The following is a 63,319-nucleotide window of genomic DNA, read 5'->3' on the forward strand; positions in this document are numbered from 1 at the left end:
TCAAGTGCCGGGCCATATACCCAAAGGCCTTGAGGGATAGTTCCCTCAAGCTTATGCCAGCCAAGTGCTTGACTCTGTATCATTCCAGGTCTCACTTGAGAAGAAGGTCTCGAGACCGCTCGTGGAGTCACCACTTGTCTTCCTCCAAGTCTTCGGGTCACTTGGGTAAGAAGAAGAAGTCTAGACATTCTTTGACTTCACCCCGTCGCTTGGCTGATGCTACGCGGGAGGAGCGTTGATGCTCCAGGCCCCTGTCCTCTGAGCCTACTTCTGGGCCCGTTCTGCACCTCCCCGACTTTCCGGGTGCTGGAGCGACCCTTGCCCAATTAAAAAATTATATGAAGCCATGTGTCTCATATTTGGGCAGTCTGACCCCCTCCACCGCCTTTGGGTTCTGGGGGTTCGGCTGGGAACCCTTTGGGTTCAGCACCAGTAACTGTGGCCCTGGCCTCCGAGGGCCCCTCCGTATCTGCTACCGGATCCGTACTGACGCCAGTCGTACAATCAAGACCTTTTGCCGGCTCGGTTGTCGACACTCCAGACATCGGTTGTGCCCACGATCAGTGTCGACCCAATCCTAATCCCCAAGGAGTGGCGTCGGCTGACACCGCCCTCTTCACCGATGGGGTGTATTCACCCCAGGTTGGATTCAGACCCTTTTCCACATGGGTATGAATATGGGGAAGGATTGGAGGGGTCCCTGGACCCTTATGAATACTAGGACGACCCTAACATGGACTGGGCACATGAATTGAGTGAGGCCGGTGGTCTGGATATTTCTCCAGACGCTGGCATGCTTTCTCCTCCTACTGTGGCGACGGTGGATGGAGCCACATACTCTATGGTGGTTAGTAGGGTGGCTGAGGTCCTTGGCCTCAAACTGCCTACTATTAAAGTCGGGTCTAATCACCTGACGGAGGTGCTTCAACCCAGGGCTTCCACATCTGAGCCTCTCCTTCCCTTCAATGAAGCCCTCACTGCTGCTGTTCTGAGTACTAGGTCTAGACCCAGCACAGGGGCCTCTGTGAACAGGACAATCGCTCACCGCCATCGGCCCACCCCGGATGACCCTAAGGTCCTGTCCCAACACCCCATGCCTGAGAGCTTTGTTATCCAGGCATCCTCATCATCAAACACATTCCCTTCTGCACCTCCGGATAGGGAATCAGAGAGACTGGACCAACTTGGGAAGAAGATGTTTTCTTCCTCCAGTCTGATGATGTGGTCAGTGAACACCACATGCCTTTTGGGCCGTTATACTCCTCCCAGCGGGATACAGTCGCACGGGTCTTGGGCAAATAGCAAAGGAGGCCCAGACTATTGTCTCCTAAGCAATTGCTGATGGGAGGGTCGCGGCGAATTTCACTATTCAATGTGGGCTGGACACAACCAACTCTGGGTCGATTGGTTGGGTCGACTGTGGCCTTGAGGCGCCACGCCTGGTTGAGGATATCTAGTGTCTCGGGGGATGTCCAACAGTCTCTTATGGACATGCCCTTTGATGACACCTGTCTCTTTGGAGACAAGGCGGACTCGGAGCTTGAGAGGTTCAAGGACTCCCGGGCTATGGTTCGGTCACTCCGCCTTTTGACTGCCCCTCACCCCCAACAGTCTGCCTTTCACCCCTTTTGTGGCCACGGAAAGGGCTCCCTGTCTTGTCCCTTTCCCAGCCACTGTGCCTCCCATGCTGCTCAGCCCCTCCATAGATGCGGAATACCACAGGCTTGTGGCACAGGGAACCAGAGGTCTGCCCAGTCCACCCTTGCTCCTGCTGCAGCCTATAAGCCTTCCTAGTCCGTCCCCTCAGTCAGGCCAGTTGGCGGCAGCATTCAGCATCACCTCCTGCACTGGGAATCCATCACTACGGACAGCTAGGTTTTGCAGATCGTCCGGAGGGGCTACTCCCTCCCCTTCAAGACTGCCTCCATCCTATGGCCACTTACCGGTGGATCGTCTGGCACTTCTCCGCAAGAAAGTTTTGGCTCTCTTGGCCAATGGAGCCATAGAAAGGGTCCCTGCACCAGAAGTAGGTTGTGGTTGTTATTCCCGCTGCTTTCTAGTGGCCAAAAAGGACAAGGGCTTTCTGTCAGGAGATTACCTGTTAAATCAAACTTACACAGGAGCAGATGCCTTTTACCCAACTCCCTTCAACAGATGCATTCTCAGACTTTGCTGATTATCTGAACCCTGCATCCGCTAGGGGGAAAAGGGAATGGGAATAGACAAAGAGAGATCACCTCCAGAACCAGTTCCAGCCTGTGTTTCCCACTTCAAGATAGGATATTCAGTGTGTGCTTCTGTAACCTGCACCTTTCTTCTTATTGGGATTTCTTAAATGGAAGGACCTGCAGTCGGGTGATAAAAGCATAGATAAGTACATCCCTACTGCGCATTCAACTGTTCAGCCATTCACATTCACCCAATTCTATTGTTCTCCAAACCTGGATCTTTTGAGAGACTAGCCTCTCTCTAAAAGAACAACGTTAACTTAATATTTTCTTTTCTCCAGCAGTCAGAGGTTTCCAAGGTTCTCTGGAGAACAGTTCAAAGGTTCACAAATATACAATCTACTTATGTCTTTTACAGGAAACAAAAACTCCTTCTCATGGTTCACTTTTCTCAATCACAGTCTCTAGGAATTAATCTGAGCACTGAGGTTTGTCTCTAAGATTGGCAAGTCTGCAAGGCGAAGAGTTTTTGAATATATATGTACATATGTATATTGGCATGTCTGGAAATCATACAAAAGGATTCCTTACTGCAGTTGCTTGAAGTTCTGTTCAGCCAAAATGAATTTTCCTCAGAAAGCCGATAGCCAGTTGCTGGAAGAAGGAAGAAATTCAGCTTCTCCAGAAGGTAAAAAGTAGCTGGTGTGCACACCATAACAAGAAAAATAATTAATTACTCAAAACTGGAAGAATTCTCTATGAAACGAAGCGCCTCAGGAACACTGCTCATTCTCCTCAGGATGACAGTTGAAGTGCACAGCTCCCAAAGAGAAACAGCTGGAGGGAAGCTTCAGCACAAGACTAAGGTAGAAACACTAGAGCGCTGACCTCACAAAGATTTTCATCTATCATCTTGAGTGGCAGTTAAGCCTGAAGAAGCTAGTTCTAAGAACAGCCTCTGCAAGAGCCACCAGGAGTACGGACTCCGCTGCAACCGACGAGGGTACAAGGAAAAGGGGTATCGTTTTTGCTGAGGGAAGAACTTGACAACACTGGCAATAGTTTTCCTGACATTACCCCCTCCAAAGAACTCCCTCTCACAGAAGGTTTGTTGGGGAAAGTGTTGTGAAATTGCTTTATCAACCTTGGAGCATGCACATTTTAGAAGGTTTCCTAGGACCTTTCTTCTGGGCCAAAACCTTTCCAATCAATGAGGTAATATAATGTTCCTTTTTTAAACTTTGAGTCTAAAATTCTACTCACTTCATATTCTAAATGTGAATCTACTTGGATAGGATCTGGAGGGGTGGTAGTCCTAACATTGGGAGGGCTTCTTTTAAGTAGCGAGATATGGAATACTGGATGAACCTTAATCTGAGGAGGCAAGGCAAGTTTGACTGTTACTGGATTTACAATTTTCTTTATTTTAAAGGGTCCTACATATCTAGGCTGGAATATTTTGCTCCCTCCTAAATGTAAATGTTGAGTGGATAGCCAGACCTTCTCACCCTCGCAATAACCAGGATTGCCTCTCTTCTTTTTGCCAGCATGCTTCTTGGAAGAGACCTTCGCCTTGGTCAAATGTTTTCTAGCGGTCTGGTAGGTCTTTTGAATTTTCTTACTGAACTCATTTGCAACTGGGCCCGAGCCTCCCGACCTTCCTAAGATAATTGCTGCAAATTGACCAAGGCACTCAGAGGAGTAAAGTCCAGTAAGATCAATGGGAAAAGGTAAGATCTGCAAGACTTGCAGACAATACTCTCACTGGACAACCCCTCTCTTTCCCCCATACGCCTCGAGGAACTACTAGTCCATCTTGACATCCCTTCCAATTTAGATCTGGACAGTGGACTTAAACCCAAATCTTCCTTTGTCCCAATTCTATCTCCAGATAACTGCATTGACGTTTTTTACAAAGCAGTAAGCACGGAACTTTTCCAACTTGAGGACAAACTTGGGACACGTTCGCACAGACATAAGAACAACCTGACACATAGTGAATCAATGGCCTTGCAGGTACTTTCCAGGCGCACAGATCTAGTAATTAAAGAAGCTGACAAAGGGGGCAATGTAGTAGTCATGGATAGATCTGACTACATCTTTGAAATCGATAGACAACTGAGTGACACACAGGCTTACGTTGCTATCCAGCCCAACCCTCTCCCTGACATCTCCACTCTAATAGAAAGCAAACTGACCCATTGGAAGAACCTGTGTCTCCTATCTGACCTTGAATATAGGTACTTACGGGTTACAGCACCCCCAGCACCCTGTATTTACATCCTACCCAAGGTACACAAAACAGATGGGTTTCCACCTGGTAGGCCCATCATTTCAGGACTTGGGTCTCCCACGGAACACATCTCAGAATACATTGACTCCTTTCTCCAACCCTTGGTTCAAAACCTTCCATCCCACATCCAGGACACTAGAGATCTACTTTGCAAACTGGAGGACATTGAATGGACGGAAGAATGTACATTTGTCAGCCTAGATGTCAGCTCGCCCTACACATCAATCCCTCTGGAAAGGGGGCTTGAGATGCTTTCTAAGACTCTCAGCTTACGAGATGCCACCCTATTTGAACACACCTGTATGCTCCTCGACCTCACGCGCTCGGTACTTGAGAACAATGTTTTTTTACACAATGGTCACTGGTATCGTCAATGTCAGGGTGTAGCGATGGGTGCAAAATTCTCCCCATCTTATGCCAATGTGTACATGGGACAGTTTGAAAGGATACACTTGTGGTCCAAATGCCCAAAACACCTTACCCAGCATATTCTCTATTGGGGCAGATACATTGACGACATTCTAGCTATCTGGACGGGCAACGCCTCTGACCTTGACACACTAATCCATCATCTCAACACTAATGATTTCAACTTAACTTTCACACACAAGGTGGACCGCACCCAAATCGAATTCCTAGATCTTCTCCTTTACATCACCAACCACAGGATCACTTCTAGACTATACAGGAAACCAACTGCGTGTAACTCTATCCTGCATGCGCAGAGCGCTCACCCACAGACACAAATCAGAGCTATTCCTTATGGGGAAATGATCAAGGTTCGACGCAACTGTACTGACCCTGACATCTTCAAACAAGAACTAAACAAATTGACACACCTCTTCCAAGCACGCGGCTATACCAAGGAACTCATTTCCACAGGAATCAAACGTATATCCTCTAAAGACCAATACTCGCTTCTCATTAGGGGCTCCAATAAACCACCTAAAACATCTTACAAACGTCCTATCTCCTTCATCACGCAATACAGTCCTGCCAGTAAAACCATACTCCGTGTCCTTAAGAAACATTGGCATCTACTACTACTGGACTCTTGTCTAAAGAGCTATATCAACAACTCTCCAACCATGACTCACAGCAGGGGACGTACACTCAGAAACATACTGTGCCCCAGTTTTCTCATGCCCTACACACAGACACACTCCTCTACTTGGATCCCAACCAAACCAAGGGGTTTCTTCAAATGTGGAAACTGTATCTCGTGCCAATTGGCTCTCAACAAAATCACTTCTTTCTCATACAATACGAGAATTACTCACAGAATCACGAGCTTTATCAACTGTAACACCAGATTTTCAGTCTATTGTATTGTATGTGTGTGTGGATTGATTTACGTTGGCAGCACGATACGCCCTTTGAAAGAACGGATACAAGAACACGTAAGAGCTATCAGGAACTTTAACAGCACATACCCAATTGCCGTCCATTTTAACACTATGCATGGCGAGAGGGATCTTCTTAATATCAGGTTTCATGGTATCGCCCAGGTCACCGGTTCACCTAGATTGGGTGACAGGACCAGGGACCTACGGAGATGTGAGGCTGGTTGGATTCTAAAACTCCGTGCAGTGGAGCATGGACTGAACACTGACCATGAACTACATTTCTTCCTCACCTAGCTCTGTGATGTATGCCTTTGAGCTCCATGATTATTCACTGTTTATGATCAAGTGACTCGTTTCTGATGGATCATGTATACAAATGTGCATCAAACTACTGTTATATGAACTTGCACGTGTAACTTTACCTGGTATCCTTACAATACTACGTGTGCATAAGGAGGTTTTCAACTATGTTTCAAAGTGTATTATGGAAAGTGTTATTACGTGTAATTTGCACACTTGTCTGCATTTGAGTTACAGAACTGTTATTCCAGTGTCTCCCTTGTTGCACCAATCGAATAAGGACACTTAAGTGGACACATTTCATGTTCCACCACTCACTCACAAATAGCATGTTAGACACTTTTCACCTTCCCTGTTTCCCCAATCACACAGGGAATTGGGTCTATTTCTAGTACTTCTGCTACTCGGCTAATGTCCTGCCTTCTCATGGCTGACTCGATTTCACCTGTACAAAATGGCCGCCTCTTTCTTCCACAATATCGACATCTTCCTGGGACGTTAAGCCAGCACAGTCCTCTTTCCACTTCGCTGACACAAATTTCACATTAGGAACGCGCGGGGCGCGGAGACCCCAGACGCGCTCTTTTCGGACAACAGACGGACCGAGCATTTCCAACAAGGTATATCGTTTATCTACTATCGTTTTCTAACTCCTAGGTCTGGATACTTGCCCCCTCTTGGTCGCGTTCACAATTACCGCGTTTACACGGACCATGCCTTCTAATTAGAGCCTTTAGTGGCACCTTTCTGTCTCTCCTTCACGTCAGATACTTCCATCACCCTTTGTTTGTTTTTAAAAACCGCTACCCAGCAACTTACACCCGACTGTGCGGAGCCCCGCGCAGTCACTTCTAGGACGCTGTGTGTATGTACTATTTCAAATTATAACCAACTATGGGACCCCAACTGGATGACCCTAAAGTCAGAATATACATCCTGTCGAACGCCTTTTATCAGCTACTAGAGTATGCACAACCGGTCTCCGGTGGCATTGTACAACTAACTCCAGACACGCTTGATTAACAACAAGCGCTCACTACTTTTCTCCGCCCTTGTTTCCTTAATGCACGTATTTATGCTCCATGGCTAACTTGTACCGCATATATACTTACCTTCTTTTACCTATGTCCAATTGTGCTTATCCTTAGATTACTAGCACTACCTCTGACTTGGGTATTAGCGCTTAGCACTTGTTAACAACCTTTTATCAGGCCCCTGTTCCCCCCTGTTGTTGCCTTTGGATCTATCCACTCATGGTATTTCTCTGCATGGACTATACGTTTATACGTTCTCTGTATATTCTACCTTAGACTTTTTCACATTTTTAGGAATTCGGTTGGAGGCTTATCAGGGCTTCCTCGCCTCCCTCTTCGGTTACTGGAAGAACATACATTGAACTTGCCAGACCCAACACATTCTTTCAACCTACCTGCATACCAATTACGGTCGTACTTTCCTTGGCCGGACTGGCCCAGGTATGCTATTAAGATCAGTGACTCTTAACATGTTTTCTCTCCCCACCGCGCTACACGGCACATTATTCTCTGTCCGGGTTAAGAAACCTCGGTGGAACCTTTCCTTCCTTCTCTACATCCGCGGTTTTAAGTCCACTATATAGCACCCGGTGTAATTTGGTCTGCACCTCGGATACCTAATCTTTGGAACTTCCAATGCTCTCTAACTTTCACTGGACGCCCTTGGATGTCCATTTTACTCTCTTCTCTTTTCTCTCTCACCTCGTAACCGATAGTAGACACATATGAGCACTTGGTCTGCCATGCCAATCACTTTCTCTTCACTAGCGTGTGCATGCTCACACAGTTTCAAGATAAGCGGATCACGGGCACAATCCAATTTCCTTTACTTGTATATACGTTAAGTACTATTATTTTTCAGAATCATATACGACATTTAGTATTGATTATTGTTTTGCAGCCTTGATAAAGTCACTTGTGTGACGAAACACGTGTTGGCTGTTTCTCTGCAAAAACGAAATCTCACCTATGACAAACGCTGTCTAAGAATTAAAGACTTTGATCAACACCAACTTGGAATCAGTGCTTTCTTCTCCGCTTCTGGACCTACATTACCAGGGATACCTTTTCCCATTGATCTTACTGGACTTTACTCCTCTGAGTGCCTTGGTCAATTTGCAGCAATTATCATTGTGTATCTGGATACACAACTCTCAGTGCCTATTGGGTAGTTGGGCACTCAACCAACATGGCACCAGTTTCTCATATCTTTGACTTTGCTGTCCAATACAAATTGTAACGCTACGGAGGTGCGGCACCTTGACCGCCACTACCCTTCTTCCTAAGATAATGTTTGGGTGCCTACCAGAGTTCAAATAGAAAGGAGAATAACCTTTGGAGTCATGAATAGCATTGTTGCACGCAAATTATGATGTCCAAATGAAATCTGGCCAATCATTATCTTGGTCCAGAAGATATAATCGTAGGTACTGCTCTATCTCCTGGTTAACTCTTTCTGTCTGTCCATCTGTTTCCGGATGGTAACTGGTAGAATAACGTGAGTCTACTCCAAGTTTTTTTTATAAAGGCCCTCAAGAATTGGGAAACAAATTGGGGACCTCGATCTGAGATTACAACCACTGGAATGCCATGAGCTCAGACTATGTGCTGTGAAAATAACTGTGCTAACTGAGAGGCTCTAGAAACCTTCCTCAGAGGGATGAAATGACTGATTTTAGAAAAGGTGTCCACAAAAACTAGGATTGTGTCAAAACCTTGACCTGAAGGTAAATCTACAATCAAATCCATAGTAATGGTGTGCCAGGGATATGGTGCAATGGGAAGAGGCTGACGCTCACCTTCAGGAGCTAGTTGTGTTGTCTTTCCTCAAATGCATTTATCACAGGTTTGAACGTATTGTCTTATTTGAGGGATCATGGCAGGCCACCAGAAATACCTCTTAATTAACTCGGTAGTCTTCAAAATTCCTTTATGGCCAGCCAAAGGATCATCATGACACGCTTGTAGCGCTAGTTCTTGCAACTCACAAGTTGGCAAATATAAAGCATTTTCAACAAAAGGGAGATTTTCTAGAACCTTTCTTCCTCCCTTTTTGTTGGCCCAACCAGAAATATCTTGGTCAGGCATGGATTCTCAAACCTTCCTTTTTATTTCAGAAAATTGAGAGGTACAAACAAACTTGTCTGCTGGAATAATTGGAATATTTTCAGCTTCTCCGGCTCCAGGTATATTATTCATTCTCGATAATGCATCTGCCTTACCATTGTCAGAACCAGGTCGATAGGTAATGGTAAAATTAAAATCTGCAAAGTATAAGGACCATTTCAATTGCCTTGGAGTTGTCTTAGCAGACTTTAAAAACTGAAGATTTCTATTGTCGGTGAACACAGTGACTACATGGCGAGCCCCTAATAAATAATGCTGCCTTTCCTGAAAGGCATCCTTTACTACCAATAGCTCTTTGTCAGCAATTGGATAATTTCTTTCAGGAGGAGTTAATTTCCTGGATCGAAATGCCACTGGGTGAAGTTGACCAGATTCCGTGTGGCTCTGAGACAATACACCACCAATCGCTTGGTTGGACGCATCAGCTTCCACAAACAAAAGGCTCCTCAGGGTTAGGATAGAGAAGGATCGGTCTGTCGTAAAGGCTCTTTTGAGGAACTAAAAAAATTATTCAGCATCGTTGACCAATGGAAGGGTACTCCTTTTCTCAAAAGTTTTGTAATGGGGACCACCTTTTTAGAAAACTCTTTTATAAATCGTCGGTAGAAATTGGCAATGCCAATAAACCTTTGCACCTCCTTCACCGTTTTAGGAGAAGGCCAATCCAGGATTGTTTGAATTTTAGCAGGATCCATGGAAACTCCATTTTCCGATAAGACAAATCCCAAGAATTCTACTTCCTTCGCATGAGAGGCACACTTTTCCAACTTCACATATAGGTTATTTTCCAACAATTTCTTTAGAACTGCTCTCACATGACCTACATGGTCGCGCAAATTCTGGGAGAAGATTAAAGTATCATCAATGTAGACTACTCCAAATTGATCTAAAAACTCTGTCAGAACATTGTTCACAAAGTGCTGGAAAGCGGCTGGCGTGTTACATAGCCCATAAGGCATCACTTGGCACTCGGATAGACCAAACCGGGTACAGAAGGCTGTTTTCCATTCATCTCCCTTAGCAACTCGAATTAAATGGTACGCTCAGCGAAAATCTAGTTTGGTGTAGATTTTTGCATCTTTTACCTGATCTAGCAGTACTGAAATCAAGGGCAGGGGATATCGATTCTTCACCGTAACTTGATTTAATGCTCTATAATTGATACATGTTCTAAACTCTTCATTCTTCTTCTTTGGGACGAAAAAAAGGGGGACAGAGACTGGGGATTGAGAGGGACGAATAAAACTGTTTGCCAAATATTTTTCCAAACATTCTTTTAGGAACTTGTTCTCCTTTTCAGTAAGGGCATAGATTCTACTGAAAGGTAGATTCGCACCTGGCTCAAGTTTGATCCTGCAATCATAAGATCTGTGGGGAGGTAGCTTCTCTGCCTCTGCTTGGTCAAACACTGCAGACAATTCTTTATATTCTGGAGGAATAACAACCTTTTCCAGAGCACAAACCACACTGGATTTAGTAGCTAAAACTTGAGCGGGAGATGGTGCACTACTTATCTCTTGAGGACCATAACAATGCTTCTGAAAGTAGCTTGAATTTAATTGGACAGTACTCTTTTCCGGGTTGTGTTCCGTAAGCCATGGTAAGCCCAAGATCAGCTGAAATTGAGGAGCATCTATGACATTGAAATATATCTTTACTTGGTGTCCTAGATGATCTTACAGAACTATAGGTTCAGTTTCATCTGTATTAGGACCTGAAGACAAGTTTGTGCCATCCACCGCAAGAACAGACTCTGCTATTCTCTTTTTTACAAAATGTATTCCCATTTTTGTGGCATACTGGATGTTGCAGAAATTTCCCATAGCTCCTGAGTCAATTATCACTGAAACCTCCTGCAGCTTCTTTTCTTTGAAGATGAGGTCAAAAGAGATGGTAAGATGAGGGGAAGCAGACTGTAAGGTGTTTGCCACTAATTGGGATTTAGGGGCTGGTTGGTGTTGAATAAGTTTTCTCTTTTACTGAATTATCTTGTTTAGGCTTCTTTGGGCATTCTCTTATAAAATGCCCAGACAACCTCCAATAAAGACATAGATTCTCAGATCTTCGCTTGTCCTTTTCCTCCTCAGACAGGGGACCTCTAACACTGGCGATTTGCTTTGGCTCTTCCGAAAAGTGTGTCTCGGAAGTCTTGCTACTTTCCACTTTACTCCTATCGAAACGTGGTGCAATAGGACGAAATTCTCTCTCGTGTTCAGCTTTTCTTTCAGACAGACGCTGATCAATCTGTAAAACTAGATCAATTAATTTTGACACATCAGTAGGTCGATCTGGAATTTGGGCTAGCGCAGCTTTTAGTTCTTCTCATACACCTCGATAAAAAAAACGCAGCCCTTTTGCTCTTGGGCCAACCAGTCTCTACAATTAATTTGTTGAATTGGGCCAGATAAGAGATCAAATCCCTATTACCTTGTTTTAAGTCTAGTTATTCATTATCTGTGGCTTGAGAAATTGTTCTGCGGTCAAAGATTCGAAGTAATTTGGTTTTAAACACTACAAAATCATATAATATAGGGTCATTTCATGACAGTAAAGGCATAGACTATGAAGCCGCATCTCCACTCAAATAAGACAAAATGAACGTTGTTTTTGACTGATTCTCTAAAAAAATAACGGGACGACAAAGGAAGTGTAAGAAGCACTGGGTTAAAAATATCTGCGCCTTGTAAGGATCTCCACTGTAACGTTCAGGTGGGGCCAGGGGAATGATAGGGGAGATGGAGTGAATGACTTGTGTGGATATTTCTGAGGTAGAGGTAGAGAAGGTTTTACCTGAAACGCCACTAGTCCCTGCGGTATTCCCAGAAGTGAAGTTATTTAATTTGTCCATGAGCTGTTGGGTCTCAACATGGGATCTTTTTATTTCCTCTCTCAAGTGTTTGTTTTCATCTGGAGTAAGGGTTAACTGTTTTTGCATTTCGTCCATAAGTGACCCAAGGCATTAAAATCTGAACCTTCAGCCATTCTGCTCTAGTGGAAATAAGTATTTTTAGGCACTTCAATCTGTCAGAAGATTACCCATTAAATCAAACTTCCACAGGAGCAGATGCCTTTTATCCAACTCCCTCCAACAGATACGTGCTCAGACTTTACTGATTATCTGAACCTTGTATCCGCTAGGGGGAAAGGGGAATGGGAATAGAAAAAGAGGGACCACCTCCAGATCCAGTTCCAGCCTGTGTTTCCCACTTGAAGATAGGATATTCAGTGTGTGTCTCTGAAAATCTGCACCTTTCTTCTTCTTGAGATTTCTTTAAAGGAAGGACCTGCACTCGGGTGATAAGAGCATAGATAAGTACATTCCTCAACTGTTCAACCATTCACATTCACCAAATTCTATCATTCTCCTGTTGTGTAGCCATTTTTAGTAGTAAGCTTCATGCACGTTATTTTAGCATACTAGGCCTGCCGCTGTGCGCTTTCACCTAGATATGTTTTATTCAGCTTCATTTATTATTGTTATAGTAGTCACTTTTACGGTCTTGTTTTATTTTCTTCTATCTGACTGTTTTTGCCTAGGCCAGCACTCTGTTCTCAAACAAGACATTTTTGCTGACTCTGGGCTTCTTCCAAGGCTATAGAAAGATAGGTTGCCAGTGAACGTGGTATTAGTTTAGTCTCTGACATTCATAGAAAACACACATCCTTACGTAGGGACAGTTTCTTAGAACATCAGCTGTTTTATTATAAAAACACTTCCTTGTCCTTTACACGTGGGAGGGAGATTCCAGCCAGAGAACCACAACTGTATGCCGAATGCTTCGCTACAGATGCTAATGCAGAATTCAGGCCTCTGCTCAGGTATGGGGGATGATGTCTTCCCAGGGGAACCTGAAGGTCAGATTTAGAGCTTAACACGCTGCGCTCAAATATAGTCTAGGTAGGAATAAATTTATTGACTCTCGTTACAATATGGTAGTGTTCTTTTAATGCTTTTCTGATGGATACACCTACCTGTGGATTCCTCACCTAAAGAATTCTCCCCTCGCGCCAGCCTTGACGGAAATTTCTTCTAGCTCTGCACGTCGACGATGACGTCACAATCGCCCGACTTCACGCGACGCCGTTAAACATCATCTAGGCAATAAGAAGCCCTCGTCGACGTGCAGACGTCAGTTCCCTTTTTTCCGTGCCTCTGAGTAACGGTTTTTCTTCAAGGCTCACATGGAGCTACAGTTGCGAATCGACGGTTACAATGTCGCAGCCAAGGACATCTGGCTTTAAGCCATGTAACCAGTGCGGGGGTCGAATGTCGGTTACCGATCCCCATGAGAATTGCCTCTGGTGCCTTAGCTCCGACCATGAGGTCGAGACATGCGGCTACTGCCAGCGCATGAACCCGAAGGCACTCAAGGAAAGGGAGGCAAAATTGTTCTTGGCCCGTTCCAAGAAAAAGAAGGAGAGGCATCATCGGAGGGAGTACTCTTCAAGATCCTCGAGGGCTCATCATCGCCATGGTGACTCTCGGTGCCGTCACGACTCCCGGCGCCGATCGAGTAAGAGACGGTCCCGGTCCAGATTGGCATCTCTGTCAGCTCGGCGCCGTCCGACGTGGGAGATTAGCCTGACCGTCACCCCTCCACCTCCTACGACTCCGACTTCACCCGGGTCGGTTTTCGAGGTCGAGCCTCTTCAGAGGCCAGAGGGATCTCCTTGCCAGTAGTTACCTGGCCCATCTACGGCGTCTATGCCGGCGCCGGTACAACAGCAATACCCGGCTTTCCCAGCGCCGGGTACGGATCCTGCGGCTTTTTTAAATGCCATGTTTAATATTTTTTCCACCATGGCGCCGAGTGGAGGACAAGCAGGTCCGTCGGGCCCTTTGGCCTTTAATTTGGGTGTTCCGGCTTCTTATAAGTCGACGCCTTTCACGCCATTTTTGTCTACTGCAGCTGAACCGGCGCCGATGCCCTTGACGTCGCCTAGGAGACTTGCTACACCTGCTACGGCGCCGATGGATTCACCTCGGATCCAATCCACATTCAAGGTTCCTGTGGAGCCGGAAGGTCCGGCGTTGGATGGATCCGAGGTTTGGCGCCGATGGAGATCTTCGGCATCAGCCGACGCCTTATCGACGCCGGGTCTCGAATCTAGGCTTTGATCTAGACGTCTGGCTTTGCGCCTTCTGGAGGAGGAAGAATACAGCAGACAACACCTGGAAGAGGGTGAGATCTTGGAGCCTTCTGGTGACTTTCAAGGACTTGATACTGCAAGTGGCATCGACACCTCCCCTGAGTGGGATCTAGCTTCCCCTGGGGAGTACACTGAGGAAGCTGCTTCTTTCCATGCAGTGATACGAAAGGCTGCAGACTTCTTAGATCTCCCTCTTCCGGCTGCGGAGGTGAAGAGGAACCTGTTGACGGAGGTGTTACATCCAACTTCTGTGACGGCAGAGCCTCTCTTGCCTTTTAATGAGGCTCTTCTAGATCCTATTAAAGACATCTGGAAAAAACCTGTGTCTTCAGCAGCTGTCAACAGAGCGGTGGCACAACGCTATTGGGCGGCACCAGGTGACCCTGTCTTCCTCTCCAAGCACCGACACCGGAGAGCTTAGTGGTTCAGGCCTCCTGTTCTTCCAAATCCTCTCCTGGCTCGTTTCCTGGAACCCCTGCGGACAGGGAATCGAAGAAAATGAACCATTCTGCCAAAAAGGCCTTATCTTCATGTAGTATGGCTTTAAAGTCAACCAACGCGACCTGCATTTTGGGACGTTATATCCACGCCCTTATGGAGGAAGCGAAAGGCCATCCAAACTTGTCCCAGGAAATGTTACAGTTGCTGACGGACGCTCAGGCGGCGGCGACCCAGGTGATCCAGTCTGGGTTAGACACTTCAGACTCAGTGGCAAGAGCTATGGGCACGACCATAGTTTCCAGACGACAATCTTGGTTGCGTTCGTCTGGCTTTTCATCAGATGTGCAGGCGACTTTCCTGGATCTGCCCTTTGATGGCGAAAAACTCTTTGGAACAAAGGCAGATTCTGCTCTTGAACGATTTAAGGAGAGCAGAGCCACAGCGAGGTCACTAGGACTTCAGTCAGCTGTCTCATCCTCCTTTAGATCTTATAGGAGGTTTAGGGGTTTTGGACGTGGCTCCTCCTTTCGTGGCAGATTTCAAGGGCCACAACAAACTGCAAGCTCCCTGCCATACAGATCCTTCAGGGGCAGGGGCAGAGTCCGAACAAGAGGAGCCACCCAGCAGCACTCTGCCTCTTCCTCTGTCTCGGGAGGGGTGCAGCAGGGAAAGCAGCCGTAGTCCTCCACCACTCCCTGTCCACTTGTCTCCGTTAGGGGGGAGACTTGCCCATTTTCTTCCGATGTGGGAGTTTATAACAACGGACTCTTGGGTCATCGACATTGTGAAGAAGGGGTACGCTCTTCCCTTTCGGGAATTCCCTCCTCCCTTCCCTCCCCGCCCATCCTTCTGTTCGGAAGACCATCTTCTGTTATTACAACAGGAAGTGTTGTCCCTATTGGCAAAAGGCGCGGTAGAGTCTGTTCCCAAGCAGGAGAGGGGTCATGGCTGTTATTCAAGATACTTCCTGATCCCCAAAAAGGATGGTCGGTTGAGACCAATTCTGGACTTGAGGACTTTGAATTGGTTCCTCAGGCAGGAAAAGTTCAAAATGCTGACCCTGTCACAGGTTCTTTTGGCGTTGAACGAAGGAGATTGGATGGTGTCATTCGATTTGCAGGACGCATATTTTCATGTTCCGATCCTCAGATCGCACAGGAAGTATCTCCGGTTTGTGGTGGGGTCGCAGCATTATCAGTTTGCGGTCCTCCCGTTTGGTCTTACTTCAGCACCTCGAGTCTTCACAAAGGTGATGGCGGTGGTAGTGGCAGAGCTCAGAAAAAGGGGGATAGCGGTGTTTCCCTATTTGGACGATTGGTTGATCAAAGCCAAGACTCCGGAGCTCGTGCAGCGTCATCTCCAGTCGACAACTCAATTGTTGTACGACCTGGGTTTTTCAATGTGCCCAAATCTCACCTGGAGCCCTCTCAACGCCTCCTGTTCATAGGGGCAGTATTGGACACGACATTGAATCAGGCCTTTCCTCCGCCCCAGAGGGTTCAGGACATCCAGGCGTTGATTCCAATGTTTCGAAATGGAGCGGTAGTTCCAGTTCTCAAGGTCCTTCGTCTGCTCGGTCTGTTTGCTTCTTGCATACTGCTGGTCACTCATGCACGCTGGCACATGAGGGCTCTTCAGTGGTGCGTCCGCAGGCAGTGGTTTCAGCACAAGGGAGTTCTCGAGGAATCGATAAAGATCTCCAGAGACACTGCAGTGGATCTTCAATGGTGGGCAGCGGTCGACAACCTGTCACAAGGAAGGCCGTTCTCGCTGCCGCCACCAGTGGCCACAGTGGTAACGGATGCTTCCACTCTAGGGTGGGGAGCTCATCTCGGGGACCTGGAGGTCAAAGGCCTTTGGTCTCCAGTGGAACAGAGATTTCACATCAATCTGTTGGAATTGCGGGCAGTACGTCTGGCTCTCAAGGCCTTCCTCCCTTCCATTCGCGGACAGTCAGTCCAGATCCTAACGGACAATACTACCACAATGTGGTATATAAACAAGCAGGGAGGAGTGGGATTGTATCTTCTCTGCAGAGAAGCTCTTCGACTCTGGTCCTGGCTTCAGGATCACAAGATCTGCTTGGTAGCACATCATTTGGCCGGGGCTCTGAACGTGCATGCAGACGTTCTCAGTCGACGCAACTCGGTTTACCACGAGTGGCGTATTCATCCAGATCTGGTTCTGTACATATTCCAGATGTGGGGATATCCACAGATAGATCTGTTTGCAACTCAGAAGAATGCGCAGTGCCTGCTATTTTGCAGCCTCCAGTATCCGGAGCTTTGGGGGACGCATTTCAGATGTCCTGGAAGGGTCAGTTGCTTTATGCGTTTCCCCCCATACCCTTGATTTCTCGAGTTCTGAGGAAGATCCGTCAAGACCGAGCCCAGGTCATCTTAATAGCTCCAGATTGGCCAAGAAGGGTGTGGTATTCAGACCTTCTACAATTCTCTCAGTGCCCTCCGCTCCGTCTCCCTTACAGGGTGGACCTCCTCTCGCAGTCGCAGGGGAAGTTTCTACACCCCCACCTCCAGAGCCTGCACCTTCATGCCTGGAGATTGAACGGGGCAATCTGAGTGCTTTTTCTCTCCCACCAGAAGTGGTGGATGTTATTTTATCGGCCAGGAGACACTCCACCAAATCGATCTATGCAAGTCGTTGGGCTAAATTTGTATGCTGGTGTGGAGAGAATGGAATTGATCCCTTAAAGGCTCGTTTGTCTGACATATTGTCATTTGCTCTTTGCCTGGCACAGAAGGGTTGTGCGGTTGCCACAGTCAAGGGTTATTTATCTGCACTGTCGGCTTTTTTGTGCCTTCCTGATCAGCCTTCCTTGTTTAAATCTCCTATTGTTTTAAGGTTTCTAAAGGGGCTTACTAACAAATTTGCACCATTACCATTTGTTATGCCTCAATGGGATCTTAATTTGGTATTAACATTTTTAATGGGGTCCCCATTTGAACCGATGCATTCTTGCTCTTTGCGGTTGCTAGTTCTTAAGACTGTGTTCCTGGTGGCCATAACATCGGCCAGAAGGGTCAGTGAGCTTCAGGCTCTTACTGTAGAGTCCCCATACCTTTCTTTCTATAGAGACAAAGTGGTGTTAAGGACCAAGGCGGCTTTCCTCCCGAAGGTTGTTACACCCTTTCACCTGGGGCAGTCTATTACTCTCTCTTCCTTTTACCCTCCACCTCATCCATCCAAGGAGGAACAGAGGCTCCACCGGCTGGATCCACGAAGAGAGCTGAGCTTCTATGTCGACAGGACGAAGGAGTTCAGGCAAGATGATCAGCTCTTCGTTGGACACGTGGGGAAGAGGAAAGGTGGAGCTGTCCACAAGAGAACGCTATCCAGGTGGGTCATTCTATGTATTAAAATTTGTTATTCTTTGGCGAAGAAAGAACCACCTGTGGGGCTTTGTGCCCACTCCACCAAAGCTAAGGCTGCTTCTTCGGCTTTGGCTAAGGGTGTTCCTGTGGCTGATATCTGCAGTGCAGCGACTTGGGCGTCCCTCCATACTTTTGTTAAACATTACTGTTTGGATTCTGAGGTTAGGAGGGATGGCCATTTTGCTCGCTTGGTGCTGCAGGATTTCTTGGTTTGCCCATTCGGGCACGCACCTCCGGAGGTAGTACTGCTTTGGGACTCTATTCTTTAGGTGAGGAATCCACAGGTAGGTGTATCCATCAGAAGAATAAGTTACTTAACTTCGGTAGCGCTTTTTCTGGTGGATACAGTAACTACCTGTGGATTCCTAACGGTCCCACCCGCCTCCCCGTTGCCTGACTGGTCATACTATGAAATCCATGGGTGAGCATCCTTTGCCTTGTATATTTGTATATACCTGAATCATGTATATAGTTGTGGCATCGGTATATACATTTCTTTCTCTAATTTAGATAGTTCAAGGAAAACATGTTTGGACTTGAATGACATATTTTACTTTTGTATATAATAAATGTTCTGTTTTTATTCATTTGATGTGACTATGATCTCTTTAAGGTTAACCTGTTCGCCTCTATGGCACATAAAAAATGGTGATAACTGACGTCTGCACGTCGACGAGGGCTTCTTATTGCCTAGATGACGTCATACGGCGTCGCGTGGAATCGGGCGATTGTGACGTCATCGTCGACGTGCAGAGCTAGAAGAAATTTCCGTCGAGGCTGGCGCGAGGGGAGAATTCTTTAGGTGAGGAATCCACATGTAGTTTCTGTATCCACCAGAAAAAGCGCTACCGAAGGTAAGTAACTTATTCTTCTCACTTCATCACAATTCTAATCCTGTTATGTTGTGTCGTCCTGGGTATTGCAGCTCACACTTTGCTAAATAATATGCAGTCGCTTCATTAAAATCTTATTGAAACATATACTGCCTCTGTTTGTCACTATGAGCATGAGACTGATGTAACTGAGAGAAACGGATGTGACCTGTGTGACCACGGCTTCCCTGAGAAACCATTTATGTAATGTGCTCGGCTGCCCAATCATCCCTGCCCTTGGGTAGAGGTGAGGCACTGCTGATTAGCCGGAGCAAAACCCAGATTAGAGAGACAGGTGTCACCCGCAGTGGGTCAGACTCAATCTCCCACACGGCGGGCGAATCTGCTGCTCGAAACCAAGTAGTCTCATTAGAATAATGAGAGCCTACGAGACATGGCTCCGCCAACATTTGGTCAGGCTCTAATTTTCAGGTCCTCCTGAGTATCTCTGTCTCAGTACATGTAATGACACCTCAGTACTATATACGGAGACGTCTGTGGTATTGAGGATTTCCTCCTCAGCTAAGTAGGATATCCTATCTGATGCTGGAGGTTGTTCAAAATTGAACTATAAAAGGAAAATCCCTATGTGGTGTGCCTTCTCTGGACAAGTTTAACTTTCACTATGGCAAATCCACAGCATGTAGCAGTTGCAGTTAACATGAGACAACCCCTGACTATGCATTTACTGGCAAACGGCCTAACGGCCCGGGGGGTCCAGTCACATTTGTTGTAGACGCAGATGCAGCTTATAGAACAGAACTCTTCTATTCTTGGGTCACATTTCCAGCAGTTGATGGGAACACAAATACATTTCATCACTATACACTTGCAAACGCACCTGGACAACACAGGGCTTATGCATATTTAGAAATACCTCTAGCTCATCAAGAACATAATAATTGGCTTGATGGCGCCCTACCCCACATAATATTACCAGTTAGATTAGGTCCTCTAAGTAATGATGGTCCTACCTGGCCTCTATTGTCCACCTATACACCTCACCCTGCGGTAGCAAACTTAGCAGTATCTGAAGTCCGTTGTTTGTATACTGAACTGACGGCAATATATTGACGATTTCTAATGCAAACATTAAATACAAACCCAGCACGTGCTGCTCCAGCACAACCACATGCAGTAACACCAGGCATTAATCCTGCAACTGTCCATTTGATTATGGGCAAAGTACCCGCCAAACGAGAGGAAACTCCATTTTGGCCAGCTCAAAAAATAAACGCACTGGAAGCAGTATTTCCCCATACGGGACCTCAGGATAAACATAAAATTTTAATGATTTGCTTGCCATTTGGTATGGTCCCCACAGCGGATAACTGTAATACATGGGGCATGGTGTTTGCCGCGCTCTACACTACCGCACACAGTACTCTGACACTTGCCAACTTGCCGGAAGTGTTGAAACAAATTCGAGATCAATACGGGGCTGTCACGGCCCTAGATCTGGGGATGCAATTAATGGGCAATTTTGCCACAGTATCCTCAATCATTTTAAGTAACCTCAAAGGGGAAGCAATCGCACTAGCAGTGTGCATGCAGCTCTGTGACGTTCCTCAACAGGATCAATAACGTGAGCTGCCAAAGATTATCGCAGAGACCTACTCTAGTATTGGTCAAGATAGTCTAGAGGCCAGACCAACTAAACCACAGTTTCAGGGTAAATCTAACAAAGATTTTTCCAAGCAAGCACCTGAGGGTAACAAGAAACGCTGGGATAAAAAAACAACAAACTCCCAAAAGAGAGAGGGGAGAATCTCAGCGTATGGAGACCCCACAGAATAGATATAATCTCAGAAATAGAGATAATATAAAAACGCCTGATAGATATCAATAAACTGACACACGCCAATCTCGTTCCTTTCAGGACTCATCGGAAAAACGAAATGAGAGAGGTGGGCGATCAGAGCGAAGTTCAGAGTACGTGAAACCGAGACAGGAATCACAACGCTCATGGGAGGTTTCTGTTAAAAAGGAAGAGAAAGCTCCCCAACAAAAACCCCAATTCAAAAAGAAAAAAGTGACAGCAGTCACAGTTCGACATGCCAGTCAAGAAGAGGGTCCCCTTGAAGAACAGGAAGTGGGCATTAGCGCTGCTAGACAGCGTGGCAGAGGTCACAATAGTTCACCGGAGTCTCTTAGAGCATCTGGAGGTGAAAACAACTGATGATTTTCTACAGGTAGAGACTGCGGACATGCGTGTCTCCACACCTGATACGGTGTATAAAGTAACACTGCAGTTAGAAGGAGACATTGAACTCACAATAGACACGATTTTTTGGGATCTCGTAGTAAATATATATGATGATTTATTGGCCAAACACGATTAGCCACCAGAATTTGTCCATACCTGCCTGTAAGGAAATGTCTCCTTGGCATGGTTACCCCCTGACATTTTGACTTTTGTTGATGCCAGTTATGATTGAAAGTGTGCTGGGACCTTGCTAACCGGGCACCAGCACTAGTCTTTTGCTAAACTGTACCTTTGATCCCACAATTGGCACATCCCTTGCACACGTTTAAGTCCCTTGTAAATAGTACCCCTGGTACCAAGAGCCCTGATGCCATGGAAGGTCTCTAAGGGCTGCACCATGTCTTATGCCACCCTGGGGACCCCTCACTCAGCACATGCACACTGCCTCACAGCTTGTGTGTGCTGGTGGGGAGAAAATGACTAGGTCGACATGGCACCCCCCTCAGAGTGCCATGCCCACCTCACACTGCCTGTGGCATAGGTAAGTCACCCCTCTAGCAGGCCTTACATCCCTAAGGCAGGGTGCACTATACCACAGGTGAGGGCATATGTGCATGAGCACAATGCCCCTACAGTGTCTAAGCAAAACCTTAGACATTGTAAGTGCAGGGTAGCCATACAGAGTATATGGTCTGGGAGTTTGTCAAACACGAACTCCACAGTTCCATAATGGCTATACTGAAAACTGGGAAGTTTGGTATCAAACTTCTCAGCACAATAAATGCACACTGATGCCAGTGTGGGTTTTATTGTAAAATGCACCCAGAGGGCATCTTAGAGATGCCCCCTGAATACCAGTCTGACTCCTAGTGCTATGCTGACCAGTTTCTGTCAGCCTGCCACAACCAGACGAGTTTCTGGCCACATGGGGAGAGTGCCTTTGTCACTCTGTGGCCAGGAACAAAGCCTGTACTGGGTGGAGGTGCTTCTCACCTCCCCATGCAGGACGTGTAACACCTGGTGGTGAGCCTCAAAGTATCATGCCTTTTGCTACAGCACCCCAGGGCATCCCAGCTAGGGGAGATGCCCGCCCCTCCGGCCACTGCCCCCACTATTGGCAGCAAGGCAGGAGAGGATAGTGAGAAAAACAAGGAGGAGTCACCCACCAGTCAGGACAGCCCCTAAGGTGTCCTAAGCTGAGGTGACCCCTGCCTTTATAAATCCTCCATCTTGAGTTTGGAAGATTCCCCCAATAAGATTTGGGATGTGCCCCCCTCCCCTCAAGGAGGAGGCACAAAGAGGGTGTAACCACCCTCCAGGACAGTAGCCATTGGCTACTGCCCTCCTGACCTAAACAAACCCCTAAATTCAGTATTTAGGGGCAACCTAGAACCCAGGAAATTAGATTCCTGCAACCTACATAAAGAAGGACTGCTGACCTGAAAGCCCTGTAGAGACGACGGAGATGACAACTGACTTCGCCCCAGCCCTACCGGCCTGTCTCCAGACTCAAAGAACCTGCACAGCGACGCATCTGACAGGGACCAGCGACCTCTGAAGACTCAGAGGACTGCTCTGAAACCGAAGGACCAAGAAACTCCAGAGAACAGCGGCACTGTTCACCAACAGCAACATCTTTGCAACAAAGAAGAAACTTTTAAAGAACTCACTGTTCCCGCCGGAAGTGTGAGACTTCACACTCTGCACCCGACACCCCCAGCTCGAGCTCCAGAGAACTAACACTGCAGAGAGGACTCCCAGGTGACTGCAGCTTCGTGAGAAACCTGAGACGACCCTCCTGAACCCCCACAGCGACACCTGCAGAGAGGATCCAGAGGCTCCCCCTGACCCCTAGTGCCTGGTAACAAAGAACCAGGCGCCTGGACCAAGCACTGCACCCACAGCCCCCAGGATCGAAAGGAACAAACCTCCAGTGCAGGAGTGACCAGCAGGTGGCCCTCTTCCTAACCCAGTCGGTGGCTGGTCCGAGAAGCCCCCCCCTGTGCCCTGTCTGCATTGCCTAAGAGACCCCCGGGTCCCTCCATTGCTTTCTAAAGCAAACCCAATGCCAACTTTGCACACTGCACCCAGCCGTCCCTGTGCCGCTGAGGGTGTGTTTTGTGTGCCTGTTTGTGTCCCACCCAGTCCTCTACAAAACCCCCCTGGTCTGCTCCCCGAGGACGCAGGTACTTATCTGCCAGCAGACCGGAACAGGAGCACCCCTTTTCTCCATAGGCGCCTATGTGTTTTGGGCCCTCCTTTGACCGCTGCACCTGACCGGCCCTGTGTTGCTCGTGCAGTGACTTTGGGGTTGCCTTGAACCCCGAATGGTGGGCTGCCTATGCCCAGGAGACTGAACCTGTAGGTGGTTTACTTACCTCAGAAACTTAACCATACTTACCTCCCCCAGGAACTGTTGATTTTTGCACTGTGTCTACTTTTAAAATAGCATATTGAAATTTTAACCTATACTGTGTGTACTACTGCTTTAATTCAAAGTTCCTTACTTACCTGTGTGGAGTACCTTGCATTGTATGTATTTACTTCAAATCCTGAATCTTGTGGTTCTAAAATAAATTAAGAAAATATATTTTTCTATATAAAAACTATTGGCCTGGAGTTAAATCTTTGAGTGTGTGTTCCTCTTCTATTGCCTGTGTGTGTACAACAAATGCTTAACACTACCCTATGATAAGCCTACTGCTCGACCACACTATCACAAAATAGAGCATCAGAATAATCTAATTTTGCCACTATCAACCTCTAAGGGGAACCCTTGGACTCTGTGCATACTATCTCTTACTTTGAGATAGTATATACAGAGCCAACCGCCTACACTGCCCATATGGGGAAGATGTTTTAGTAAACCTTCTTTCTCGACCCTTGTTCCGGAGGAACTCGCAGAATCCTACGCCAAGGATTGGGCATTGGCGCAGGCACCCGCCTTGTATCGCAACCACGTAGGATGGGACAAAGAGTCCCCCTACCATGTAATTCCTATTAAAAATCAACCACAACCTCAATATCCAATAAAACATGATGCTAAAGCCCCTGTGAGGGAAATACTCACACAACTAGAGTACCAGGGTGTAATCAAACCCTGTGTCTCCCCAATGAATAATCCTTTAATTCCAGTAGCTAAACCGGACCATTCATACAGAATAGTTTTAGACTACAGACATTTAAACAGTCATGCTCACACATATGCTATACAAAACTCACATAGCACAGCACTGATGAACAATATAGTTCGAAAAAAATACAAAACAACGTTGGATATTTCCAATGGTTTCTTCTGCCAGAATACAGCGCCTGAAAGTAGACTTAAGTTTCAGCGCACTAGGTTCTCAGAAAAAAATCTACGTACCTCGGGTACAAGAACAGTCCAGGACTGCAATTTTACACGACATTGATCCTGAAGCATTGTCCTATGAAGATAATACCTACCTTACGGATGATGAATTACTACAACATTTAAGACGGGTAAGCAGCATTGTTGTGGGATTTGTTGAATTTAGCTACAAATTCAATTTAAAAAAAACAAAAATAGCCTTCCTCAACGTCCTCTTTCTGGGATATGAGATATTGAGTGAAGGAAAGAGCCTAGCGCCACAATTCTTAGAAAAATGCGCACAATTACAGCCTCCGAACACGATTAAAAAACTACAATCACTATTGGGTTTCCTAAATTTTGGCAGAATTTATATTCGAGATTATGCTTCACGCATAAAACCTTTAAATGACTTAATACGCCCTGATTTTTCAAGTACGTTTTGGACAATTGAACACATGCATTCTGCGAGACCTGCAGACAGACATGCTTGCAGCACAACATTTACACACAAAGGACAACAAAACACACTTGGTCATCAGAGTAATTGCTGGTGCCATCGGTTGCACCTATGTGACATTCAATGAGGGTGAGACCGTCCCGATTGCATACAAATACACACTTATACTCAGCAGCAGAACAATGCTTTGCTCCCACTGAGAAAATTCTCACTGTTGTGCAGATGGCTGTCATTAAAGAAAGACCTCTAGCCCAGGGCAAACGCATTATTGTTGTTTCCCCGATTCCAGCCCTAGAGGCTGTCACAAAAGCCAGCGTTCTGAACGCAAAAGCATTACATCCACGTTGGATACAATGGGCCACGTCTTTGACAGCCACTAATGTTGACTATATTTTTGACATAAAGTTACAAACTCAGAAATTTTTGCAGTACAAACTAGAATACCCAGTTCCAGCAAATACATTGCCTATTGAACAATATCATAGAGTCCTGTACACCGATGACTCTGCACAACCTGCAATTGGCACAAAGCACCGATATTCTACTGCTTGCGGAGTCGTAAACAGCTGTATGGAGGACAATACATTTTGTCCCCTACATACATATATGCAAACCCTAGGGGATTGCACAGCACAATTGGCAGAGCTAAAAGCTCTGTTGATGGCACTGGAAAATACGGATCCTTTACAGCCAACACTGATTGTTTGTGATTCGTATTATTGTGTCCAGTCCTTCAATGAATACCTGCATTGCTGGGTTCAGAGATTCTAAAGGCAACACCATTAAACACAGACTTCTGTGGGAGAAAGTAGCGGATCTGAAGGAAATGCTACCAAATGTCCATGTTGTACACACAGTTGGACACCAGCGCGTTGGAATACACATGGATGGAAATACACTGGCTGATGAAGCCGCAAAGTCAGCAGTAGCCACGGTTGCTGTCGCTGCAGTAACACGTTTAAGTATGAAACCAGGCGCAGACATATGGGCTGCCTTGAAAGCTACAGCTGATGGTACGCCCTATCCCAAAACATTTTCTGCTAAATATTCCTACTGAATGGGAGGCCGCCTGAAAGCTGAGGTTAAGATACCAGGTGTAGGTGTGCAAGATATTCCCAACAAAGACATAAGACCAGAGTTGATTAAAGCAGCGCATGAAGGGGTGGCATCTGCCCATGCTGGTGTGACCGGCGGCATACCGCCATGGCTACTATATCTATCTTACAAGCCCGCTATTGGTGGCCAGGCCTCTACAAGGAGACCAAACAGTATGTCCTTTTTTGTGACATCTGTCAACAAATTAAAGTTTCCACCGCTAAGCGCCCACCTCAGACACCCCTCCTAATTTCTAACAAACCGTTACAATGTGTGTACTTGGACCATTGCGGTCCCCTAACACCGGATAGTGCATACAAATACATCTTAGTCGCTGTTGACTCCTTCTTCAGATTCCTATGGGTGTGGCCACAACGCTCGGCTGACGCTCGGACTGTTATTAAAGATTTGCGAGTCTTTAGCAGTACATATGCAGTTGCGGCTTTCCATTCAGACCAGGGCCCTGCTTTCGCCTCAAGGGCTTTTAGGGAAGCCATGGCTTCATTGGGGGTCCAACTCCAGTACTCATCTCCATTTCATCCAGAGGGAAATAGTGTGGTGGAGTGATTAAACCGTGATTTAAAGCAATCCTTAACAGCCAGAGTCTTAGGTATGGGCCGTAGTTGGCTTAATCACCTGTATGGAGTCCAAAGAGCACTTGATAATCTGCCTAGAAGGTCCCTGGAGGGTCGTACTTCATATGAGTGCCTGTTTGGAACTACAGTGTACATTCCAGATCTTGATGGTCCTGGCGTGGAGGTGGCAGAAGCACCTTTTGACATAAATGTACGTGTCACTGTCTTACAGGAATTACAACAGTTCTGTGATGACAACTCTTCTGCCAGTGCTGCCTCCATGGGAATTAAGGATGTACCTGTAACGCCTATCGGCTGGATTCCTAGAGTGAGAGATCTAGTACGTGAAAAGGTTGCTGTGAAAAAGGATTCTGGTCGGGCTTATCATACACCAGTCCAAGTCTTGGGAATACACTGTACCAGAACTGTCATTCTATCACCGTTGGCAGGTGCCAAAGAAAATCTCTTTGTCTCCATCGACAACGTCAAACTAAACCATGTGGCCGATCCTGCACAGCCAACCAAAAGGAACAGCCAGTAGTTCCCAAATCCCTCTCTCTACTGGTCAAGAAGTTCCTCTACAAATTGTAAGCAGCAACATTGATACCTCTCCGAGCTTGGGGAGGGTGGAACATAATCTTGCATTGGTTCCACTAACAACAAGTAATACAGAAATAAATGATCGATTTGATACTACTTCAACACAGACAGATGGTGCTATTTACTCGGTGCCACCACGGGAAACACCAACTCCACCAATGAACACGGCTACAGTTTTTGCACAAACTGCCTCTGGATATTTTGCAGACATCCATGGTGATATCTCAGTCTCATTCGCCTCTTCGACTCCAGAACTGTCAAAAACACGTAAGCTGTTAAACTGGCTTAAAGTAACTTATTTTGTTCTTCCATGGCACTATCTGTGGCTTTCTTTGACTGTTCTAGCATTTCTGCTTTGGATTGGGTTTGTCATCACTTTCTTTTTATTAATACATGGCCATTTTCTTCCTGAAAGATCAACAGTTGAACTGGTGGATGAAGTCTTAAAACCACATTATTCTTCCCACAAGGTCCGCAGAGACTTGTCCTTTGTGAACATTTCCGCTGTTCCAATTCCTGATGGGATTGTTTGGGATAAAGTAATATTTGATATATACGGCCGTACAGAGGTCATTCAAATTTCATGTGTTCAAACTCTCAATGAATGATATAATAGTACCAGGCATTGTTTCTGATGATTGGGATGTGAAAACAGTTGATTCTATGATGACTGAATTACAGTATTATCCTGTTTTTGAAAACGAAGATGTTTATCAATCTAGAGAGAATTATGGTGATATGTTTTGCTATAATTATTATGGGCACCATTTCATCCACAGAGCAAGCAGCCTAAAAACTGTTTTTAATTATACACAATGGGAACATTGTCCGACTCCCCCACAGTGGAGTTCTAAAACGTATGCTGAAAAGTTTACATATTTTTCTGGGAATGATGTTAAAAATTCTGAGCGGTATTATTTTAAATTGCCACCTACAGAAAACATACGCTTATTGTTGACAAACACGAAATGTATATATTCGGATTCCTTTGTTTCCCGGTTGACTATAGAAGGCTATGAAAATTGGCTGAAGTCGATTGACTTAAAAAGTGTGTGGGGAACTAGACATTGGCAAATAAGGGGGAAGGAAGCTTTGTTTAGAGCATGCCTAATACCTGTTCATATGATATTTTTAAATGAAACTGTGCAACAAACGAGTTGCTTAGGCTTGGCAAAGATTAGGGAATTAAACACGTCCAGTATGGCTGCCCCTGCAAAATTTTATAAATGGCAAAAATATATAAATGCAACTGAAGATCAGCTCGATGAATAGGTCCAGGATGGTATATTTAATGTTTCACTGACACGTCCTGGCGGGTGGTTATTGTGGCCAGTAGATACCAATGGGTGTCACAAACATTTTATTAACTCCTCGGTTTTTTTTTAGAACAAGTAGGCCAGACCCTCGCCTTATATCGTCCAAACATGTGGGTATAGCTACAACATATAGTGTAGGGAAATTATGCCAACAGTGGTTAAAAACTTCCTCACTAGATGCGGTTAGAGAACACCTCAGTCTCCTGTCTAGTAACATCGACTTGCAGGATTTCCTGTTAGGCCCCAGAAAACAACGTAAAAAATGCTTCCTATATGAAGTGTATAATGAAATTTGGAAGCTTTCACAACAAGAAGTTGCTGCCCGTTTAAGGTAAATAGACCAGGAAAATTTAAAAAAGTCGTTAGCTGTTGTAGATAATGGGATTAATACCCTGTCCGACCGGATATACACTTTAAACAACATTGTTTCTTCTGCAATAGACATTATACAAGCTGATATGTCTTCCTTACATCATGGACAGAGTCAACTAAGGTCCATTATGCAGTTGGGTTGGACACTTCAAACAATGAAGGCAGGTCACGTTCTCTGGCAACATGGCTAAGAAAGAAGCGACTTATGTCATGTTAAACATCGAGAAATTAGAAAAGTTGCCTTTTACTGTGGCTGAAATACCATCTGCTGAATGATCAATACATGGGGTCATTATTCTGCCTATTTCCACACTACAATTCACCTCCTGTTTAAAACACATTCCGGTAGGCAGATATGAAAGGCTGGGAGATAGTTACATCCATGAGGTGTGGGAGCTTCCCTTCTCGTACAAATGTCTCAGTGGCATGAAAGAAGTCTTTCTTAGCGGCAGTGAATGCAAGACTTCAGACAGCCATTCAATGGTTTGTAAACAGCTGTCCCTGCATGGGGCGTGTAACGCGTCTGCAGCGAACTTGGCTTATTATTTGAAGGGAGTTCCATTCCCCTTGATTAAACCTACGTTCCAGGTGCTTTCAAACGGCAGCTATGTCCTCCTCAATGGGGAAGACTGTTGTGGGATGCGAGCCGGAATAGTTTATGTTATTTCGATCTGTAAGATCATTACATGCTGTGGGAACGTACTTTTTCCTCCCACAAGAGTAAAAGAGGTAGCTGACATTTGGCCTCATATTGCTACTTCTTGAGCAGACTCAAGGCTCTATTGTTTAAAAAACATGTGGCTCTTCTGCACGCGAGACCTACGCACTCCAGGTGGCAAGGTCGTCGGCAGAGATACAGTCCCTTTTAAGTACTAACTTTCCGCGACACTTTGGTGAACTTGCGGGACGTATATTTAATGCATCCAGTACTACTGGAATGGAAAACTTCTTTAAGGCTTTTTTGGTTCTGGTTTCATTCACTCCTTCTCCTCCATATTCGGTCTAATACCATCAGCCATCCACTCAATTTTCTTTAGTATTTTCAGGGGATTTCCAATAACTTTGGCTTTATTAGCTGGCGTTTTGCTGTTGCTTTTTTTCATGCACAATGGCTGTCCCGCCGCAACAAGGAGAGGAATGAAAGCGGTCCCATCAGCGCAGCTGTGTCGTGAACGCATGATGCAGTATTTTGGAGCAGCACTCCTGAAGCAGTTGGAGTATGACTTATCTCTGTTATTCAGACCGGTTTTACATTGTGTGCAGCCCGTGTTTTGGTGCCTCTGGTGCACTTTTGAACATGCACTGGAAGTTTGTCTTTCTACGCAGAGCTTGCTTCCATTGGACGCCGCGTTGAGGGTGCGTTTGCTACGGGAAGCTACTTATGAGTTGCCCTTCCTTGAGGATGTGGCTCTTAACTCACCAATGGGCACACCACTGAATGCCGCCTTGGCTTAGGCTCAGGCTATGGAACACGAATGCTCCTTGGTCCTTCTTGGCGATACCTTTCCAACTTTAACACCTGCAGAAGCGGAAGATTTCCTGTCCTCTATTGTCCCGTTATCGATTGAGAATTTTAAAAAATAACTTTCACTATTGAAATTCGGTCTTTTTATGCCACATGTTAACAGTTTTAAATTGTCCTGTTATATGCTCATGTGTCCTTTTAACTTGTCATTATTGACATTTTACATATATCTTAAATCAAGTTTTAGTAGCTTTTATGTATATTTAGGCTTTGAACCACATTCAACTGACAACGGGAGGGTGTTGTGTAGCCATTTTTAGTTGTAAGCTTCATGTATGTTATTTTAGCATACTAGGCCTGCCGCTGTGCGCTTTCACCTAGATATGTTTTATTCAGCTCTGTTTATTGTTGTCATAGTAGTCACTTTTACGGTCTTGTTTTATTTTCTTCTATCTGACTGTTTATGCCTAGGCCAGCACTCTGTTCTCAAACAAGACATTCTTGCTTACTCTGTGCTTCTTCCAAGGCTATAGAAAGATAGGTTGCCAGTGAACGTGGTATTAGTTTAGTCTCTGACATTCATAGAAAACACACATCTTTACGTAGGGACAGTTTCTCAGAACATCAGCTGTTTTCTTATAAAAACACTTCCCTGTCCTTTACACGTAAGAGGGAGATTCCAACCAGAGAACCACGACTGTATGCCAATTGCCGAATGCTTCGCTACAGATGTTAATGCAGAATTCAGGCATTTGCTCAGGTAAAGGGGATGATGTCTTCCCAGGGGAACCTGAAGGGCAGATTTAGAGCTTAACATGCTGTGCTCAATTATAGTCTAGTAATTAGTCTATTGACTCTAGTGACAATATGTTAGTGTTATTTTTATGCTTCACTCTCTTCATCACAATTCTAATCCTGTTATGTTGTGTCGTCCTGGTTATTGCAGCTCACCCTTTGCTAAATAAGATGCAGTTGCTTCATTAAAATCTTATTGAAACATATACTGCCTCTGTTGGTCACTATGAGCATGAGACTGATGTAAGTGAGAGAAATGGATGTGACCTGAATGACCACAGCTTCCCTGAGAAACCATTTATGTCATGCACTCGGGTGCCAAATCATCCCTGCCCTTGGGATTAGAGCGACAGGTGTCACTCGCAGTGGGTCAGACTCAGTCTTCCACAACACAGGTGGTTCTGCCACTCGAAACCCAGTAGTCTCATTAGAATAATGAGAGCCTACGTGACACTCCTAACATGGATCTTTTGAGAGACTGGCCTCTCTCTAAGAGAACAATGTTAAACTTAATATCTTCTTTTCTTCAGGAGTCAGAGGTTTCCAAGGTTCTGTGGAGAACAGTTCAAAAGTTCACAAATATACAAACTACTAATGTCTTTTACAGGAAATGAAAACTCCTTCTCAAGGTTCAGTTTCTCAATCACAGTCTCTAGGAATTAGTTTGAGCACTGAGGTTTGTCTCTAAGTCTGACAAGTCTGCAAAGCAAAGAATTCTTTAATATATATGTACGTATATATATTGCCAAGTCTGGAAATCATACAAAAGGATTCCTTACTGCAGTTGCTTGAAGTTCTGTTAAGCCAAAACAAATTCTCCTTAGAAAGCCAATAGCCAGTTGTTGGAAGAAGGAAAAAAATCAACTTCTTCAAAAGGGAAAAAGTATCTGGTGTGCACACCATAACAAGAAACATAATTAATTACTCAAAACTGGAAGAATTCTCTATGAAACAAAGTGCCTCAGGAACACTGCTCATTCTCCTCAGGATGACAGTTGAAGTGCAGGGATCACAGAGAGAAACACCAGGAGGGAAGCTTCAGCACAAGGCTAAGGTAGAAACACTAGAGTGCTGACCTCACAATTTGCGACCACAATCTTAAGTGGCAGTTAAACCTGAAGAAGATAGTTCTAAGAACAGCCTCCGCAAGAGCCACTGGGAGTGAGGACGCCGCTGCAACCAACGTGGGTACAAGGAAAAGGGGAATCGTTTTTGCTGAGGGAAGAACTTAACAACGCTGGCAATAGTTTTCCTGATATCCACGTTATTTTGGCTCCTGTTTGACCTCTGCACCTAACCGGCCCTGTGTTTCTGGTGCTGGGTGTTTGGGGTTATCTTGAACACCCAATGGTGGGCTACCTATGCCCAGGAGATTGAACCCGTAAGTTTGTTACTTACCTCAAAAACTGTACTTTACTTAGCTCCCCCAGGAACTGTTGAAAATTGCAGTTTCCACTTTTAAATAGCTTTTTGCCATTTTAAACAAAACTGTGTACATTGTTGATTCCATTCAAAGTTCTAAGTATTACTGTGCAAAGTACCTTAGCCAATGCAGGCGGCATGTCTGTCTCCCTATTATGACATTTCCGCTCGGTCAGTGGACGGTAACAGTGTTACCGTCCACTGGCCCAGTGGAAAAGTCACATCAACATTGCTGCCGGCTCGTAATAGAGCCGGCGGCAATGCTGATGTGCAGCGGGTGCAGTAGCACCCGTCGTGCATTTCACTGCCCACAATTCGGGCAGTGAAATGAGCAACGTGGCTTTGCCTGGGGGCCCCTGCACTGCCCATGCCAGGTGCATGGGCAGTTCAGGGGCCCCCAGGGGCACCCCAAGTCCCTTTACCGCAAGCCTTTCCATGGCGGTAAGGGGAGTTGAAATCTCCTGCGCTGCCCTGGCGGATTACGACCGCCGGGACCGCCATGGCGGTATGCCGCCGGTCCCGGCAGTGTTACCGCAGCGAAACCACTGCGGTCATAATATGGTGACTAGTACCGCCAGCCTGTTGGCGGTACTAGCGCCACTATAGCCATGGCGGTCACCGACCGCCAGGGTTATAATGAGGGCCTATATCTCATTTTGATATAGTATATACAGAGCCAACTTCCTACAATTTTTTACTGAAGGTAAGTAACTTGTTCTTTAATCACCTCATCGGTTTGAATACTCCTCACATTAAATACATAGAACATTTATAACATAGAACTACCATTAGGGCTAATGTCTACTTTCAAGAAAACTTGCTTTCACCTCTTTCTTTATCTGAATCAAGCATGAAGGGTTCGTGACAGCGCTTTCACTATTCAGCATTATTTATTTTTAGGTGTCTTGTTTTCAGGTTTTTGATCCTCTGTGGATACAGTAGTGGACTTTGTGCTTGGAACATATTTTTCCACACAGAATAAAAAATCTTAAGAATAAAAAAATGGGCTCTATATCCTATTTGCTTGGCATAGTCGGAGGAATATGACTGTGGAAGATTGTCTTCAATACTGTACTCTTTCAAATATCTGATAATGATAGAGTAAAGTGCACCATTTGCAAAGGACTCACTTTGAGAACGAAGGTGTAGAGTCCTGTATTTTGAGACAGACACTTAAAAAGAAAGACATCTGAAGTTAGCAAGTATGCTCGTAGGCTACCAAAACAGTGCAACGTGGCCCTTGGCAGAAATAATCTTAAAAGAACCCCATCCAGCAGCCTCTGAATTGTCAGATCCCAAAATTGTTTACTGCTTTAGTCATCAGTGAAAGCATCAAAATTGACATAGAGAAAGCCGCCATCTATGCAGATCCCACCGTTGTAAAATTTAGAATGGCTTTTGAGATTAAGGCACTTCGAGGCAGCAGAGATGGGGAATTAAGTAAAAAGATCAAAATCTAAAATGGAACCAAAAAGGGCAGATTAAATGGAAAACGAAAAGAAATAAAGGAGGAAATTAAGTCCAGTAGGCTGGGTCAACATACAGAAGCGAACAGACATTGGTAAAATATTCTGGACTTGGAGATAGTTTGACAGGGAAAAGAAAACGTAATTTATCGCGCCCTAGACCAAGGAAGTGAACCTGGAGTTTCTGACAGAGACTTCTAACTGCAGTTTCCACACTTGAGAATTTCCACAGGCACTAGTCTAGATCAGGAAGATTTCCATAAAAACTATCTAGCGTACCAGCAGGTAGCTGTGCGCCTGTGCATCAGGTCCATCCTGCCCCGGTTGTGACTTGAAGGCCATGCACTGGTGTTTGGTTTCTTTCTTTCTGTGCTTTCCTATGCAGATCTGGAGGTCGCTCCCTCGAATCTTCAGACTTGACATAGTTTTTCTCTACAAAATTCCAGTGTGCTAGGGTCACCTCCTAAGACCACAGAGTTCAAGCCGTGTGGGGATTGCCACAACTGATGTCAGTGACATACTCCAAGAGGTCAGCCTCTGGTATCTGGGCTCCAAACACGATTTGGCATAATGTGATCAGTGCGCCTAAGTGAATGCCAAGGACATCCACAAAGTGAAACTGTACATCATGGAGCATCGACGGAAGTCAAAGAAGGCCCAGTCCTGGAGGAAGTCAAGAGCTGTAACCTGTTCCCAGGGCCGATCTTGTGACGGGCATCGTCCAAGTCTAGATCTTCAGGTAAGTCTGAAAAACAAAAAAAAACAACGTTCAAACACAGCTCCTCTTCGTCCTGTCACTCATCAATATGAGTCGTGTAAAACCTCGGGTACCTATAGACTGCATATTCTGTCTCCAGAGACAATTCTTTTGTTTTTGTAACAAATGTTATTATTTTGCATAAACAACGATCATAAACCATACAGTACAGTGACACATCCTTCACAGTTGCCCCAATTCCAGGCCTAGTCCCAACCATTCCCTGCAGCGAAACCCAGCAAGCAATCATTACAGAAGTGTCCAGTGCAAGTCCCCACCAGGGAGCCCAGGTGTGAATCTTTGGAATCCCTCTGGATCCCTCAGCCATGTCTTCAGGTCCCAAATATCTGAGGTTGCCTCCAGATGTGCCCACTGCCAGCGGGCCCCCCATTAGCGCCAGCTGTAGTACTCTACCTGGTTGCAGCACCACAGCTTCACACTTGATGCCCGATCATTCTATGGTGCTACCTCGTATGCCACAGCCCCAAGTGTCAGCACTGCTGATGCCAAACAGGGAGTCAATAGTCATCTCGGATTCGGAGGCAAACCCGTAGCAACCTCTGCCAACATCGCAAGAACTGCACATTTTACCTTCATCCTGCCTTGGAATCCCTTCCACTACAACATTATGAATTCTAAGACAATGATACCTTTCACGTTTACAATCAGAAATCCCGCTTCTGGATCAATGTGGTTTGGACACATCCCCTGATGACTGGCCTCCACTCTCTTTCCACTGTGGCCACTAAGGAATCTGCCTCCTTTGCTACAGTCTTCAGAATGGCAGTTGAGGTCGTAGACTTAACCTTGCCTACCACAGAAGTCAAGACTAATGTATTAATGGATGTGTTTCACCTATGATAGACAAACCAGGAGCCTCTATTATCATTCACTTGGGCCCTTAAGGGCACACTATTGGGCACCTGTACAAAACCAGGATCTTGCCAATCAGTCATTGGGCAGGTTACAAGGTGACACAGGCCACATGGCGAAGGACACTGTGCCCCACTGTCCCATCTGATGTACATCAAAATCTCCAAAGCTTCATCCAGGGTGGCAAAGACACAGCGAGGCACTCCATCTGATCAGGCCTGAATACTACTGACTTTCTGGGTAGGACAGTCTAGTCTAGCGTGGTGCTCCAGTGACATCCAACGGTCACTTCTGGACATGCCCTACATTGAGACCAGTGCACTGCCTGTGTGGCAGCTCCTTCAACAGTTTAGACTTTTTCAAGGCTTCGAAAGGGGATACAAACAAAGGCAACAGCAGGACATGCCTCAGCATCAACACCAAGCCTCCCAATCCTTTTAAATGATACAGCAGGGAAGCAGGCCACCAGTGTCGAGGCACTCAGGGGAGGGGGAAGAATCCACCCACACCACAACCCCCACTCCCCACAGCTGCTGGAAAACCACTTTAGGTAACCCTCAGCAGCACACAAACTCCCAATGGTGGTTGCATCACTTTTCACCTCCCTGGATGGAGGAGCATCTCTTCCGACCAATGGGTGTTCCAAATTGTGGAACATAGTTACTCCCAACCCGTCCTGTCACATCCCCCAGATATGTCGCCCACACCGCAACACCTCCAGAAGAACCACCTGTCCATACTCTGAGGAGAAGCCCAACTCCTCTTGGCCAAGGAAGCCATAAAGAGAGTGCCAGAGTCAGAGATCCGGGCTGGCTGTTACTCATTTTATTTCCTGGTGCCAAAAAAGGACTGAGGCCTTCACCCCATCCTAGGTCTTTGCCCTCTGAATTTCTTTCTTCCGAAGGGCAATTTCGAAATGCTTACCCTGACTTAAGTTCTGTCTGCTCTGGATTCAGGAGACTGGATGGTGCTGTTCGTCCTGTAGGATGACAATTCCACATCCTCGCCCTGCAGTCCCACAGGTGTTACCTACAATTTCAGTTCTCTGTACTTCTGTTTGGCCTTGTCAATGCACCTCAGGTGCTTTAAAAGGTCATGGTGGTAGTTGCAGCCCATCTGAGAAGGTTGGGGTTACCCGTCATCCCACACCTCAAGGACTGGTTGCTGAAGGCCATCTCAGTCTCTGATAACATAATAAACCTTGATGGAGGAGCCTGAGTGCTTTACAATGTGATGAAATCCCAGCAATGGAACTGTTTAGTGTTCTTTGCCGCAGTTCATCAATCATTTTATTACCTACGCACTTTACTGCTCCAGTACTTAAGGTTGAGACTTCACTTCCGTTCCGGCCCCAAGTACGAGGCTGTAATTTTTCTCGTAAACCACTTACAGACAGCAACCCACTTGTTGACATCATTGGGCTTTTTCCGTCAAGAAGTGAAAGTCACACGTGACCCCTTTATTGGAGGCATACTGGATTTGATGGTCTTCCTAGCCTTCCCTCCATATCAGTGAGTTCATATAATTTGGGCAATGATACCATTGTTTCAACCGTTGACCTGGGTCTCATTGAGAGCGTCTCTAAGGTTTCCAGGCCTCTTGGCACCTGCAGCCTGCTGAAGGGCCTGACTAGGAGGCACTTGCGGGCTCTGCAGTGGGATCTGAAGTCTCAGCGGGCTCAGCACTAAAGGACATTTCAGATTCCAACCAGGTGTCACAGGAAACCGCAAAACGCCTGCAATGGTGGCTGCTTGACCGCATTTGGACAAGCAGCAGAACCTCTCCATAATCCACCCAGAACTAATGGTCATGACTGATAGATTGTTACTGATTTGGGAAGGTCAGCTGGGGGTAAAGGAAATCGGAGGACTCTGGTCCCCAGCAGACATGCGCCTCCATATCAGTTTCTTAGAGTTACGGACAATTCGCTTGGCACTGAAGGCGTTCCTTCTGACCAATAGGTGAGGGGGACAATGGTTACAGGTTCTTACTGATACAACTGCTATGTGGTAATGCCACAGACAGGATAGTATGAGATCAGAGGTGCTGTGCCAAAAGGCTCTACATCTATGGAAGTGGCTGAATGTTCAGGGCATCTTGCCTAATGCCCAGCACCTGGCGGGATCTTTAAACACCAGGGTGGACCAATTCAGCCAACATCTTCCAACAGGGGGGAAAACTGTTGCTCAATCTGTTCATTACCGCAAAGAACACACAGTGTCCAAACTTTTGCTTACTGGAGTTCCCAAGGCAGTTGTCCCTTTAAATTGCCTTATGCCTGGACTTAGGCTCAAGACTCCTGTACGCCTTTCTGCCTCTACCTTTCCTGCCAGAGTATTGGAAAAGTTCAAGAAAGACTAGGCCCAAGTCATCATTTAGGCTCTAGATTGGTTGAGGAAAGTGTGTTTCCTGGAACTTCTGCCCATGAGCATATGTCCTCTGAGTTGGCTGCCCCTTCAGGCAAACCTCCTGCCACAACAGCAGGGCCAGGTCCTGCACACGAACTGCACAACCTGCACATCCATGTAAGGAGCTTGAACAACGAAAATTGATAGCTTTCAATCCTTCTTCCAAAGAAGTCTGTGTCATTCCACCAAATCTGTATATGCAGCACGCTGGAGAAATGTGTTATCTGGTGTTTCTCCCATGACATTCAGCCTTTATAGCTCCTTGTCTGACATTTTATTGTTTTCTCTATCCAGCCCAGCAAGGCCTTACTGTAGCAACACTCAAGGGTTCTCTTTCAGCATTCCAGTGGTTGCCCAATCAGCCATCCCTTTTCAAATAATCTGTTATGATGAATTTGTTGATGTGGCTGATCCATATGTTCCTGCCAACACCTTTTGTGATGCCGGAGTGGGACCTCAATTTAGTTCTCTCTTGTTTGATGTACACTCCTTTTGAATTGAAGCATAGCTGTTCTGTACACTTGCTAACTGTATGATGCTGGCCTAGTATATGGTGGACACCTATAGGTGAGGCACCCTGTCCTGAGTCCAGGCAACCCTTAGTGTTAGTGTAGGAGTTTAAAGATAACCAGAGTTCTCAAAGGGTAGCTGTGGAGAGTGGCTAAGGCTTATCCAGGAGGGAGTAAAGCAGTTGCAAATACCACATAAGTCAGTCAGTGATATACACACTGGAAAGAACCACACCATTGTTAGAAAAATAATGCATTATTTATTATAACACACACTAAACTAGTTTGGTGTATCTCCTGAATAGAGATATGAATATACGAAAATATACTTAGAAACAGGTAAGTAAACATAAATTAACATGGGCCCCTCTGGGGGGCAAAGCCATATACTAAGAAAAATGGAATGCAAAAATTGCTACCAACCCAAACTACCACACAAGGACTCCAAAGGTAAGTAGCTAGGATTCCCCAGGTGCCCGTGTGCAGAGGTGTAATCCTGGGTCAGTGTCCATAGGATAACATGGGTAAGTCACGGTTGGAGGTTCCAAGTTCTGGGACACTTCCCAGAGGACTCCGAGGGAACACGTTGGGAGAAGGGAGGTTCAAGAGTGCCCCCACCGAGGATACTTAGAGAAGTGGAGTACCTACACCAGGGAGCCCAGGTGAAAAGGGGTGGAGTTGTGCCTGAACCTTCCCTTGTCAATGGGGAACCTCAGTTGTCCAGCTGCTGTTGCAACACATAAACCAGGTCATTGGAAACCAAGCGTTGATTCAAGAAGACGAGGACCAGGAGAAAGAGTCCAGACCACCCAAGACTGACCAGGCAGTGCAGATGGCAATGCCCACCCTTATTGGTGATGCTTTCCTGATGGACGGTGGTCAAAGAAGTGCACCTCCAGAGTCCAGGCGATGCAGGAAGATCCCAGGAGTCATCCACAAGCTGTCCCATGCTGGTTGTCAAATAGCAGAGGTCAGTGGTCAGCAGTACCACCAACAAGCCTTGGCGAATGCAGGGAAGCGTTGCACAGGAGTGTTGCAGGATTTTGAGGACCAGCAAGGTCCAGGAGACTCTACCTTTGCAGGTAAGTGAGGGCAAGCCCTCAGGAAGCAGGAGAGCCAGAGGAATCAATGGAGCCTCTGGCAGCAGGCACAGGAAGTCGAAGAGAGGCCTCAGCAGCACAGCACAGAGGGATGTCCATGTCAAAGGAGTTGCAGGGAGAATGTCGTTCTTAGAGCTGTGTAGTGCTGGAGGCTGGGGCTTCTTGGAGCTAGGAGGTATCCACCAGACTGGAGAACCAATAAGCTTTGGGAATGACAAATAGACGCAGTGCACAGGGGTTCCGGCCAAGCAGCTCCAATGAGGGACCGCAGGCTTTTCAGTTGGAAACAAGACAGGTCAGACCTCTGGAGAGCCACAGAACCACCACCTGTGTTGTGGAGCCTTGAAGTGTACATGGGACAGCAGGATCCACAAACTGGTCATCGACGTTGAGGTGCCTACGGATGCAGGGGAGTGACTCCTTCACTTCACGGGAGAGTCTTTCTTGCTTCCCAAGTGCAGGCAGAGACCTTGTGATGCATGGAACTTGCAGAACTTGAAAGCAGAGTTGCAGTAGAAGCCCTCCTACTGGTTACAGTCATGCTTTCAGTCCCAGTGAAGACCAGCAGCAGTTCCAGTGTCCAGGTTGCAGAAGTGTCTTGCAGAAGAGACTTGCAGATGGATCTTGAAGTCTTGTAGACAAATCTTGGGTCCCACCCTCAGGCCAGCCCTTAGGTAACCCAGAAAGGGGGTTGGACAATTTCTGCAGTGACCCACCTATCAGGAGGATCAGGGACGTCACCGAGCTGGACTAATCAGTTAGATCCTCCCAGGGGACTCTGCTCATATTATTTTCAAGCTGGCAGAATCAAGTGACCACCTTGCAGAGCTCTGTGCCCCTTCCTTGTGGAGGAGCTGAACAGGGAGCTGGTCACTCCCTGTCCTTTGTTTGGTTTTGCACCAGAGCGGTAGTCAGGGGCTTCTGCACTGGAGTAAACTGGTTTATGCAAGGAGGGCACCAAATGTGCCCTTCAAAGCAGTCTGGTGAAGCTTAGAGGCACCCCCAACCGAGTGAATCCTTTGTTCTGCCTTCCCCTGACTGAGTTAGGCTCAGCAGGAGGAGGGCAGAACAGTGTCTGGGGTCAGCAGCAGCATAGGCGGGCATGCAGACCCTGCATGGTTAGACAGGCAGACATGGGGGAATCCCCTAGGGAGCCCTAAGAGTACCTTGTATCAGGCAACTAGCACTGGAATCAGTGTAGTTGCATGATTTCAACATGTTTGATACCAAACATGCCTAGTGTCATGGTTACTCCCACTTTGTGCCTGATGTCAGACTGTTTTCACTGGGATCCTGCTTACCAGGAACCAGTGATTGTGCTCTTTCCTCCAAATGTAGTTGCTTTGGTACTTCTTACACCCCACAATATGCATACTGGTGGACCCCTGTAAGTCCCTGGTATATAATACTTAGGTACACAGGGCATTGGTACACCAGGGGTCCCCCATGGGCTGCAGCATGTATTATGCCACCATTTGGAGCCCATGCAAACTGTCTGCGGGCCTGCCATTTGCAGTCTGCGTGAAAAGGTGCATGCACCCTTTCACTGCTGGTCAATACACCAGGTCACTGTAAGTCACCCCCATGGTAAGTCCTTCCAGCCCAAAGGACAGGGTGCAGGTCCCTGTGTGTGTGACACCCCTGCATGAGCAGAAATGCCCCTACAAACTCCAGTTCCAATTCTCTGAACTTTGTAAGTGAGGGCAAGCCATTTTAGCTATGTACTGGCCACTGGCCACTCACTACCTGTGGTCCAGCAACATAATGGTAACTCAGAACCTAGGAATGTTTGGTATCAAACATGTCAGAATCATACCCCAATACCCCAGTATTGGTGGCATGATTCCATGCACTCTGGGGGCTCCTTAGCAGACTCCCCAGTACTGCTCCCACCAGTCTTTAAGGGTATGTGAGCAGCCCACGCTGCTGCAGCCCCTCAGAAATGATTCTGCCCTCCTGCTGCTTGACCAGCTCAGGCAGGGAAAACAGATCACACAATTTCCTGTGGGAGAGGGGATGCAACCTCCTCTCCCTGGGAAATAGGTGTTATTGGGCTGGGGAGGGGTAGCTTTGCTTTGAAGGGCACATTTGGTGCCCTCCTTGCATAATCCAATTTGCACCAGTCTGGGGACCCCTGGTCCCCGCTCTGGCACGAAACTGCACAAAGGAAAGGGGAGTGACAACTCCTATGTCCATCACCACCCCAGGGGTGGTGCCCAGAGCTCCTCAAGGTGGCCACTTGATTCTGCAGACTTGAGAACAAGATGTGCAGAGGCCGCTGGTAGTATCTGACTGGTCAGGTTAAGCAGCTGAGGTCAGTGACCCCCTCTGATAGGGCTTTACCTCAGAGAGTGACCAAGCCCCTTTTTGGGCTATTTAGGGATTCCCTTGCTGGTGGAACCCCAGATTCGTCATGCAACACTTCACCAGGACCTCTCCCCAAAGACATATTTTGCTTCTGGCCACTTGAACCGCTGCTGGACTTCACAGGAACCGAACAAGACTGCAACACCGAGATTACCTCTCCTTGCAACATTGTTTCCACGGCTCCTGTCAGCAACTTGCAACATTTTCATGGCTGTGCATCCTCTGGGGCCAGCAAGACTTCAGATGCACCAAAGGAGCAAGAAGAAATCTCCCTTGGAGTAAAGAAGTCACTCCCCTGCATCTACAGGCACCAAAGGCAATGACGTCCGGCTGCTAGGATCTGCTGTCCTTGGGACTTGCGAAGATTCTCCAACACAGCTGGTGGTTTTGAGGGGTCCTTTGGGTCCTCTCTGTCTTCTGTCCAACTAGGGAGATGGTGAGCCCCTGTCTCTTCCTCCAAGACAGAACCCCTGTGCACCACCACTGTTGCGGCAACCATGGCTTGTTGACTCCTGCTACGAGGGATCTTCAGGCTTCAATTATCCCCGGCCCCCAGCATTCTATCTCTGCAAGGACAGTCTCCTCTCTGCTGCTCCAGCGACGTGGGACTCCTCTTCACGTGTGCTGACTGGGCCTCACTGCGACTTACTGTGCCTGCTGCCAGTGGGTTGCTCGTGGTGGCTCTGACTGCTGCTGATGGTTCTCCTGTCTTCTGAGGGTCAGCCCGGACTTCCCTCAAAGTGTTGAGTCCCTAGGACCTTGCTGGTCCTCTTCAGCTCTCTAAATCTCCAGCAGCTCCAGTTGCATTTGCTTGTGCTTGTTGGTGGCCCTCCTGACTACTAACACATCTGTAATCCAGCGACTGACAAGGGACAGCTCCTAGGTGACTTCAGGGACTCCTCTATAGCTCCTGGGCTCTGCAGCTGGACTTCATCCTCACTGTCAACCCAAATCAGGGTGGGCATTGCCTCCTGGCCCACCTGGACGTTTCTGCGTGGACTGGACTCTGTCCCCTTCTTTTGCATGTCTTCTTCATCTGGAATCCACCGTTGGATTCCACCAGCCTGGTCCTGCTTTTACAATATTCCATTTACGAGTCCCCTTGTTAGCCTGTGGGACAACCAGGTAACTTACCTCTCCTTTCCTGGTCAATGACGGTTTTCTAGATACTTACCTCTTGGGGTTCCACTCTCTCTGGGCCTTTGGAGAGAGTGGAACCCTAAGAGGTAATAAAGTTCGAATCCAGCCCTTCACATCCTCTGGTGGGGGACCCATTCTCACATTCCACTTTTTAGGTCAAGCGCGCAAGCCCTCTGGCCTTTTGTAATCTATCTGTGGGCTTTTAACCACACCCGCCGCTTGCCCATCACTATCATTTGTTGATGGGCTTACCTTTCAAAAATCCTTTGTTATCATTGGTAAATGCTTTACATTTGTCCCTCCTTGGGCAAGTTTTGATACCACCTTGGCCATCAACCCTGTTACATGGATAATTTGCACTTTTGCCAATAAGTTTGACTGCGAGCAAACTTCTTTATCTCCTTCGTCCTCATGCTCATGACGGCCGTAGTACTTTGAATCGGCTCGCTTATGTCAACTGTTTTACTTTTCATTTTCAATTTATGTGGCAAGAAAAGTCCAGTTAGGAATTTACAACACTAATAGCTCTAACTTTTTCCTCTTTGCCAATATTTGTTTTGTTACAGCAGCTGAAGCAGCCTTCCAAGCTTCAAGTACAAAACACACTGGCTCATTCATTGTCTCTGAAAGAATAGGAACAAGCCAGTAAGCATGCTTTGAGGTAGTCATATAAAAATCATCTTCTTGGGTGTCACCTGTCCTCACAAAAGCCCATGTGAGCCACCATTAAAAATGTGCAGAGTTAAAGACAACACAACTTAAGCAGGGACTAAATTTACATACCCATAATTCAGTGTCACTTCTGAGTCCTCCTGTTGTTTCCTTTTGTGGCAACAAGTGTTTTATCAATGGTCCGGATTACAACAATCATTATAAATTAGTTGTATTTTAAAAGGTTTTCTAAGATGAACTTAGTAGACTAAGGGGGTTATTCCAACTTTGGAGGAGGTGGTAATCCGTCCCAAATGTGACGGATTTACCACCAGCCGTATTACGAGTTCCATAGGATATAATGGACTCGTAATACGGCTGGTGGTATATCCGTCACTTTACCGTCACTTTTGGGACAGATTACCACTTCCTCCAAAGTGGGAATAACCCCCTAACTCACGCTGACAGTCTGTGGAATGGTGTTTCCTGGCGCCACAGATGGCAGCCATGAAACATATATTCTGGTTTCTCTTCAAACTGAATAAATCTTTCACCTTTTACTCAAGATTTCGGTGGAGAGGAACATTTAAGAATTTCATTCCATTTTTGGAAGCCCTGCCAAGTGCAGGGTTACCCTTATTTAGTAAAAGAAAGTATAACTCCATAGTAGGCAGATTGATTATTTGCTAGCTCCTCAAGTGCGACAACATTCTTTTGTTATCCTTCAATGCGTTTTGTGGAGTGATTCTTACTGTGACGCGGTTAACCTATAGTCCTGTTACATGACATATAAGAAGGACGCATGCTGCACAAAAACTCCATATCATGCAAAAGGATCCACTACCATGTGGGAAGCAGAAATAATTAACAACAGGGAAGGAAGGATCAGTTGGTAAATGAAATACGTAACTGTAGCCAATCTTTGTTTTATTTCTGGATCAGCTCTTGCTTCTCCTTTCTCATTCATTATTGAGATTTTATTCAAATCCCCTCTGTGACTTAATTGTACAGATGTGTTAAAGTATACATTTACAAACATATATATATATATATATATGTGTGTGTGTGTGTGTAAAATGTACGTATATTGATATCATGCACGCTCTAATGGCTGACTTTGAAACTGTTGAATAAAGTTCGAATCCAGCACAATTAACCTCCTGCGATCCTGGGAAAATCACTTAATCAACCCTTCCCTAAAACCCACAAGCAATAGGAAAGTCAATAGGCCGTACTTATGCAAGATCTATTGGCTTTGTCTATACTATTTCTTAGCCATGTACAGGAGCGTGGCTGCTATGCAACATGGCTGAAAGTAAAAAAAAAAAAGTGTTGTGGTGCAGTCAAAACTTGCCCCATCATCGTGCTTTTTTTATTTTATTTTATTTTGAACCATGCTGCACAGCAGCCGCACAGCTGTTCAACATGGCAAAAAAAATTGACAAAGCTAATAGGTCTCGCGTAGGTGAGACCTATTGGCTTTATTAATGCTTTGGGGAAAAAGCAATATGATGAGACTAGTGCTGGAGGCGTCTCACTTATTCATTAGGTTGAGCGTGCAAGCGCTTTGACCTGTTGTAATGTATCTGTGGCCTTTTGACCATGCCCACTGCACGTCCATCACTATCACTCGTTCATAGGCTTGCCTTTCAAAAATCCTTTGTTATCATTGGTAAATGCTTTACGTATGTCCCTCCTTTTGTTACTGTTTTGGACACCAGCCCTGTTACATGGATAATTGAACATTTGCCAATATGTTTGACTGCGAGCAAACTTCTTTTTCCTTTTGTTTCTCTCCTTCGTGCTCATGCTCATGGTGGCTGTGGTGCTTTGAATCAGCTCACTTATGTCAACTGTTTTCATTTTCATTTTCAATTTATGTGGCAAGAAAAGTCCAGTTCGAAATTTACAATGTTAATAGCTCTAACTTGAGCAAACACAAGACTCATTGCATTGCAAATGCTTGTTTAGTATATGGTTTGTCCCTCCTGTAGGGCCCATGCTATTTTATGCTAATTCTTACCTGTGTATATTTTGTGTGTATTTACCTCCAGAATGGGGTTTGCCTATAGTAATCTAGTTTTGTGCTTCTGTAATAAAGTACCTTTATTTTTGCAACACTGTGTGGTTCCTTTCATGTGTGATAAGTTACTGTGTGACTACTGTGGTACTACAAGTGCTTCACACTCCTCCTAGATAAGTCTTGGCTGCTCACTGCAGCTACCACTAGAGAGCCTGGCTATATGGACACTGTAACACTATCTAATAAGGGTTGCCTGGACCCAGTATAAGGTGTAACACTATAGGTGTCCACCACACACTGGGCCAGCCTCCTACATCTAGGTTTGGTGAACCCATTATGTAGATGGACTGTTGAACAGTGTCCACTACATACTTTAAGATGGCTTCCCTACACTTACGAAGCCCAGAAAATGGATTCTGGGGTTTGTAAGGGCACTTCTGCTGACAGAGGGGTACTCTCGCACTGAGAACCAAGCACCCTGCCCTTGGGCTGAAGGGCCTACCTGAGGGATGACTTATAGGGTCAAAGTGTAGTGACCATGATATAAGGCAAACTTTATATCTGGGGAAACTGCAGGCTTGTGGTCAGAGTTTACATGGGCCCCCATGGGTGGCACAATACATGCTGCAGGACATGGGGGACCCTGGTGTACCAGTGCCCTGGGTACATAAGTACCCTATACTAGGGACTTACATGAGTGCACCAGTGTGCCAATTGTGGATTGTAAAAGTTACTTAAAAACTAAATTTAGGGGAGAGAACACTAACACTGGGGTCCTGGTTATCAGGATCCCTGTGTACTACAATCTAAACAAACTGACACCAGGCAAAAAGTGGGGGTAACTATGTCAGGAAGGTGCTACTTTCCTACACCTTTATACCCAGCCTCTCCAGCAACACGTCCAATGTTGCTTTTGTGTCTTCAGCCGAGGCATTCGCTATCACCAGCCTAATCTGATAGACAGTTGCAGATTCCTTACCTTAAAATTTCCCCCAGCTGTCAGTCTGGATCCAGAGATTTTTCTTGAGCAGTACCCCTGCACGCCCTCAGGTGGCGTTGGTCAGCTCTGTGTCTGTTGTTGGCATTGTGCGCTCCAGATATGACATTGCGGGACCTATATAGTCACCACCCTGGTGAGTTGACAACATTTCTATTCTTTCCATGCCAGCCAGCACAGTTCTGAAGAAGAGCTACCCCTCAGTCACTTTTTGACTTTTTTTGACTGGTCTTTTTTTGGCTTTTTGTCAAAGATTTGTGAGTGTTGACACTTCTGGTGCATCGAGTGTTGTCACACAAGACTGGGTTCAAGCCTGGCAGATCCTGTCATTGGGCCATGTCCTTGACCAATCTGCACCTCGTGTGCTTGTGGTGTTTTGAGCGCGACCACGACCCTATGTCATGCTCCCAGTGCCGGGCCATGAAACTGAAAGTTTTAAGGGAATGGTCCCTAAAACTCATTGGAGCCTGGCACTTGACTCCACATCCCTCCCGATCTTGGTGGAGAGGAAGGAACCAAGATCGGTCGCAGAGCCGGATTAGTCGAGGCACAAAAGTAAGTCAAAGAAGAACAAGTGGTCTTCGACTTCACCCCATCCATCGGCTGACTCAAAGAGGGAAAAGGAGTGTCATCGTTCCAGGCTTCCTTCCTCAGAGCCTGCGTCTGGGTCGACTCCACGAGTTTCCGGGAGCCAGAGCAAACCCTGCCCAAATCTGTGAGTTTTATGAGGCCATGTGCCTCATATTTGGGCAGTCTGACTCTGCTGGAGTGCTTTCAGGCCCGCAGATTTGTCAGGGGCCCCCTCAGCTTCGGCCTCAGTTCTGGGGGCACCCATGGATCTGTTCCTAGATCCGAAGAGGCATTGGTCGTACCACCTCGACCTTCCTGGCGACGGTTATGACGCCACCCGTGCCCATTGTCCGCATCAACCTCATCCTCATTGCCGACTTCAATTCAGAGCTGGGCTGGCGTCACATGATGCCGATTCTGATTTCTACAGGGACTTTGCTCACTAGATTGGATCCTGACCCTCATCCTCTTGGGTTGGGGTATGGTGAGGATTGGAGGAGTCGCTGGTCCCTGTGGAATAACAGCTAGAAGATCCCATGGACTGGCGGATGGACCTGGGTGAGGCTAGTGGTCTGGATACTTCCCCTGACACTGGCATGCTTCTCCCCTACCATGGCTACATAGGAGGAAGCATCCCACTTAATGGTGGTGGGGAGAGCGGCCCGAGGTCCTGGGATTCGAGCTGTTTTTGGTGGCAGTCAGGACTAACCTCCTGACAGAGATGCTTCAGCCTGGGACTTTTACTTCTGAACCCCATTTGCCCTTTATTGAAGCCATCACTGATGTCCTGCTGGGGACCTGGTCCAAGCCCAGCAAAGGGGCTCCTGTGAACAGGACAATTGCCCACCGCCATAGACCTGCTTCAAATGACCCAGTGTTCCTAACGCAACACCCAACCCCTGAGAGCTTGGTTATCCAAGCATTCACGTCCCTGGGTGCATTTCCTTCCACACCCCCAGAGAGGAAATTCAGGAGACTGGATCAGCTTGGAACAAAGATGTTTTGTTCCTCCCGCCTGGCATTGCGGTCTGTGAACACTGCTTGCCTTTTGGGCTATTACATCTATATTTAATGGGACACGGTTGCGCAGGTGCTGCCACAGGTCCCAGAGGAGGCCCAGGCCATTCTCTCCCAGGCTGTTGCTGATGCGAGAGATGCAGCGAAGTTCACAATACATTGTCAGCTGGATACCACCAACTCATTAGGCAGCATCAGCAGTGGCCTTGAGGCGCCACGCCTGGTTGAGGACGTCTGGCTTTTTGGGAGATGTCCAATCCACTCTTATGGATATGCCCATTGATGGCACCCTCTGCGCCTCTGTACATGGTTGGCCCATCAGGGCATTTCCCTGGTGGTTCAACGGCTGGTGGGCTTTCTGAACGCAAGAGCTGATGAACTCTGACGACAATGCCTGGTCGATCACAAATGGCGACTCCATCAGGAGGTGCCACAAGGTCTCTTTCAGCAGTGTGGAGAGCCTTGATTAAATCTGTTCGCCTCCATAGAGAACGCATAATTTCAGCAGTTTTGCATGTTGGAGTTTCCAAAGCAGCACTCACTAGGTGACGCCTTTCGTCTCGAGTGGAGCTCAGGCCTCCTGTATGCCTTCCCACCCTTACCACTACTGCCCAGAGTTCTCAAGAAGATCAAGAATGACCAGACCCAGCACGCTGGGGTGGCGCTTATATATGTCCCACAATGTCATATCCGGTGCGCACAATGACAGACGCAGAGCCGACTGATGCCACCTGACGGCATGCAGGGGTACTGATTGAGAAAGATATCTGGATCAAGCCTGACACCTGTGGGAACTTCTAAGTTAAAGAATCAACTAGAATATGTCTCTACCAGATAAGGCATTACTATAGGTAAGTAATTAGTTCTTCAGCCTCAACAGGGAACCCAGTAGTTTCGCAAGAGAGGCCATGATACCCACCCCAGCCAAGATCAGAGTGACACTCAATCCACCACTACCCCAGCAGCCCCACCTGCCAAACCTCTTTAGTGTACCCTTTCAATGTGACAGCACATGATGGGAGGCAGAATCTACTGATTCCATCTGGGATGGCAAGAGATCACATTGGAGAGGTGGGTGCTCCAAATTGCTCACAAAGGCTACATCTTAACTTTCCATTCATCTCTGCTGCACCTCGATCATCCACCCAAAAACTCATAGAGGACCATCTCTCAATTTTGCGGTGGGAAAGGCAAGCTCTTATGGCAAAAGGGGCTGTTGAGAGGGTTTGAGCACTAGAAGTAGGATGTGGTTGTTATTCCTGCTACTTTCTAGTGCCCAAGAAGGATTGGAGTCTTCGGCCAATTCTAGATCTGCACCCTTTCAATTTCTACCTCCACAATGACAAATTCAAAATGCTCACCCAAGTCTTGCCTACCTTCCACCCTGGAGACTGCATTGTGGCGTTGGATCGGCAGGACGTCGAATTTCAAATTCCCGTCCTGTCTGCCCATCTGCACTACCTATGGTTCGGGGTGGGAAAGGTGCATTTTCAGTTCTCTGTGCTCATCTTTGGTCTCACCAGTGCAACTTGGGTGTTCACAAAAGTGATAGAAGTGGTGGCAGCACACATTCAGAAGTCAGGGGTGTCAGTTATTCTCCACCTGAACAACTGGCTTTTGAAGGCAGGCTTGCACCAGCACATCGTCCACCACCTCCAGACTATGGTGAACCTCCTTTCATCTTTGGGGTTCACTATCAATGTGCCAAAGTCACACTTGACTCCTTCTCAGACACTCCCTTTCATCTTAGACATTCTGGACATGGTTCAGATCCATGCCTTTCCCCTGGAAAAGAGAGTCTATGACACTTAGGCTATGCTCTCAATATTTCAGCCTCAGTCCTCTATTTCGATGAGAATGACTCTGAGGCTGCAGGGACTGATGGCCTCCAGCATCCTGCTGGTGGAGTATGCCAGGTGGCATATGTGGGCTCAGCAGTGAGATTTGAAATCTCAATGGGCCCAACATCAAGGGGACCTCTCAAACCACACCCAGATCTCAAGAGGAAACTGCAAAACATCTGCACAGGTGGCTACTGGCGGCACACCTCTCTCCCTTAACCACCCGGAACTGACAGATGCCTTGCTCTGGGTTGGGGTGGCCACCTCGGAGAGGTGTAGATCAGAGGCCTTTGGTCTCCGGCGGTGTCCCGGCTCCATATCAAACTTCTGGAGCTCAGGGTCATCCTTTTAGAATTGAAAACCTCTCATCTGATAGAGACTTCTAGTCGCAGATTCCTTATCTTAGAATTATCCCCAGGTGTCAGCCTGGATCTTGAAATTTTTGAGCCGTACTCCTGCGAGCCAGTAGGTGGCGTAGTTCGGCTCGACGTCGGTGACGTCCATGCCGAAAGTGATGTACTCGTTACCTATAATGCTGCCCACTTCGGCACACTGACGTCAGTTCTTTCCTTTCTGTGCCAGGTAGCACAGATTCATAAAGAGCTACCCCTCAGTCACTTTTTAACCAGGTTTTTTCGACATTTTGTCAAATGTTTTTCAGAAAAACTCCTTTCTCCTGGTATGACCGAGATGTCTCCCAAGAAACCAGCTGGTTTCAAGCCATGTGGCGCCTGTCATAGACAGATGTCTGTGACAGACCCCCCACTTGGTCTGTCTGTGGTGCCTCGAGGAAGACCACGACTCAAAGGTGTAGGAAGTGGGGTTCTGGTTTCAGTACCCCCCTCCCACACACTTTTTGCCTGGTTTTTAACTGCGACTGAAGTGCACTGGGTTCCTGCTAACCAGGTCCCTAGTGCCAGTGTTCCTTTCCTAGAACAAGACACCTGGTCACTTGGTTCCCAAGCGACCAGGCCTTTCAGCCCCCTGTAAGTCCTTAGTAAATGGTACTTCTTGTGCACTAGGGCATGGGTACTGAAGAGGGCCCCTCAGAGCTGCAGCACAGCTTGTGCCACTCTGAGGGTCCCAGCACCAACTTTATGCATACTGTCAATGCAGGCTGCGTGACAAGGTGCTCCCAAAATTGAAAACATGACACGACACAAAGCCTGTGTGCTGAGTTCTCTAACACTGCCTGCATTATATATTTAGATCACCCCTCTAGCAGGCCTTACAGCCCTAATGCAGAGTGCATTATATTACATGTGAGGGCATATATGCATGAGCAACTATGTCCCTACTATTTCTTTGTTGATTCCTAGATGTAGTAAGTGTATAGGGAAGCCATTTTGAATGCATGTTGGACACTGGTCATTAAGAGTTCCGCAGATACATGATGAGAGATCAGAGCCAGAGTGACCCCCCACCCAACTATGTGAGATCTGTGAGGTCATGCACCTCATTTTTAGGTGACCTGACCCCTCTGGAGTACCTTTGGGCCCCATGGGTTCGGGAAGGGCCTCTACTGGATTCCTGCCAGCGGGTACGTCTTTGGTGCCTCTTGGCCCCATAGGCCCAGTGCTGGATCCAGAGTGGCGCCTCCAGCGAGACTAAGACCTCTGGCGCCTGCTCCCGTGTCAACTCCCCCAGCATCATTGACGCCATCTCCATTGTCCTCAAATCTGACACAGAGCAGAACCGGCATCGCATGACACAGGTCCCAGCAGCGTCCAGAGCCATGCCTTCTTGGTCCTAGCCAGGGCATTTTGTCTATGACCAGTCTGATACAAGGGATGAATGGATGAATGGACAGGGTATGCAGAGCCTGGTGAGAGGAGCCAAGATGGCGACCGAGTCGGACGCCTGAGCAGTGAGCTCCGACTCGGGTCAAAAGTAACGATCCTGCAGGGCGCTCCCAACGGGGAGATTGGAGCCCTGAAGTGCACAACCGGTCCCGGGGTCGATCATGGAACCGGGGGACCGAGCGGAGCTGCGCAGGAGCGGGGAGCGCGGGAGCACCGAGGCGTGAGTCTGGCCATGGCGTGGCGGCACATCGGAGGCTCGAGCTCCCGAGGAAAGAGGATCGGAGTGCCCCGGTGCAGTAGGGGCAGAGGTAAGAGGCGGGGGGGCTTTGGCACGGGGGAGGCCCTGAGGAGTGGAACCCGTGCATCGGTGCGGCTTCTCCCCTCGCCGTTGCGACCCCCCCTCCCTCCGGCAGACCTGAGAGGAGCGTGCCGGCGGACCAGGCCAGACCGGCTCTCCTTTGCGGGGCGGGTCGCCCCTGCGGAGCACGGGGAGCGGCAGTGCGGTGGTGCTGCGGCCAAGCGCCGGGGAAGGCCCGGCTGCGCTGAACACACAAGGCGCCAGGCGCAAGGGGAAAAGAAAGGAGACGGCTTTGAAGCCGCATGGGATTCACAGGCTCTCACCCGACCCAAGGGTGCAGCGCCCAAACACATCGGTGATAGCCCCCCCACTGCCCAATTAAGAAAATAAATGCCTCCCCCATCCCCCAGGAACGAGGGGACAGTGAAAAGTAAAAAGGGGGCAATAATATGGACAGCGAAAAATAGGTGAGGAGGTGGATTGACCAGGAGGCTCCCCCCCCTTCGACAACGCCGACCTCCCCTGCAGGCTTCCCTGCGCTATGTTGGCGGGGGCCCACAGACACGTGCAGGAGCAGTGTCAGTGGTGGACCACTGCAGGCATCTGGGCCGCCTGGAACCCCAAAGGCTCTATACAGGGTGGGCACCCTGCGGTGGCACCTACACACACCCCGGGACTGGAGCACCCAACCGTTAGCAGCAGGACCCCCCCCCCCCCTACCGATACAATTGATCCAGCACAATGTCCCATAGATAGGTCTGACAGACAGGGTCCACAGGCAGAGAGTATGGGCCTCAGTAGGGCAATATACGTCGAAAGAAGAACCGGTGCTCTTGGGGCGCCCGGCCGTTCAAGAAACGCACAATAAAGCTGCTCCCCTTGCTGTGGGAGTTAGTCAAAAGATAAAACAATGGCTGGGAAGTCCAAGTCCGCCAAAAACTAAGAATGAAATGCGCCTGGCCCAGCGTCCAGCGACCAACAGCAAATCCCAACCTTGCAGTCACTGGAGAGCACACTCCAATCCCACTCTATATAATTCGAAAAAGTGCTACAGGCAATCATGGACACTAAATCCTCGCTAGAACTCAGAATAGACACAGTATCGCAAGATCTGAACCTACTCAGAGTGGACCATCGGAGCTTGACAGAGAGAGTGAAAACGACGGAAGATACCCTGAGCAAGATGAGTCCTATGGTTTCGGAAAACCAGAAACAAATTCAGCGTCTAGACGCAGAGGTGAAGATCCTATGGAGGCGTGCCGAAGAAGCAGAAAGCAGATCCCGGCGTAATAATGTTCGCTTCGTAGGGTTTCCTGAGAAATCACTAGAACAGAGCTCGGAACTATTCATAGAGCAATGGCTAATTAAAGAAGTGCTGAGTGGGTCCCCTTCGAAGTTCTTCTCTGTCGAAAGGGCGTACAGAGTCCCAGGAAGACCGCCATTGCCGGGTCAACCACCCAGACCATTAATAGCGAGATTCTTAAACTATAGGGACAGAGACCTGATACTGCAGCAATTCCGCAGCAAAGGCCCATTCCGACATGAGGACTCAGTGGTCCATGCCTACCCAGACTTCACACAGGAGGTACAGAAACAACAGAACTCCTATGTAAAGATTAAACAGCGACTTCGGGAGCACAATATCAAATATGCTCTCCTCTTTCCTGCCAAACTGAGAGTAATTTCAGAAGAACGCACCCACGTGTTCACCTCCCCCGAAGACGCCTGGACCTGGATGCATGCTAAAGGCATAGCGCAAACTAACGAAGGAGTGAACGAAGAGGAGGAATAGCTGACCTCCACATCGAGGAAGTGCACCAGGAGACGTCCCAGGGGTCAACCCACGGAGAGACAGGCAGCGGAGGAAAGAGCAAAAGTGTTGAAAGAAACCCCGTTGCTCATGCAGAACTCTTTTGAGACATTTCGGACGGGCCCCTTGGCGGGCTCGGACTCCACGATTACAGAAGCGCTCAGGGGCCCAGAGGTCACCCCTAGAACTGCAGACAAACTGTGAACGGTAATAACAAGACCGCCTCCTCTGCCCTGTCGGGGTGGCATGTGGCTAGGGAACAGGAGTGACCACAGCAGGAACCGAACTGCCAGCCATGTTGGCTTAAAAGAGTATCTTTTGAACGATTAATCCCTACCTGTTGTGATCGCTGATTAATATTTGTGTGCATACGGAATGGGGGGGCTAACATGTAGGGAGCGCCCACATTCACACATATACATACACGCAGACTAGGTCTGAGGAAGGATGTGAGCTCCGTACAAGGGACACATCTGGCACCTAAAATGGCTCCCCCACAGGTATTCATACAGATACAGGCTTCACCAAATAGTAGAATGTGGTGTGTTTTACTGCGTGATAGCAGTTGGTTAAGGGAAATAGTTAGAATGGGGGAGGGAAGGGGGGAGTTAAGTTGTATGTTATAGGTCAACTCAGTGGACAGGGTATACTACAGTGGATGTCAGTCTTAAACACGCACCCGCCGAAATGGGGGGAGCACGGAAGGAAGTCGCAATCCGGAATGAGTACTGTAGAGGTGCACCACACAACAATACATGTCCCAACGCACGAACGTACATACACACCAATATGAAATAGTCACGTGGAATGTGAAGGGCATGGGCACGCCAGGCAAAAGAGCGCAAGTGCACGTGCGTCTCAGATGCCAGAGAGTTCACATAGCTATCCTACAAGAAACACACTTACTGGAGCCTGAGCTACAGGAGATCCGCGGGAAATGGGGTGGGCAGATAACAGGCACAGCCTATTCAACATTTGCTAGGGGAGTACTGATATGGATGGCAGGCGGTGTCCTATTTGTCCGAACCTCGTATAAGATAGACCAAGGGGGCAGATACGTAATAGTAGAGGAACACCTAGATTGGAGACACTTAACGATTATAGAGATCTACACCCCCAACAACGCACTGGTGGGGTTTCTGGGTACATTCTCCCCGGCACTACTAGTAAACCTCGCAGCCCCGGCCATATGGGGAGGCAATTTTAATAGCTTACCAAATGCAGTGCTGAACAGATCAAACCCCCCAAAGAAAGGTATAACAAATAGAAGTGCTAAGTGCCCTCTGCAGACATGGGCGGAAGATATGAGACTATACGACTTATGGCGCATGCAACACCCCAAACAGAGAGAATACTCATTCTATTCAATACCCCACAAAGTACACACTAGAATAGATATAATCTGGGGCACTGCGGACATATGCACATTGACTAACGGGACAGAATACCTGGCTAAGACACTATCGGACCACTCACTGCTCAGAATGATATTAAAATGGGGGAGAGGACGCTCAGTGATCCCCACATGGCGACTACAGCCAGAAGCACTCCAAGATCAGGCATACGCAGAGGAACTGGACACGGCATTGAGGCAGTACTGGGAAATTAACACAGACTCCGCGGGCTCAAGAGCGGCAGAGTGGGAGGCACATAAGGTGGTAGTCAGGGGGTACTGCATGTCATCCACTTGGGGGGTGAGGCGTACCCTACACTCGGAGATCAGCAACTTAGAAAAGGAACTGAGAGCACTTGAAACAGCGGTGGCAAGGAGGGAGGTACCCTACACCGCATTAAAAGAGGCGCGTATAAAATATAATGAAGTAGACTCTCGCCTTCATAGACACGACCACAAATATCATTTAATGCGGCTACAGTCTGAGGGAGACAGATCAGGCAGGCTGCTGGCGTGGCTCCTGAAGGAGGACCGACAGCAGTCTCCAATAGGGGCTATAAAACTAGACGACGGCGAGACAGTCACCACGCAAGCAGAGATAAATGGGGCGTTCAGGGAATACTATACGAACCTCTATGCCAAACGAGCGGCCTGTACACCCGCACAGCTTGCATCCTTTCTTGCAGGATCTCAATTGGCACAACTATCTCAGGAAGATGGAGAGAAACTAGAGGCCCCTCTGAGTGCAGCGGAATTTAACGTAGCACTAGCACAGATGCCCAGGAACAAAGCGCTGGGAATAGACGGCCTTCCACTAGAATACTATGCGAAGTACTCAAAGCATTTAAAGCCTCATCTGCTGAAAGTATTTGAGGAGGCTTGGAACCACAAGGCATAGCCCCCTACGCAGAGAGAATCTATGATAGTGGTCCTACCCAAGCAGGAGCGGGACCCCACGGATGTTAAATCCTACAGGCCACTTTCACTCTTAAATACTGACTGCAAAATCCTTGGTAAAATATTAGCTAATAGGTTAGCACGCATCATCCACACTTTGATACATGACGACCAAAATGGCTTCATCCCCAAACGCAACACCTTTTTAAATATCCGCAGATTGTTGGGAGTGCTGGGGGGCACCCCACCAGAGGCGTATGAGGAAATGGTGCTTTCACTAGACATCGAGAAGGCATTTGACACACTAGGGTGGGACTTCTTATTCGCCACTATGCGGAAAATGGGAATTGGCCCTAATTATATACATGGGTACAGACATTGTACTCTAACCCACAAGCTTGTGTAAAAACGGGGGGAGTCGTATCTGATAGCATCCCGATTGCTAGAGGCACCAGACAGGGATGCCCCCTGTTCCCCTTGCTATTCGCAATAGCAATGGAACCATTGGCGACCCGCCTGCGGATAATGAAGGACAGCTGGGGTATACTCAGGAATGGGGTGCACTATATAATATCTTTATATGCAGACAACGCCTTAATATATGTGCGGAAGGGAGGCGAGACGGTTCCATTAGTAATTTCACTCCTGACCGAATTTGGAGAGATGACGGGACTGGTGGTGAATTGGGAAAAATCGTGCGTGTTCCCCTTGACCATACGGCCCCTGTCAAGCAGAGAAACTTCCCCGACTGGGCACCTGAAATGGTGCTTTGACTCATTCAAATACCTGGGGGTGCAAATATATCACAGACCAGAGGATCTCAGAGACGGAAACTTGGGGAGAGCATTGGCTTCCATAAAAGGGTTGTTACGTTTCTGGAGTAAACTACCACTGTCACCGATGGGCAGGGTGGCGATAGCAAACACGCTGATATTACCCAGGCTTCTATACTACTTTGCGGCACTGCCGCTCTTGATCCCCAGGAGTTTCTTCCGAGATTTGAACAGAACCTTGCTGCAGCTCATATGGGGGGGGGGTAGAGCGCACGTCGCACTCACTACACTGCAGCGCCCAGTGAATGCGGGCGGCCTGGGTGCCCCTAATTTTGAACTCTATTACGCGGCTGCACAGCTACAGTGGATACTGAGTTGAATGCATAGACCCACGTTGGCGGAGTCGGCATGGGTACTGACGAGTTTGCGCGGTGCATCCTTGGTCACTTGGCTGGCAACCAGGTCTCCAAAGGGGGCGACCGACAAACCGCTTATGCTAATGGTGCATGCATGCTGGAAGAGATATATCCAAAATGTCCGTAGCGTGCTCCCCTACTCGCCGCTCCTTCAGTTAGGTATGGTCCCTGGTTGGGAAAGAGGCGACAGAAAACACTCGTTAGCGGCCTGGCCAGAGGCGGGCATAGTGACGGTAGGAGACTGCTTTGAGGAAGGAAAATGAATGTCTTTTGAATTGGTACGGGACCTCACTTCAGTAAATCCTGGGCAATTTATGACATATTATGCCATGTGCCATTCCATCAAGAAGACGTGGTTGGCAGGAAACCAAGAAACAATGATCTCCCCCGCACTGCACCACATGCTGCAATATGACAGCCAGACAAAGGTTGTGCCGAATCTATATAAAACCCTGAATAAATACCCCGCACCCAACCTGGAGAATGCATGGGTAAGGTGGAACACTGTTCTTCCAAATCCAATTTCGCAAGAGGAGTGGCCGGACGCTTTACAACACACACAGGGGGTATCGAGAAACCCCAGATTCCGCTACACGCAATTTAACTACACACATCAAACGTACCTCTCACCATCCAGGATTAAACGTATGCTCCCCAGCTCGGACCCAACCTGCCCAAGGTGTAAGGCCCCACTGGCACACTTCTACCACATGTGTAAGGAAATGGCTCCCTGTTGCAATTACCCCCCACTTTTTGCCTGATACTGATGCTGACTTGACTGAGAAGTGTGCTGGGACCCTGCTAACCAGGCCCCAGCACCAGTGTTCTTTCACCTAAAATGGACCATTGTCTCCACAATTGGCACAACCCTGGCACCCAGGTAAGTCCCTTGTAACTGGTACCCCTGGTACCAAGGGCCCTGATGCCAGGGAAGGTCTCTAAGGGCTGCAGCATGTCTTATGCCACCCTAGGACCCCTCACTCAGCACAGACACACTGCTTGCCAGCTTGTGTGTGCTGGTGGGGAGAAAATGACTAAGTCGACATGGCACTCCCCTCAGGGTGCCATGCCAACCTCACACTGCCTGTGGCATAGGTAAGTCACCCCTCTAGCAGGCCTTACAGCCCTAAGGCAGGGTGCACTATACCACAGGTGAGGGCATAGGAGCATGAGCACTATGCCCCTACAGTGTCTAAGCAAAATCTTAGACATTGTAAGTGCAAGGTAGCCATAACAGCATATGGTCTGGGAGTCTGTCAAAAACAAACTCCACAGCTCCATAATGGCTACACTGAATACTGGAAAGTTTGGTATCAAACTTCTCAGAATAATAAACCCACACTGATGCCAGTGTTGGATTTATTAAAAAATGCACACAGAGGGCATCTTAGAGATGCCCCCTGTATCTTACCCAATTGTTCAGTGCAGGACCGACCGGTCTGTGCCAGCCCGCTGCTGAGAGACGAGTTTCTGACCCCATGTGATGAGGGACTTTGTGCTCTCTGAGGACAGAAACAAAAGCCTGCTCTGGGTGGAGGTGCTTAACACCTCCCCCCTGCAGAAACTGTAACACCTAGCAGTGAGCCTCAAAGGCTCAGGCTTCGTGTTATAATGCCCCAGGGCACTCCAGCTAGTGGAGATGCCCGCCCCCTGGGCACAGCCCCCACTTTTGGCGGCAAGTCCAGGGGAGATAATGAGAAAAACAAGGAGGAGTCACGGGCCAGTCAGGACAACCCCTAAGGTGTCCTGAGCTGAGGTGACTCTGACTTTTAGAAATCCTCCAATAGGATTAGGGATGCGCCCCCCCTCCCCTCAGGGAGGAGGCACAAAGAGGGTGTAGCCACCCTCAAGGCTAGTAGCCATTGGCTACTAACCCCCCAGACCTAAACACACCCCTAAATTGAGTATTTAGGGGCCCCCAGAACCAAGGAAGACAGATTCCTGCAACCTAAGACGAAGAAGGACTGCTGAGCTGAAAAACCTGCAGTGAAGACTGAGACACCAACTGCTTTGGCCCCAGCTCTACCGGCCTGTCTCCCCACTTCTAAAGACACTGCTCCAGTGACGCGGTCCACAGGGTCCAGCGACCTCTGAAGCCTCAGAGGACTGCCCTGCATCTAGAACGACCAAGAACTCCTGAGGACAGCGGCTCTGCTCCAAAGAAGAAACAACTTTGCAACAAACATGGTTTGGGAATGTGCACAGGTGCACAGGGAATGGAGCGGAGTGGTGGAGAGGGTATCGGAGTTGACGGGGTTGGCGCTCACAATGGACCCTAAATCCTGCCTGCTGGGTCTGAGACAGAGAGATAAGAAACATAAGCACCTGCATAAGTTCACAGATGTAGCATATGTGATGTACAAAAGACTGATAGCGATGAACTGGAAATCGGCCACAGCTCCAGATCTGAAAACCTGGCACAGCATGACACTGAGATGGGCTAGCGCCGAGTCAATGGTACTGCAGAAATCACCAAGGGAGGGCCAACAGCATACAGGAAGCGAGGTCTGGGAAACTTTAATAAGCAGACTAGAAGCCAAAAGCGATGAGAAACCGCCATGAACTGGTACATAATGCGACCCTGAGACAAACATTCTTTTACCTAACTAATCTTCATACCCTGAGTAAGCAGGACGGGACAAATTGTATAGCTAGAGTGAGCTCCCACGCCCACCTCTTCCACCAGAAGCAACCAATAGTGATTAGTTAGAGCGGATCTAGTGCCCAGCACAGGAACACAAAGTCAAGGGGACCCATACACCACAAATTGTCACTACACTGGGTCTCCCCCACCCAAAGCAAATAACTGCATAGCCCAGAGAAAGAACATTACTAAGCTGGGGCACATAAGTCTACTAAAACCACATGGTTAATTTGATCATCCAGCAACCGCATCTGAATACCCTTTAAGCATAATGACAAGACCTAAGTTAAGTTTTATTGTTAATTTGTGTGATAATTGCGTAATAGATCTACCATATCCTGAAACTGCAATTGTTAAATGTTAGTAATGGATCTAAATTGAAAATTCAATAACACATGCCTTTTGGGCCATTACCCCGACATCATCTGGGACACGGTGTTGCAAATGCTCCCAATGTTCTCAGAGGAGGCCCCAGTCATACTCTCTCAGGCTATTGCCGATGGGAGGGATGCAGCAAAGTTCATAATTCATTTTGGTCTGGACATGACCAACCCCTGGGCAGAGCAATTTCTTTGTCGGTGGTTCTCCATTGGCAAGTCTGACTGATAGCTACTGGCTTATCTGATAGAGACTTCTAGTTGTAGATTCCTTACCTTTGAATTTCCCTAGGCGTCAGACTGGATCCTGAGAATTTTTCTTCAAGCAGTACCTCTGCGCCCGTCAGGTGGCGTCGGTCAACACCGCGGGCATCGTTGGCATCATGGTCGTCGAGATGACGTTGCGGTCGTATATAGGAACCAACTTGGCGTGCTGACGTCAGTTCTTTTCTTTCCGCGCCAGACTATGCACAGATACGGAGCAGAGCTACCTCAGTCATTTTTTTACTACGTCGACATTTTTGTTGTATTTTTGACAAGTTCGTGGATGCGTCGAGGGATGTCCCGCAAGACTAGTTTCAAACCCTGCAACTCCTGTCATCGAACTCTGTGGGTGACGGATCCGCACCTCATGTGCTTATGGTGCTTGGAGCGCGATCACGACCCGAAGTCATGCTCCGAGTGTCGGGCCATGAATCCGAAAGCTTTGAGGGAGCGGTCCCTAAGGCTCATGGTGGCCCGACACTCAACTACGTGGCGCTCATGGTCCCGTTCGAGAGGAAGGTCTCGAGATCGGCCGTGGAGTCACCACCACTCTTCATCCTCCAAGTCATCGGGACATTTGGGTCACAAGAAGAAGAAGTCGAAGAAAGACAAGCGTTCGTCGACTTCACCCTGTCGATCGGATGATACGACGTGGGAAGAGCGTTGACGCTCCAGGCCTCTGTCAACGGAGCCTTCCTCTGGGTTGGCTCTGCAATTCCCCGACTTCCCGGGAGCCGGAGCCACCCCCGCCCAACTCAAAGAGTTTTACGAGGTCATGTGCCTCATTTTTGGTCGGTCCAACCCACCTTTGGAGCCTTCGGGCACAGGTGAGTCGGTTGGGGTTCCTTTGGTTTCAAAGCCGTTGGCTTCGGCCTCGGCTGCGGAGGGTCCCTCCGGATCCAAATGCTGATCTGTCCCGACACCTTTCGTGCCACGGCGACCTTCCCCGGCGTCGAGTCAGACGTCAATGCTCCCGACTTCGGTTGGGCCCACAATCGATGTCGATTCCATACTCATAACCAACGACCCAGAGCCGGAATGACGTCGATATACGCTGATTCCGTTCTCTATGGGCTCTCCTGGGCCCAGGATTGATCCAGACCCTTATTCTTGTGGGTATGGATACGGGGAGAGAATGGAGGTGTCGCTGGACCCTTTAGAATACCAGCTTGACCCACAAGTGGACTGGGTGCAGAATTTGGGTGATGCCAGTGGACTAGACACCTCCCCGACACTGGTATGCTCTCTCCTCCTAGCGTGGCTACGGAGGAGGGTGCTTCTTACTCTATGGTGGTGAGAAGGGTGGCTGAGGTTTTGGACCTCCTGCTTCCTTCTGTGGAGGTTAGGCCTAACATCCTAACCAATGTGCTTCAACCAGGGTCTTCTTCTTCCAAGCTCCTTTTACCCTTCAATGAAGCACTGACAGACGTCCTTCTGGGTACTTGGTCCAGACCCAGGATAGAGGCTTCTGTGAATAGGATGATTGCTCGCCGCCATCAGCCTGCTCCGCCAGCCCCAAAATTCCTGACCCAACACCCCACGCCTGAGAGCTTTGTCATCCAGGCTTCTTCTTCATCGGGCGCATTCCCTGCCACACCCCCGGATAGGAATCAAAAAGACTGGCTAATTTGGGGAAGAAGTTGTTTTCTTCCAACAGTCTAGTGCTGCATGCCTTTTGGGCCGATATTCCCATACTCTCTGGGATACGGTCGCGAAAGTGCTACCTGCAGTTTCGGAGGAGGCCCGGACTGTCCTGTCCCAAGCCGTAACAGATGGGAGGGATGCAGCTAAGTTCATGATTCATTGTGGACTGGATACGACCGACTCTCTGAACAGATCGGTTGCATCGACTATGGCATTGAGACACCACGCCTGGCTGAGAACGTCTGGCTTTTCGGAGGATGCAAAGCAATCCTTGATGGACATGCCCTTTGATGGCACACGTCTCTTCAGCGACGAGGAGGACTCAGCGCTCGATCGCTTTAAGGATTCCCGAGCCACGGCCTGGTCCCTTGGCCTCGCGCCACACCTAGACCCCAGTAGTCTGCCTTTCACCCCTTTCGTGGCTACGGAAGGGGCACCCAACCGCATCCTTTTCCACCTGGCCACAGACCCGCGCATGCTCTACAGCCCCTGCGCGGACGTGGGATCCCACTTTTCCCGGG

At 47.6% G+C, this 63,319-nt stretch overlaps 1 non-coding gene across 1 annotated transcript; it reads left to right on the top strand.

The window, feature by feature from the left end:
* Positions 1-44,548: 44,548 nt before the first annotated feature.
* LOC138262557 (U5 spliceosomal RNA) lies at positions 44,549-44,664 on the top strand. The gene has a single exon (XR_011199261.1). It is a non-coding gene; the product is annotated as a U5 spliceosomal RNA (small nuclear RNA).
* Positions 44,665-63,319: the final 18,655 nt, after the last annotated feature.

Source organism: Pleurodeles waltl, chromosome 10 (assembly GCF_031143425.1).
Source record: "Pleurodeles waltl isolate 20211129_DDA chromosome 10, aPleWal1.hap1.20221129, whole genome shotgun sequence".
Classification (NCBI taxonomy): Eukaryota; Metazoa; Chordata; class Amphibia; order Caudata; family Salamandridae; genus Pleurodeles; species Pleurodeles waltl.